The sequence below is a fragment of the Lissotriton vulgaris genome, chromosome 3_1, assembly GCF_964263255.1.
Source record: "Lissotriton vulgaris chromosome 3_1, aLisVul1.2, whole genome shotgun sequence".
Lineage (NCBI taxonomy): Eukaryota > Metazoa > Chordata > Amphibia > Caudata > Salamandridae > Lissotriton > Lissotriton vulgaris.
Genome location: NC_141689.1, coordinates 245,090,613 through 245,162,701, shown reverse-complemented (window position 1 = coordinate 245,162,701; position 72,089 = coordinate 245,090,613).

The window sequence follows — 72,089 nt, the reverse complement described above, 5'->3', positions numbered from 1 at the left end:
CATTCACCCGATTTTTTAAAAATATATAGCACTCAAACAAAGTGGGATTATAAAACTTTATTAACTTTTAAATATAACGAACGGAACAAAAACTGTAAAAACATTTAAACATTTTTCACAAAAAAAAGCAACAATGGTCAGAAGCTGTCTTTTGTGCGAATAGTCCCAAGGCAGCACAACGTGCTGAGTTCTGGACGGCACCCAGGTGATGTCATCTGGGTGCCGCACTGGTTTTTGGGATCCTACAATGCAGCAAAGAAAAACAGCGTTGGGAGTCCAGGGTGTTGCGGAGGGAGGCCTCGTCAGTAGCGGTCTGTTGTGCGAATAGTCCCAAGGCAGCAGAACGCGCTGAGATGTTGATGGCACCCAGGTGATGTCCAGTAAACTGCTGCACTGGTTTTGGTATCCTACAATGCTGCTCCGAAAATTGGCGTGGGGCGGCCCGGGGGGGGGCGTGGGGGAGGCGGCGTGAACGGGCCTCCCCAGGTGGTGGCCATCCAGCTGAGTTGCGCCCGCTCTTGCGGCTACAGCGTCTCGCTCACCATGTTGTTGAGTTGCTCCCACTCTTGCAGTGCAGCGATAGGCGGCTGCCACATGACTCTTAAAATGGCGGACGGCTCTTCGGTTTTGGGCCTGGTCCACTAAAATGGCCCTGGGACACCTTGGAACTCGGACGCTTGCCTGCTAGGGCTTGGGCTCCATTCTCGAAAAGCGTCCCCTCAGCCGTGAAGATTCTACAAAAGTCTTGGGGGCCCTCGACTCCTGCAGGCTTCCGGTGGGGAGCGGCTGCCATGATTGCTCGCGGAATGACCACGACGGAGCCACGAGATGGTGGTGCTCTCATGCTGACGCCAGCTTCAGTCTGAATCATCCAGAAACAAGGTGGGGCTTTCATCGTTTGGGAAAAAAAAATGTTCTAAACCAATGAAAAGTGTTATTTTTAGGTCACATGACCAAGCCTTCCATCATTAGGAAACCAAAAAGTAAAATGAACCAATGAAAAGTTTTATAAACAAGTCACATGACCTGTTATGCGGCATAGGGCTACAAAAAGCGTAGAAAATCCGTTGGCACGTGAGGCGGCGTCAGTAGCGGACCGATGTGCGAATAGGCCGAAGGCAGCACAACGCGCCGAGATCCGGATGGCACCGAGTTAGTGTCCAGCAAGTTGCTGCACTGGTGTGGCTATCCTACAATGCTGCGCCGAAAGTCGGCGTGGGGCGCCCCGTTGGCCTGTGAGGTCGCGTCAGTCAGTGGGGGCTGTGCGTCTCCCCCAAGATGGAGGCTCCTCGGCGGCAGTGCGGCGCCCCTTAGCGTTTCACTCGCCGTCCAACTGAGTTGCGTCCGCACTTGCGGCTACAGTAGGCCGAAGGCAGCACAACGCGCCGAGATCCGGATGGCACCGAGGTGGTGTCCAGCAAATTGCCGCACTGGTGTGGCCATCCTACAATGCTGCGCCGAAAGACGGCGTGTCCAGCTGAGTTCCGGTTACTTTTGCGGTACAGTGACTCGAACGCGCCGAGATCCGGATGGCACCGAGGTGGTGTCCAGCAAGTTGCCGCACTGGTGTGGCCATCCTACAATGCTGCGCCGAAAGTCGGCGTGGGGTGCCCCGTTGGCTTATGAGGTGATGTCAGTAGTGGACCGATGTGTGAATAGGTCGGAACCAGCACAAGGCGCCAAGATCCGAATGGCAAGTCCTGGATGTTGAGTGCCATAGTTGAGAGTTCTGAGCAGTGCTTGTAAGACTGTCTGAAGCTCCTTTGCACCTGCTGCAGCTTCACTATTGCCCTGGTGTGGCCAAAGGTCGCACATGACATAGGCGGCCGGCTCCCGAGGTCCGGCGGAACTTTTTTCCTTTTCCTTTCTGCTTCTTGTCCTACAATCTGTTTCATCTGAAGACACGACCAGGTCCCTGAATGTGTGCAGGGGGACGCTATTGATTGAATGAAAATGGCGGCTTGACACAAAGCTGACTCAAGCGTTGCTGTTGATGCTATACAGACAAAAATTGGTTTTCAGTTTGTACATTCTTCAGGATTTTTTTTTCCATCCAAGGCTGATTGAGAGTTTGTAGAAAAATGGCTTCAGATTTTCCACATACTACTCTTCAACATTCTTCCTAAATGTAACAATGTGGGACTCACTAGGAGAACGGCTGTTTATGTTTCCTTTCAAAATGCTGCCAACAATATTTTCTGAATGGAAGACACCATCTTGTAGCATACAGGGCCGAAAGGGGTTCTGGTCTGGCCGATGGTTGGTGGAGACATTTTGACTATATCTTGGACCTGCCCGGCCTCGCCCAAAATGGCGCCGGTATAAATGGGACTCGTAACTCCTTGCCCGCAAATGTATATCTAGAAAATTTTATTGTAAGTGGCCCTGTCTTATTTTAATTACAAAATGTACGTCCACCTATTCCGCAACTGTTAGACACCTTAGTTCTTCCAACCTAATGGCCCGCTCGTTACGTTCCTCTACAGTGTAAATGTCTCCTCATCATATACGATTTCAGTTTGCTCCGTGGCCGGCCCACGTGGTTATAGGCCCGTATTTGTATACTGACATTTTCACAATAAAGGTTTTTAAAACAAAACACGGTAGTAGTATTTACATTGGTAAAGTTTTTACTTTTAGTCACTGTTTTCGAATCAGTAAAAGGCAAGTGAAATAAAGCAGTCCAATTACATGACGGATAAAAGGTATAATATGTAGGAACGCAGTAAAGATAAATGGTCAAGGGCAGTTGTGTTTTCCACTCCTGCAACATAAAGTGATCGATAAGAATCTGATAATCAGGCGTATCGGCGACTAAGACAGCAGGCCGAGTCTCTTTTACTCAACGGCTCCGTCATGGAACGAAGAAACGCCCTTTTTCTCGAAAAAGGAATATATTTTACTTGCAGGACAGTTGTAAATTTTCCGGTAAAGTACATTAGCCTGGAATATTATAACATATATGTTTTAAAAAAAATAATGTTCGAAAACAATAAAAAGCGTAATTTTTAGGTCATATGACCAAGCTTTTCATCATTAAAATAACAAAAGTAAAATGAACCAATGAAAAGTTTTATTAACAAGTCACATGACCTGTTATGCTTACGTTACGCGCTGCGCGCCGCGCCCCGGATCACTTCCGGGTGCGCTAACGCGGCGTGTCATATAACGCATTACGCGACAACGTAGGTCAAGAATATAGTCAAAATGTCTCCACCAACCAGCGTTCGGAACACAACCCCTTTCAGCAGTCCAAAAAGTTCTGTTAAATGACAACAGAGGGGACAGGCAACAAGAACCATCAGTCAAAGAGGGGAGGGCAAGTTCTTCTCTTCCGGGTCATGTTGGGGCGCTACCGGAACTGATCGAATTGGTAGTCTACAGTGTTTCTGGATGTTTCAGACTAAAGCTGGTGTCAGCATGAGAGCACTACCATCTCGTAGCTCCGTCGTGGCCATTCCACGAGCAGACATGGCAGCCGCTCCCCACCAGAAGCCTGCGGGAGTCGGGGGCCCCCAAGACTTTTGTAGAATCTTCACGGCTGAGGGGACGCTTTCGAGAATGGGACCCAAGCCCTATCAGGGAAGCGTCCGAGTTCCAAGGTGTCCCAGGGCCATTTTAGTGGACCAGGCCCAAAACCGAAGAGCCGGCCGCCATTTTGAGAGTCCTGTGGCAGCCGCCTATCGCTGCACTGCAAGAGTGGGAGCAACTCAACAACATGGTGAGCGAGACGCTGTAGTCGCAAGAGCGGGCGGTAAACAGCTGAATGGCGGAAGAGGCACAGTGTAGCAAAAGCGGGCGGAATGGCAACTAAAACGGTAAAGGGGCGCCCCACTACAGCGTGTCTTCAGGTCAAACGGATTGTGGGACAAAGTCCAGAATAGAAGAGTCATCAAAAGGCAAAAAGTTCCGCCGGACCCCGGGAGCCGGCCGCCTATGTCGGGGGCGATCTCAGGCTACACCAGTGCTATAAGACTTGGGGAGGGGGTCGGAGCCAAGCGTCTTCTCCGAGTCCGTGCCATCACACCGCCCCTCGGGGGCCTCCGTCAAGCGGTTTAGGGAGGTACCATATAACATTGTTTTCAAATGCAGTCAGGTCCACAAACGACCCTCATTTACTTTGAGAATAGTGAAGCTGCAGTAGGTGGAAATAAGCTTCAGACAGTCTTACAAGCACTGCTTTTGTAAACATTTTTTGATTTTTTTGTATTTTTGCACAGTTTTATATATTTTTTTTGTTTTTGATGGAGGGGAAACAACAAAGCACAGGCATTGAAAAAGGCTCAAACTCAGAACTCTGAACTATGGCACCCAACATCCAGGACTTGCCATCCGGATCTTGGCGCCTTGTGCTGCTTCCGACCTATTCACACATCGGTCCACTACTGACATCATCTTATAAACCAACGTTATGTAAATAGTTATTTAATAAAATGTTTTACCCTGTTTCTTTGCTGGTGTGTTGTCTATATTTTTAATATTTGCATAGGGTTTGTCGTTATTTTGGGCGGGATGGGTGACGGAGCCGAGCTGTCTTGCAGCCCTCATGGTGTGGAGCTCAGTTCATCTCACTAGTTTCGTATTTCTCATGAGGGGTTGTGGTTAATGTTTCTATTTTAGCGAGGTCAAAAAGAGATCCCATTAGTGGCCTACTGATTTTGCTCGATTCCATTTGTTTTTTTAAACGATTTTTCACTATCTGCAAAGACTAAACAGAGTATTGCGACTCTGTGCTTGTTTGTAAATAGAGAATGAACCAAAGAGAACCAATTCTAAAACAGTAAATGCTTGGATAACAATCAATCAAATGGAGAGAGAAGCAGGCACGACGGATTACAACGGGGCAAAGGCCTGCGTTAACTACCCTTCACTATCTACAAAGAGAGAGTACTCCTAAGAGAAAAGAGAGGGGAAGGGGGGTGCAGCGTTCAAAGCACATCAGCGTGCATAAATACGAAAATGTTTTTATCTATCACGTACTTGACATTTTAAAGCTTTTCATATTTGCTATTAAAAAACCATTGAAATTCACTGAAAAAACCATAGGTTATAGTCGATATATAGTTAGGAATTTGCATTTACAAAACCTTGAAAATTCAATGAAAAAACCATTGGTTTTAGGCCATATATAGTTAGGGATTTGCATTTACAAAACCTTATTTTACTCGCATAAAACCATTGAAATTCCATATATAGTTAGATGCGCTAACTATATATCGCGCACCCGCAATCCACTGCTGATGATGTCACATATTACATCATTCATGACATGGTCAGTGACATCACTGATGACATCACTGATGACAACTCAAATGACATCACTGATGACATCTCAAATGACATCACTGATGACATCACTGATGACAACTCAAATGACATCACTGACAACATCACAGATGACATCATTCATGTGTTAATACGATGAACCTCTACAGACTCTGATATATCCTTAGATACACTCAGTGAAAACAGACACTCACAGATTGTCACTCATCCATGGAGTTACTCATACACCTAGACAGTCATGCAAAGAATCAAACACACCTCCAATTCCTCAACTATACAGTTATACACACCTTACTTATTGAAACATATTCTAACACATATTTACCCTCTTATATAATCCCTAATAAAAGTTCACAATGATCCATACAGCCACTCACACATTCACTGGCTCTAATGCACAGTTATTTATATATGTTAACTCTCACATGTACTGTGTTTTACATATGTACTTACTTTGACATGTAGCACTGAGATATCCATTCACTCACCAATACACTCATGCACACAGTCAACCGCCCATACAGCTGTTTCCACATGCACTTTTGAAACCATACATCTAGTGAATCAACTGCTCACACATCTATGCACAGAGTCACACACCTCCCAGCCACTCACACACATACTCAGTCTCCCATACAAATACTTGAGCAACCAATCAATAACCCATATAGTTATTCATATAGCTACTGATCAACACATGCAGCAGTTTACAGAACAACAGATATAATGATGCACAAATTAAGACAGTTTAGTCACTAACCCATGCTCTCAGTGAGACACATTTAATCACTCTCTCATACAGTCAGTCATGCACCTACTAAATCTTTCATCCAGACACTTATACATCCACTCATTCTTCAATATGTAAGACATATTTTAACTTTACAGAAACATACAGTCACTGGATGTTGTCATCAGTGATGTCATCAGTGATGTCACTGACCATGTCATGAATGATGTAATATGTGACATCATCAGCAGTGGATTGCGGGTGCGCGATATATAGTTAGCGCATCTAACTATATATGGAATTTCAATGGTTTTATGCGAGTAAAATAAGGTTTTGTAAATGCAAATCCCTAACTATATATGGCCTAAAACCAATGGTTTTTTCATTGAATTTTCAAGGTTTTGTAAATGCAAAATCCTAACTAAATATCGACTATAACCTATGGTTTTTTCAGTGAATATATATATATATATATATATATATATATATGTATATATATATATATATATATATATATATATATATATATATATATATATATTATATATATATATATATATATATATATATATATATATATATATATATTACCTACTGGCGGTCGCCAGTGGGTAGTTATAGGTAGGATTTTTTTCAATGTTAAATCTCAAAATTCTATTTGGAAGACTTTGCCGCCAGTTGACGAATCTGCCCGAAAATTTCCTCAAAATGGCCTCTTCGAGCTCCGGTCCTTCCCTGAAAGTTTGGGGGGGATTCGTCAAGCGGGGGCCGAGATAAAAGGGGGTCCCAAAACGCGTTTTCAGCATGTTAATTTCCATAGGGCGGTCAACCTCACTTTTAGCCCGAACGGCTGAATGGATTTCCACCAAACTTGGCAAAATTGTAGGGACTGGTAGCCCGATGTGCCTTTGCTATGTCTCAAGATATGTGCTCTAGTGGATTTTGAGTAATTTAGGTTAAAAAAAATATATATATCTGTTAGCGCGTCCCGGTACGCGCACCGGGGAGCGCACCGGGCACGCCACGCGACTTGCGCACGGAAAGCTGATTGGCTCTCGGGTGTCTGTAAACTTTCTAAACAGACCAATGCAGAGTCTATAATTTAATATACACCGTCTTCTTGATATCTTGCATGTTGTTACAGAAGTTATTGTGGTATATGGAATTCATAGCATAGTCTGTCAGGAAAGCAGAAACAATATGGAGGCAGGAGATGATAAAGAGATGTTAAATACACATTGGAGATAATATAGTGGGAGAAAGGAAGCAACTATGAGCAAACTTACTATGTAACACAAAAAAGTTGCACAGTATATTTTAAGTCTCACTTTATATTATATCTTTTTGGGTACTATTTCATAATTTACATATAAAAAAGAATAATGTCTCAAACAATTTTAACTTTTTAAATTTAAATTTATTGTTGTGATTTTTCAAAATCTAAAAGAATTTGCAACAGGTATGTCCTCCTTTTCATTCCATGATTCAATTTCTTCAACACATTTAATTAAGTCTTGGTCTACAGTGTCATCCAAAAAGTATATTTCTTCTTTGTCTTCCTTAGGATTGTTTTCCATATTAATTTGAAATGAAATATTATTTTCATTTTGTTGTGCTTCCATTTTCTTGCTGTAAATTGCTGTAAATTGCATAAAAAATAAATATATCAGTAGAGACAGGGCACTGTTGGGTTTAAGTTCAGACAGGTACTTGTGAGTTTTTAACAGTGAAGTTATCTTTGGGCAGTGTATGGTTTCAGGCAGGAAGTAGAACTATTAAAAAGTGCCTGTGATGAAGCCTAAGTAAATTCATAATTATACCAGAGAAGCGTAACTCAATCAATAATTTAAATAAATAAGCCTTTCTCAATGTCTAACTCTTACAGAGGGACAGTATATAACTATCTGAAAACGTTTTCCCAAATTAACTTAAAGTGCATAACATAGTTCTCTTTTCAAATTAACAACTTACCTTCTTCAAAGTAGTTGAAGTTTTCTGTGAATTTTTTTCTCCAAATGTACCTTAGGTAGTGTTAGTGAAAATGGCTGTGTTTCTCTCTCATTTTTCATATATATTCATGTACTTAACCAATCAAATGTCAGCACATAAAAGTACAAAATGTAAGTAACATTTTAATTGGTTGAAAATTCAAACAGTTTCATATGTGTTTTTGTCATGCAATTTACCTCAGGATATTTAGACAGGGCTACAGCCCAAATGGCTCAATGGAATACCACCAAATTTGGGTAAATGGCAAGGACTGCTATGTAGTAGGGCGTATTCTATATTTGGTGTAAGTGTCTCCAGTGGTTTTTCTGTAAATTACTTTCCCACCTTTTTTGAGGGAGCGCTTACCGGTGCGCGCCCCGGTACGCGCACCGGCAGCGTTACAGGAGTCCTCCATTTTAGTGTTTCGGTAGAATCGAGACACAAGATGGAGGACAAACAACGTTGGGAATGGGTAGAAGGGGGCACGGTAGACAGCCCCTGACCCCCTAGGTTTTCTGAGGGGGGCTTAGGAGGCTCATAAAGGTTCAAAAAAAATATTGAATTTTTCGCGGGGGAAGCGCCGGTACGCGCACCGGGGAGCGTACCGGAGAGCGTACTTTGGTGAAAAATAGTGAAAAAAGTTAGAAAAAGATAAACGTTTTGAATGATCAGAGGTAGGGTAGCTCTGAAAAGAGCTTTTGGGTTCTGTGGCTGATTTAGGTACCTACAAGTAGGTTCCAATGCACAGTCTTAAATTCAGGAGGAAAATTCTATTCCCCTCATCTGAGAAGTGCACACCATTTCCTCTGTAGATGTCTTGCATGTTGTAACGCAAGTTATTATTGTATATTGAACCCATTCCACAGTCTCTCATGTAAGCAGAAACAGATATATATATATATATATATATATATATATATATATATATATATATATATATATATATATATATATATATATATATATATATATATATATATATATATATATATATATATATATATATATATATTACCTACTGGCGGTCACCAGTAGGTAGTTATAGTTAGGATCTACTTTCCGTAGGCAATCCGCAACATTCTATTGGGAATAACTTTGGCGCCGGAGAACGAATCTTTGCGAATTTCTCAAACTTCGTGGCCTGCTCCGCCCCTTCCCTGAAAATGTGGGGGGGGGGGATTCGTCAAGCGGGGGCCGAGATAAAAGGGGGTCCCAAAACGTGTTTTCCCAATGTTAATTTCCATAGGGCAGTCAAACTCACTTTTAGCCCGAACGGCTGAATGGATTTCCACCAAACTTGGCAAAATTGTAGGGACTAAGAGCCCGGTGTGGCTTTGCTATGTCTCAAGATATGTGCTCCAGTGGTTTTTGAGTAATTTAGGTTAAAAAAAATATATATATCTATGGCAGCGCCCCGGTAAGCGCACCGGGGAGCGCACCGGGCGCGCCACGCGACTTGCGCACGAAAAGCTGATTGGCTCTCGGGTGTCTGTAAACATTCGAAACAGTCCGGACCGGCCGCCATCTTGTGTCTCGGTAGGATCGAGACACAAGAGGTGGCAAAAAAAAGGGGGAATTGACCATAAGGGGGCAGGGTAGACCCCCCTAACCCCCTAGGTTTGATGTGGGGGCCATAAAAGGGTCCCGCGGGGCCCCCCCCAATTTTTTTTTTTCGATTTGCGCGGGGGAGCGCCTGGTACGCGCACCGGGGAGCGCACCGGGGAGCGTACCATGAGGAAAAAAGAATGACAGTTTTTAAAAAATGAAGCCCTTTTTTTATAAATTGGAAGTAGTTCTAAAAAGAACTGTTTTTTTATTCTTTTTGTTGTTTTATATTTTTTTATTGTTTTTTTGAACATTTTTTTCTTTTTTGGCTTTTCTGTACATTTTTTGTTTTTTTTGTATTTTTTTAAGGGGAAAAACAAAAAACAGGGAATTCTAAAGGGCTCAACAGGAGCAAAAAAAAAAGCGGAACAAATTAATGTTTCCTTGGGCACTTGTGGTTATCCCAAGCATGATTAATAAGTGTGATGCATTGCTCTCCATAGCATATTGTTTGTCCACAAAAAATACAAACAATTTTAAAATTGGAAAATTTTGTTTGTATGGTGGAGCATATCTCCCTAACTTCCGGTCCTGATGGGGTGGAAACATTAGTTTCGGAGGTGCTGGCAGAAGATTGGACAGGGTTTCTGGCCAGTTCCCTGACCTCTGCCCTAGCATAGTTATTTGGATGCTTTGGAAGCATATGCCTGATCATCGTGTGGTTGCCGAAGGAGTATTTTTTGTTGGGATTCCCCCTTGACAGTTCCTGATAACAGATTAAGCAGGTTGCCTTAGGTGCATTTACTTTTTTTTGTCGTTGGGAATTGAAAAAAATTGCCAGATGATGTGCTCTTTAGGTTTGTAGGTAATATTGTCCTCTCGGACGAATCTACTCTCCTCCTCCTCCTCATCCTCCTCCTGTTCTTGATCTCCACCACTGTGAAGTTGTGGAGGTCCTTGTGGTGGTGGTGGTGGTGGTCCAGAAGATCCAGCAGCTGCAGCTAATGTAGCCATTTTCGAGTGATATAACTGCAGGTCTACCTCTCTCAAAGCACAAAGGGAGAATAAGGAAAAAAGGTGGGGGCTTTCATCATTTGGAAAAAAAAAATGTCCTGAACCAATGAAAAGTATTTTTTCAGATCACATGACCAGGGGGTTCTTCATTATGAAACCAAAACTGTTATTAACCAATGAAAAGTGTTATTTTCAGGTCACATGACCCGACGCGCTTACGCTACGCGCCCCGGGGCGCGTCGCGTAAGCGCGTCGGATGCTTCCGGGTGCGTTTACGCCGTGCGTATCACGCGGACGCGGCTACGCGATGCATCACGATCATGTTTTCGTTCGCGACATTGGCGCTAACAGGACGCTTCCTGGTTCGCGCACCGGGGCGCTTCAAAATACTACGCTTTCTGGGGCGCTCACAGGGGCGCGCACAGGGAGTGCTCCAGGGCAAAAAAAAAAAAACAATATACATTTAACATTTTTTTTAAATAGAAATATAATATAGGATTCCTTTTCAAAAATATTACATTTCATAGCTATAGACATTTGCTATTAAAAAAACCTATAAAATCACTGAAAAAACACTAGGTTTCACACCAGTTATAGTTAGGAATTAGCATTTAAAAAACCTATGAAATTCACTGAAAAAACCATAGGTTTCACACCAGTTATAGTTAGGAATTAGCATTTAAAAAACCTATTAAATTCTCTGAAAAAACCATTGGTTTCACACCAGTTATAGTTAGCTGGAAATTTTACTGACATAAAACCAATAAAATTCCACGTTATAGTTAGTTGGACTCACTATAACTTGCGCGCCTGCAATGCACTGCTGATGGGTCACCCAATTAGACACTTCCGGCGCTGTAGCAGGAGGACAAGGTAAGATGCATGAAAGTGCAGATACGCAGCGTGTTGTCTACCCCTGTCCATTCCCCCAGGCCAAACATAGTGCACATGTAGCCGTGCCTAAAGCATATACCCTCACCAGAGTGTTGCATCAACAACAATGCACTGTTTCACACACAGATGCATCACCCCTGGATTCAGATGACAGCGGACGCCTCATGATCTCTGAAACCCCAGTAGTGACCCATGCTGAGACTCCGCAGGGACCTCAACCCACGACACCACTAACACCATCACCACCACCACTATCACCACCACCGCAGACAACCCCACCACCACCACCGCGGACAACCCCACCACCACCACCACCACAGCGGACAACAACACCAAGCCGCAGGGCAAATGTCCTCTCCCTGCAGGTGATGGAGATGGAGCAGAGGCCAGCAGCCACAAATGTTCCACGGCAGTCAGTCGTCACTCCGCCAGCTCCAACACTAGCACGTGTCCGGGTCCGACAGCGGGGCAGGCCCCTGGGTAGAGCTGCAGAGAGATCTGAGGATCCAACACACGGCTACGGTGTGGTTGAGATACGGATGCTGCGGGTCCAGCACCTGCAGGGGAGACACATGGGTGCTATAAACATTAATGTATCTCAATTGGCAAACAAAATTGGCACCATGACTGACGCTGTGCGTGAGATGACCACAGCCATTGCTGAGGGTAACAGAGACATGAAACTGTGCCTGCAGGATCTCATACGTGCTGTCATAGCAGGGCAACAGAGCGAGCGCAAGAGACATCGGCAGAACATGCTCCGTTCCAATGCCTCCATAAGGGCCATCACTAAGCTGTGCAACAGCACAGTTGTACTATCACGCAGATCTGTGTCCCTGCAAGTCGACTTGGGCCATTACTGTGGAGATGTGGCAAAGTCCTTAGAAAGAGTGACCACTGCAGTGGAGCATCTGCAGTCTGGGACTTTTAGTGCCAGCAGTTTGGCAGTGGAGGAGGGAGTGAGGCTGCTTCAAGCATCAGCAGTGTCTCTGTGCCGGAGGCCAGTGAAAGGAGGCACAGTGCGCGCAGCTCCACAGCCACTGACATACATCACGGTGATGTGGAGGAGTCACGCGACAGGAGGCTGGGGGTACGTGGGAAGCGCAAATAGCCATATTCCATTGGCTCCCTGGCCATGGTGACGTAACCATGGGCCACCTATACTACCACAAGATACTCCCGTGATGACAACGGACATGTATCCCAAACTATTATTTTGAATCTGAGTCATGTTGGCGTCTCATTTATATGCACCTGACAAGTGCTCATGTGCATTAAACATTTGCAAACAAGATCATGTTGTGATGGTTCATTCATACCTGTCTCAGAAGTGATGTCGTGTGATGTATGTCTGCCTCCTTTGGCCTTCAGCTGTGTTAGGCACGTGTGCCTGTTGGTGTTGTGGGGGGGGGGTTGCTGTGCACCTAAGTCGTCCTCTCCGTCCACCTCTATTGGTATCCCCCTTCTTGTGGCAATGTTGTGCAGCATGGCACAGATCGCCATTATCAGGCAGCATGTCACTGGGTCATACTTCAGGCACCTCCTGTCTTGTGTAGTATCCTGAAGCGACTCTTGAGGATGCCAAAGGTTTGCTCTACCACATTCCTGGTGCTGATGTGTGCTGTGTTGTAACGCTGCTCCTGAGGTGTTGCTGGGTTGAGGTAGGGAGTGAGGAGATATTCCCAAAAGGCGTAGGCGCTGTCACGTGCAGGGTGGGGAGCAAAGGGTTAGCAGCATGAATACAATTACATATTTGAGGATGGAGTTAATGATGAGGCATTAGTATGTACCTAGTAAGTGTCCCTTTTCAAATTCATTGTTGATCAGACGCCTGTGGATGCCACTGTGTCCGAATATGTATGCGTCGTGTGTGCTCCCTGGAAATTGGGCTACAATGTCCGTTATGATGTGCTTGGCATTGCACACGACCTGCACGTTGATGGAATGATATGACTTCCGGTTGCGGAAGATGTATTCGTTGGCTGAGGGGGGACAGATGGGGACATGCGTGCAGTCAACGCATCCTATCACATGGGGAAATTGTGCCACCTGGTAGAACTCCTGTTTGGTGCGGTTCAACTGCTGTGGGGTTGTGGGGAAGGTGATGTGGTGATGTATCAATGTAAGTATGGCATCTAGGAATTTGTGGAAGAAGCGTGAGAGTGCGCTTTGGGACACGCCTCCGGTTTCTGCTATGACCCCCTGGAAGCTTCCAGACGCCAGCAGGTGCAGGCTGCATAGGACCTGGACATGGGCTGGGACGGCGTTGGTCCTACGGGTCTGGTGCTGCAGTAGTGGTTCCAGGTCAGCAATGAGGCGCATGATCATAACCCGGTTCAGTCTGTACTTGTTGTAGATCAGTTCCTCTGTCTGGCCCAGCAATGTGATGCGCACCTAAATACCCTGTCCTTGATCATCCTCCTGCGCTGTGCAAGAGCGTTGATTCTCCTCCTCCTAGCAAGCATGTAGAGGGGAGCCATTTTGGTACACATACAGGGTCTCCAGTGGCATATTTGAAGTGTTTCTGATTGTCTGCACCTGTCTTTTTTTTTTCTTCCTTCCAACAACTTTACCTCCAGTTTGAGATTCCCCTTATTTTGTTTATGCAAAATAGCGATTTTGGGCATTTTCGGTATTTTTGACTTTTGATGCATTACGTTGTGATTTTTTAATAGCGATTCCGTATTTCCGGGGGCTGATTTCTTTCTGGGTATTACCAATTGGCTAATTTGCGATTCAGCAATTTACCGCAGGGGTTATTTTGCGATTCTTTATTTTTTAAGGAATTGGGGTTGATGCATTGGATTTTCAGGTTTTGCATTTGGTAACGGCCTGTTTTACCGATTCGCTAATTTACCAGGAGCTATTTTGTTTGATGCATCTGCCAGTTAGAGCTTTCAATTTTGCTGATGGATGAACTGCTTAGCCTGGTGTAAATTCGTATGTAGGAAAATCTGAACCACTCCGCATGAGTTTTTATTTTAGAATGTATCTGTTCCCTTTATATAAGGTTCCCATTATTAATCAAACTGCCAATTTCTCCCCACACCTTGTTTTACCCATCTATGAATTTCTGTGGAGCTAAGGTTTCCACAGACTAATTCGAGGGGATTTTCTGTATGGAAATTAGGAATGTGCAATATTTAAGTTAATTTTATCTAATGTGTAGAAGGAGATTTGGATGTGCAGTCTCAAACCAATTTAGGGTTGTGTGGAATAAGGCAAACACGTTGACTGCATTTTCCACCTTCCATCTGAACCAAAAAATAGTTATCATAAAAACTAAAAAACAGAAGAGCTAGACCTCCCATTTCCTGAGTAAAACTTAATTTATTTATACTAATCCTCAGCTTTTTATGTCCCTTCAAAAAGAGCTAATGTATCTCTCCAATTAGTGAAAACAATTAATATAAGATACATAGTATTTCAAGTAGAAATTTTAAAAAGTGGTAATATATTAATTTTGACCAATGCTACCCTTCCAATGAATGTGACTGGAATGCCAGCTCGATCTCTCAAACAAATCTTGCACCTTTTTTAAAAGTGGAACGTAGTTCAGATTGTAGAGATCTGAATAGTTTTTTTAGATCTAATCTCTCAGGGCCCGTTTCACGGAATGAATTTAAGACTCAATCCTAAACTTACTACTATTTTGGTATTCACAGAATGTACTTACCACTTTTGGCATTCACAGAATGAACTTACTACTTTTGGTATTCACAGAAGTTAGGATTTTGTCTTAAGTTTTTCTTAAGAACAAACTTAAGACAGACTTAAGACAGACTTAAGACAGACTTGAGATAAAATCCTAACTTCTGTGAATACCAAAAGTAGTACGTTCATTCTGTGAGTGCTAAAAGTAGTACGTGCATTCTGTGAATACCAAAATAGTAGTAAGTTTAGGATTGAGTCTTAAGTTCATTCTGTGAATCGGGCCCTGAGATATTCCTCATGATTTTTAATCTATAATAAAATCATATTTCTTATTATTTCTAATATAGTTCAATTCCTGGGAGCAAGTACCATTTTATGTGCCATTTGTGTTTAAACAGTAGTACACCTATCTTAGCTGCATTTATTTTATACCCACCTAAACCTATGAAATCAGATATTTATTTATTTATTTTAAAGTTTTATAGAGCGCGAACCAGACTCATGAGGGTATTAGAGCGCTTTACAGGATTAACAGGTGGTAAGAATATTCTTAGGAAGGTGTATACAATTGGGATAGGAAACAGGTAGATGCATTATACAAGGAAAGAAATAATAGGCAGTAACATCGCTGATACATTTGGGATAAAAACAGGTAGATACATTATATGAGAGAACAGCTGTCTCAGTCTGAATATTTAACTATTGAGCCTGCGGCATTGAAAGAACATTTTCACCATTCAGTTTAAATCTTGGAACCCCTGGCAGAATAGATATTAATTTCGGACTAGCTCAAAGTGCCATTGTCTTGGCTGTATAGATAAAGTGAAAATCTAAAATGTTTCTTATCCAAGATATTCATTGCTGTTTTTACTTCATTATAAAGTATATTAAATTTTTGAATTATTTTCTTATAAACTTGATGTGATATGCTACAATTTCTGCTCTTGTAGTTGTTTTAAAAGCATCCTGTGATACTTCTGGAGAAGATGAGTAATCATTTCTAGGAAGTATAGCCCAATCCTTTTCTTTGATGTTGTATAAGAAGTAGCTTTTATCCACTGACCAGAGAAAAAACATTCGCTTCTATTACACAATCCATATTATGACTTAGGCCCCTATGATGTGAAAAACAATTTTGTATAAAACCAATGTTAGAGATTGGAGTATTAGTTGAGGGAGTGAGAATCCAAATCAAATAATTATCACAAGCCTTGTCAGGGTGAACCACTAAAGTCACTAAGGAAACCTGTGCATAACCCTTTGGTAGCTTGGCACAAAGCTGTCAGGCTTAATTTAGAGGTAATCTGGTTCTGCAGTACTCAGACAGTTAAACACAACACAAGACAAATCCCAAACCAATTTAGAAAAATAGAGAATATTTTAATAATATAAATGACACCAAAACCACAAATATCAATTAGTATAACCAGAGTCATGAATTTTCAAAGCCTTTGGCCCATTAGAATGGCGGTCAGAAAATCACCCTGACCGCCATGGAAGCAGAAAACAACCACCTGCCAGGACCGTGGAAAAACTAGCGGTCAAATTAGGAACAACCGCCCAAAAAGACCGACAGCGGTGGAAGCGGGCAAAGAAAAACTGCCCATCACGGGCGGTGATGTCTAAAATCCGACCGCGGCGGTCAGAAACGCAGCGGAGAATCTATAACCCGCCACAAGCATAGCAGAGACACCGCACGGGAAATTAAGATATCCCCGATGGTCCTGAGGTATGATCCATTGTTTCCGACTGCCGCGGTCACACACTGCAGTGAATGGGAGAGCCAGCGAAAGAGCTGCAGCACAGTCACCACAGCGGACGATCCATACAAAACATGGTGTACGATGCTAAAACCCCACTATAATGCTAAACATTGCACAAATCAAAGTAGACATGCCCCCCAAAGACATAAAAACATCCCAATGAAACAAATGGTTCTGAGAGGAGAGGCAAAAGAACACAGCACAATCAACACCACCACTACCATCACTACAACACCAGCACCAACAAGCCCCTAGCACATGACACACCTCACACACCAATATCACACCCACCACCCACACCCCTGCACCCACAAACACTTTGCACACCACACACCACACATAAAATGCCCAAATTCACAAAGAGAGAGTTGACAGTCATGGTAAATGAGATAGTCAGAGTGGAACCACAGCTGTTTGGTAGCCTGGTCCAACAGACAGCATTAGCCACAAGGACACAAATGTGGGTGAGAATAGTACAAAGGGTAAATGCAGTAGGGACCACCCCACGATCCAAGAAGGAGATCATAAAATGGTGGATGATCCAAGAAGGAGATCATGAAGTAGTAGCATGATCTGAAGAGGGTTGTCAAAGAGAGGAGGAGCAAGAACTGGGAGCTGGCTAACCGGACTGGCAGTGGCCCTCCCATCCCACCAAAAACATTCACACCATGAGAAAAGAAGATGCTTGCCATACTGCATCCAGAGAGTCTCACAGGAGTATCCGGGGGAGTGGAGTCTGGTAAGTACAAACAAATGTTAACCAATACACTGATATGTACTGATATGTACTGTCTTGGACAACCAAAAACCCATACCACCCAAGACAAATCCCATACATCTGCACCACACACCCACAAAAACCTGATCCAACAGTCACTCACTACCATTTACCCTAAAAGTAGCTACCAACATTACCATGGGAGCATGAGTAAAGGCAGCCTACACCACTACTCCCACCATGCCCCCCCTGTAACACCCCCAGCAGGATGGAGTACTCCCTCCCACCCACAAGCAGTTGGAAGCCATTGCATTGTTCAACAAACAAACTAACAGGTAGGTCTTGCCTTAGTGGGTGTTTGGGAGTGGGAGGCCTGTACCACTACTCCCACCATGCCCCCTGGCCCACACCCCAGCATGATGATGCACTCCCCCACCCAGAAGCACGTGTCAGCCATCACACTACCCTCATCAAACTCACAGGTAGGTAGCCATCTTCTCTGGGAGGGCCGTCTGAGGGTGGGAGGCCTGCACTACTACTCCTACCATGCCCCCTGGCCCACAACCCAGCAGGATGGAGCACTCCCTCCCACCACAAGCAGCTGGAAGCCATTGCAGTGTTCACATTTACCTTAACAGGTAGGTAGCCCATACATGCACCCACACATTTGTCACTAATGAAATGCTGCCATATCGCAACACCAACTCTCTCATTGCACAAAAATGCACACCTACCCCGCTTGGCACACACAGTGTGCACACTGGTAAACAAACTGAACTGTCACAGATACCAAAGAGTCACACACCAATGTACATGCACAATGAAGACTGGCACAACCATGCACAGCACACACGGTTGAGTGCATTGCCATGTGGGCCAATAAGAAAAGGACCATTTCAATATTTAGGAAGCATGTGTGGGCTCATGAATCAAAATATGTACATGACATGAAAAAGTCATGCAGTACAATACAATGCCCAGTCCATGGCCAGATGTGACATCTGCCAGGTCAGACAAAACAACAAGGAGACAACAATGACAAGATGCTGTGCTGGTCCCCACATGGCAACAGGTCCCGGTGAACAAGATTTCATTATGATTTGCATGGTATGCATTGATACCTCACAACATGTACAATTAATGTATGTACCTCTGCACCATGTTAGGAGGCAAAGTAGTGCACATAGAAAATGATGTGATGATCTGTCAATTGTGTAGAGTACAGACAGTGGATGACACACAGCTAACAGAATACCTGCAGAGTGCACAACAATGACCATTCCCCATACTATTTCACAGGTGACACCAATGAGCAGCAGAGCCAGTCTCCCCCCCCCCCCCAGGTACATGGACTCTTGGATGTAGACTCCCAGGATTTTCAGGACGATGAGCTCGAGGCCGGCCCATCTGGTCTGCCAGAGAGCAACAGGTCCCAGGACCCCATCCTCCCCACCACCATGTCTGCTGCAACACCAACTGCGCAGCAGACCCCTGTTGTTACGGCCTGTGCGTCCACCGCAACCACCACCACTACTACCACCACAAGTGCCACCTGCAACACCCTCCCTGTCCCAGGGGATGTCCACCCCACACTAACAACTGAGGATGGCGTAGGTGTGGGCGGAAAATCCGTTCCGCTCGCGGATTTTGCGGATTTTCGGGAAATCCGCAATCCGCGAGATTTGCGAATTTCCCGCAAAATCCGCAAATCCGCGAGCAGCGGATTTTGCTCGCGCTGCTCGCACTGTTAGCGTGAGTTCGCGCCCCGCGAATAAGTGCGAAATTGCAGAAATACGATCTTGGCAAAACTGAAAGTAACTACTTACCAGGTTCAAAAGTTCAGGCACATCATTAGTAGCCATTTCCTGTAGGGCTTCCTGAGGGGCCCCTCCAGAGTTCAGTTGCCAGTTGAAACTATTATGTGACCCTGCTCTGAACCTCAGAATAGTTACACATATGCCACAAAGGTCCTGAATTACAGCTAAGGGAGACAAGCAGGAGCCAGGCTGGAAGTTAAAATCCATTAATCAGCCCCTAATTCATTATTGTCAGTTGGGGCAGGGCAGGTGTTGTAACTAATTTTGCAACAATGAAAGCACTTAGCAAGTGCAAAAGATCACTAATCAGGGCGCACTAAGGAAGCAGGTGCCAGCTAAAAAAATATTCTGTGACACATTAATCAGCCCCAAATTAATTCAGGTCACTTGAGGCAGGGAAGGTGTGCTTTGCTTTGCCGAAAATAATGTACACTGGACAACCAGAGGGTGTAGTGATGAAACAGAGGGTGGCATGGGTGGGCCAGAGGGTGGCATGAGTAGTCAGAGAGTGGCAGTGGTGACAGAGAGTGGCAGTGATGAAGAAGAGTGTCCCAAACAGGCTGGACACGTAGAAACAACAAGTTCGCAAAACTTGCGACCCGACAGGTAAGTTCGCAAATTGCGAAATTGTAAAAACCCTCGCGAACTGGCAGAAACACGGGCGAACACAAAAAAAAAAAAAATCCGCAAATTCGCGGGAATTCGCGGATTTTGCGGATTGCGAATCCGCAAATCCGCAAAATTCGCGGATTGCCAATCCGCAAAATCCGCTCATGCTTAGGATGGCAGGGAGAGTGTGCATGGACCCACAGAGGCAAGGCAACAGGTCTGTGGCAGCAGGACAGGTGGGAGAGCCAGGGTCACCCTCAGACACCAGGAGGCTGGGACCCCATCCCTGGAACACATCACCAGAGTCCTTGAGGCATACGAACAGGCCCAGGGATAAACTGGCCGGTCGGACGATCTTTTACGCAAGCTCATCCTGCTGATGAGGTCCATCGACACACGCATTGGACCTCATGGGCCAGCAAGTGGTGTTGCTGAGGGACAGGCCTGCGTCCCAACCAACACCTCCACCCCCTCTGGTTTTCTGCAGATGACAGTTTACCATGCTCCCCTGCGGCCACGGAGAGGAGTGAGTCCTCAGACGCCGATGGCACCACAGCAGGGCCCACCCCAGCCAAGCGACCTAGGGGCCGTCTGAAGAAGACCCTGGGAGTCTCTGGAGGCAAAGCACCAGCAAAATGCCAGTCACGGAGCCAGCCCTGTTGGCAACAATCTTCCCCATTACATTGACTGTTTGGACTGTCCTTCCCTACAATACCTTGTGAATGGCACCTGTCTGTTGGACTGGGTCACCACATCAAAGTGGTATCTACTCTTACATCTCCTTTACCATGACTGTCAACTCACTGCCTCATTACCACCTCCATATAAATCTGCTCACCCTCTCACATGTCAACTTTGTAAATAAAATACCTTACAAACTGTTTTTGTGTCAGATTTGTCTTTAGTGCAGGATGCACAGTCTTTAAAATGTCCATAATGTATCTGAAGTTTGTACTGTATGTAGGAAAGGATAAGTCTGAGGCACCTAGGGAAACACAACAGAACAACATTTACTGGTATGAGTGTCGCAAAACAGACATTACACTACACAAACCATCTACATAAACCAACACTCAAACAACACAATGGGCAAAAAGTGTCAACATATACGTCTCGTATACGTTCACAGATGACATGTCACAGTCACATATCCACACACAGGTGACTTTACATCTGTCTGTTTTCACCATTCGCACATAGCCCTTCACGGTAACATCAATCTCACCAGACAATATATATTTTGGACTTCGTCACCCACCTTCAAGTGAAGTAGCGGGTAATGAGATGTTAATGCCTGTCACCACCTTCCTCCTCTCCACAGTCCTCATCACCAGACTCAGGTTGTTGTGCTGGCGGGGGCCTTTGGTCCTCATCATCAATAAGGAGCAGGGGAATCTGCCTGCGAATGGCCAGGTTGTGGAGCATGCTGCATGCCACTATGATCTGACACACCTTCCTGGGCGAGTATGCCAGTGCACCTACGGTTTTGTTCAGGCAGCGGAAACGTGACTTCAGCACACCATAAGTACGCTCCACCTCACGCCATGTCCTCCCATGGGGCTCATTGTCTCGGATATCAGCCGGGGTCCTGGGATTCTGCAGTGGGATCAGCAGCCATGGACGGCTGGGATATGCAGAGTCACTTAGGAATGACAAATACACATTGCAATGTTGCACAGGCAGACGGCAGCAGGTCACACACCCAGCACACTATACGACTAGGCATACTCACCCACAATCCATGCACGCTCGGGAAGCAGATTAGCCATCAGCCGGGGCACAATGCTGTTCCTCAGGATGTAGGAGTCATGGGCTGATCCGGGGAATCTGGCACACACATGCAAGATGATCATATCTGCCAGGCACACCACCTGCACATTGAGGGAGTGGTAATGTTTTTGATTACGAAAAATGTGCTCACTTGCCTGTGGTGGTACAAGACCGACATGTGTGCAATCTATGGCACTAACAACATGGGGGATGTGCCCAAGGGGATAGAAGTCTCCCTTCACAGCTGGCAATTCAGCACCCCTGGGGAAATGTATATATCTGTCCTTGTAAATCATCATGGTGGATGGAACATCACGCAGCACCATGCTGAACATCGGTTGAGACACCCCACCAGCGCTGTCCACGGTCTCCTGGAACGATCCAGTGGCAAAAAAAGGGAAGGCTGCCATCACTTTATAAGTTGGGGTGAAAGCTGTTGTATATGTTAAGCGAGGCTGCAAGTGTGGCTCCAACATATCACAAAGGGACTTCATGGTGGCTCTATCTAAAAGGAATTTGCAAATGATCGCCACATCCTCCATGTCCTCCAGCAGTGTCAAGTGACAAATCAGATATGGCCTCCTCCTAGTTAAGATAAAAGTGGACACATGCCAATGACATCCATCATGAGATGGCTACAGCATATCCCGTACAGGATGACACAGAATAGACAAAGACTGACTTGACAAATGAGTGACACACCAGGTCCCATGGGTGGACGTTTGAGCCACACAGAGGGCACACCTCTCTATTTTCAATACACAAGTGCCTCAAACAACACATAGATCAATGTGAATGCACATAGTTTCAGGGCCATATTTCACATGTGCACGCCTGGGAGTGTGGCATCCAGCCAATGTGCAACAAATCAACACCACTCTCTCATACTCATCTGCTGTTCCTGTCACACCTCAATGCATCATTCAAACTTGGCACACATCCACAACACAATGACCACAGTTGGCGGTGAACTGACAATTGCGTGTATGAGCAGACAGAAAAGCACAAGTAAGTAACTGCATCATACAGTGAGATAAGCCTTGCCGAGGTCATCACTTCCCGACAACACATTGCTATGTGTACACATTGTAGAGTCCACTACAACACTGTACTGCCTCATCAACCATCTAATGCCTTTGTGACATGTTAGGGATTACAGACCAATGTACGCCACACATACACAACCATGACACATGTAGATCCATTGGTTGTCGCAACAGGGACCACTACTGGCAAAATAGAGGGGAAGATTTAGTGAATCGGCAATGGCAGAGGAGAGGCATATAAGAAATACCAGGAGGGATCCCAAGCTACCCGAGGTGTTACTGGCATGGGGAGTGATGATGCAGGAGATAGAGGGAAAGGCCTCCCAAGTGTCTATAGACAATGCGATGGAACAGTTCTCCGGAGAGGGGAGGGCCCCAGGACAAGAGAGAGAGACGCAAGGTGAGCCTGCATGATTACTAAGTTACATGTACCATGATTTACATAGACCCAGTGGTGGGGGGTTGGGTAGGGAGGGGGGCATTTGGGAGGGATAGAGGGGTTGGGAGTTGCAGGGGTTTTCCTACAGTTGAGTAAGTTTTGGGGTGGAACATCTCATGAGACGGCTAACCGAAGATAACGTTGAGGGGGGAGGGGATGTTCAACTGTGGCGAATGTAGTCATTATCGATGATGTATATTCTTATAGTGTCGTTTTTCGCCTCGGCTAAGGTGGAAGAAATGTAACCATGTTGTTGTGAATGTGAACTGCCGATTTGGAAAAAACCCAATAAAGAAAGTTTTAAAAAAACGATGATGTGTCCTTCAACATATGGCCACTGTGCACTGTTGAAGTGTTCCCGATGGACATTGCCATTGTGTGTGCCCCAAATTGTGGTAGCTACCGCCTGGCCACAGCGGTGTCTCACTGGCACCCTACTGACACAGGTGCGGTAGTCATTGGCATGGAGACATGCCCAAATGACGCTTAGCGCCGGGATACCCCGTTGGGATAGCTGCTCGCCTTATAAAATACACAAATAAATAATAAATAATAAAATAAATAAATGCTCCGCCACCCAAATCCCGGTGCCTCATCCCATTGTATGTACCCCAAATTGCGGTAGCTACTGCCTGGCCATGGTGGTGTCTCACCGGCACTCCCCTGACACAGGTGCGGTTGTCATTGGCATGGAGACATGCCCAAATGGTGCTTGACATGCTCCGGCACCCATATCGCGGTGCCTCATGCCCTTGTATCTGTTCTAAATTGAGGTAGCTACCACCGAGCCACGGCCGTGCATCACCGCCATGGAGCATGCCCTAGAGCCAATGGGAACGATGATTGCGGTGGCATGATGCAATTTTGAAAATCGCGGTAGGCGTGCACCGCCACCCCAGAGGCGGTCATTGGATGCTTTTGAATGAGGCAGACCTGGACAACCAATTGTTGCAGCTCGGCACCTTTGAAACGACCTCAGGGGGCTATATATGAGTGAGCCTCGCATTTCCACTGCTCCCAGAGCCTGCTGCCAGAGACCCCTCATCTGCTGCTGCCTCCAGGGACTGCTGCCTGAGACCCCTCATCTGCTGCTGCCTCCAGGGACTGCTGCCTGAGACCCCTTATCTGTTGCTGCCTCCAGGGACTGCTGCCTGTGACCCCTCCTCTGCTGCTGCCTCCAGGGACTGCTGCCTGAGACCCCAATTCCACCAGAGGTGTTCCATGTCCACAGGGATGGCAAGGACAGAGAAGATCTGTGCCAGTCCATTCACAAGCGAAGAGCTGGAGGTCCTGGTGGACAAGGTGCTCGCACAGTACCCAAGGCTGTATGGTGCCCCAAATGTCATGGTAAGTAATCAGAAACTGAGATGGAGGGCAGGGGGGGCACACATGTAGTTGGACTGCTGCAGTATATGCCTAACGGTGTGGGGTTGTGTCATGCACTGACAAACAAGCTGTCTCCAGGGGGAAGGAGAGTGTGTCCCAATGTCACAGGTTTCCCTGCCTGCAGTTGTAGGTCTGAGTGAAGTGTGTTGCATTGTCAGCTTGCCAGTGACATAGTATGTTAGCCATGCAGGTGCCAGGACAGTGATTGCTTGGCTGAATGGCTATGTGTGCCCCAGTTGTAGAACTCAGTGTGAGCCCAGATGCTCTGCACAGTGCCCGCCCACCAACATGAGATCACATCACTGCTCTTACTGTGTCCTTACTCTTGTTTTTTCACAGTGAAATCCAACTATGCACCATCTCAGTCCTGTATAATTGCACACAACCACACTTGTGTAGTTCTAAATTGTGTTTGTGAGTCCATGTCCCCAATGCCACACACATGACATACTGATATATTCACAGGGCATGCACATTGAGTGCTGCACAGTCATGCACACAGTGAGTCTGCCCACAGGCACAGCTTGATATGTGATGTATGTTGTGCCCAGACATGCATAAGACTGGAGATGTGTGCTTGCCATATAGGGGGTTCAGTGCTGTCATCCTGCATGTGTTTGAGATGTGCATGGACTCTGTACACCCTCATAAATGCATGCAATTAGCCCATACAGAGTGCCCATGTGAGATGTACCCCAGGGTGGGATGGACAGAGATTAGATTTGGTAATGAGTCTGTGTCTTGCAACTGTACTGATAGATGTTGGTACATGACACTGTGTCATTGATTATTTCCCCCTCTTGTCTCCCATGCCTGCAGCTCAAGGTACACCAGCGTAAGTATGTGTGGAGGGCCATTGCAGCATAGGTGCGAGCTCTGGGGGTATCTAACCGATGGCGCACCCACTGCCACAAGAGGTGGGACGACATCAGCCGGCTGGCAAAGAACGTGGCAGAGATGACCTTGGGGCTGCTTCCTCGCATTGGGTGGTTGGCACGGCGCAGCATAACACCACTAATTGGCCGCATCCTAGCAGTGACTCATTCTGAGCTGGATGCACGTCTGAAGGAGCACCAGCAGCAAGGCAGGGGTGAGTGTTTGGGGAGGGTGATTTTGGCTGGGAGTGGATGCATGTGTACAGGGCCTGTGCCAGCGGTGGCCTATGTGTTGTTTGTGGAGTGGTGCAGTGCATTGCCATGTAAGTGGTTGCTGAGATGTGTGTCAGTGTCATGCATTTGCCCAAACTGTTCTTACAAAGGTGATCCTCCCTGCTATGCATTCCCATTGCCTTATGTGTTATGCTCTTCATGGTTATTCAGTACAAAAGGGGGTGGTAATGGACGGAGCATCTGAACCAATCAAGCACTCACACCCAGTCAAAAGATCTGGGTTTAATCCATCACCGTTCTTTAGCCCACTCTGCCACCCCAGTTCAGACATGGCTATATGCAAATCAGTCTGACCCTGTGCCTCATGGGAACAGTCCAGCCCGAACTGCCAAGCCATGCCTTTCCTGGACCGGAAACAAGCTTCCGAGGACCGGTTTCTGGCATTCCAGCCGTCTTCAGCCCGGCTTGCTTGAATCCAGTGGCAAATTGAGCAAGGGACTCACGTCTGAGCATACCCTGCCACACTTATTGCGGCCAAAAGCAGTACAAAAGGGGGTGGTAATGGACGGAGCATCTGAGCCAATCAAACACTCACACCCAGTCAAAAGATCTGGGTTTAATCCATCACCGTTCTTTAGCCCACTCTGCCACCCCAGTTCAGACATGGCTATATGCAATTCAGTCTGACCCTGTGCCTCATGGGAACAGTCCAGCCCGAACTGCCAAGCCATGCCTTTCCTGGACCGGAAACAAGCTTCCGAGGACCGGTTTCTGGCATTCCAGCTGTCTTCAGCCCAGCTTGCTTGAATCCAGTGGCAAAGTGAGCAAGCGACTCATGTCTGAGCATACCCTGCTACACTTATGGTGGCCAAAAGCAGTACAAAAGGGGGTGGTAATGGACAGAGCATCTAAACCTGGGCATTGGGGTAGTCTGGGAAATCGCTTTGGGAGAGAACAGCAGTGTTCCCAATCTGAGTGTGACTACATCTATGCGTGCATTGCATGCACCATGAATGTTGAAACCTACACATCTGACAACAATGTGCACTAGTCTTTGGGCCCCAGAGTACAACATGATGTTTGGCATGGGCTATTAGCCATTGTGAACTGTCATGTCATAAGGCGTCTGTGTTGTCTTTATGCAAAGTATACGGCTCTAACTTGGATGATCCGGGGGTGATGGATCATATAGAGAGGGAACTTAGTAACTGGCCTTCACCTATAGTAATGTGCGGAGTTCTTAATATTTCAGCAGATTTTTCAGGGGATACCCCATATAATGGTCGCAAGCCCCGAGTATTCAGGGCCGTATCTTCTATAATTAAATCTCATGGGTTGAGGGATGTGTGGGGCAGCCTAAAGAAAGACAAACCCGGGTTCACATACTTCTCACACCCATTTAACAAACACACAAAATTGGACTATTTCTTAATATCAGCAACTTGTCTTCCTAATGTAAAAATCGAAATGCTGCCTAGGCTAATATCGGATCATAACCCCCTCATTCTTACTATGACCATGAATATAAAAAGGGAGAAGATCAGACCCTGGACTTTTGACAGAAAACTTTTAGCGGATAGTAATTATTTAGCATACATCAAGAACTGGTCCCAATCTTTCTTTGATGCGAATAGATATAGTGCATCCCGGGTTATGGTCTGGGATAGTTTCAAAGCTGGCCTGAGGGGAGAGACAATCAGCTTTTCGGGTAGGAGGTAGAAAGAAGCTAAGGAAGACAGAGAACGTCTTTTGGTCAAACTGGCGGAGGCAGAGGAACAACACTGGAGAGATGTCTGCCAGGGGACTCAGGGTAATCAGAGCCTAGAAAAGCTGAATCGCATAAAGGCAGATATCCAACGGCAATTGGCAAAAAAAGCCGCAGCAGAATATCAGACCCGCAGAGCCAGTATGTATGAAACAGGGGAGAATGCAGGCAGGGCTTTAGCATTAAGGATAAGACAAGCTACATCAAAAAACACTATTACCGAAATTAAAGAAGGTGATCAGATCTATAATAAACCAACTGAAATTCTCGAAGTCTTTAGGAGGTTTTATCAGGATCTCTACAAGGAAGAAACGGATATAGATGATTCGAGTATAAACTGGCCGGATACAGGCACTAAATTAACGTCTAGCGAGATAGAAACTTTGGAGCAGAATATCACTATGGATGAGCTCTCCCAGGCATTAAAAGATCTATCAGCAGGCAAGGCAGCAGGGCCTGATGCCATACCCTTGGAGGTCTATAAACACTTGAAGGAAGAAACGGCACCTCCTCTGTTAGATCTATTCAATGGGGTTATAAATACTGGAGTTATACCAGAATCCTGGACCAAAACCAATATAGTGGTATTCCACAAGAAAGGTAAACCCAAGGAAAGCCCGGGTTCTTATAGACCCATATCATTAATAAATAGTGATAACAAACTATATGCAAAGATAATGGCTACACGCCTGGGGAGGATTATCGCGACTCTCGTCTCGCCTTGGCAGCATGATTTCGTCCCTGGAAGGGGAACTACTGACCATATTAGAAGGGCCATAACCCTGTTCGATATCCATGCGGCTGGCGGAGGGGGGGTCGCGATGATCCTCCTCGATGCAGAAAAAGCGTTCGACCGCGTCATATGGAGCTTTCTGTGGAAAGTGATGGCTGATAGAGGTTTTGGTCCTAGATTCTTGCAGGCAATTAAAGCTATGTACTTTAATCCAACAGCCAGTATCCAGCTTATGGGTGAAAGCTCTAGGCAGATCCATATAATGAGAGGCACGAGACAAGGGTGTCCGTGCTCACCCATCCTCTTCGCTTTATACATAGACCCCCTAATTACACTTATAAAGAATAACATCAATATAAAGACGGTTGTCACTAATGGATTTCACACCAAAATCCTCGCATATGCGGATGATTTAGCCATAACTGCCACTGATCCAGACAGTGCAATGAGCGCAATAATTAGTATTACTTCTGACTTTGGGAGGCTATCTGGGTATCGACTAAATGTGGCAAAAACACAGGTACTATGTTCAAGAAACATAGTCAAACTAGACGACAGATATGTAGACTCAGTAGTGTACCTTGGAATAACAATTAATGCTCAGCCAAGGGAAATCATCAAAGACAATTTTTTGCCCCTACTTGAAAAGATGAAACAGGATCTCAAAAGAATTGATACCCTTCATTTGTCAATTATAGGCAGGGTCAATGTCATTAAAATGACAATGTTCCCAAAGATCCTATATAAATTTAGGTCTATCCCCTTTAAAGTAGACGACATATTGATCAAGGAAATGGAGGCAGTCTTCATGAAATTTGTTTGGCAATATGGCAAGGTGAGGAGATCAATTAAATACATGTCTCTCCCCCAAGAAAAGGGTGGGTTAGGAATTCCTAATCTTAAGCTCTACAACTGGTCTTGTCTTCTGACAGAAATGGCTATACTCTTTTTTCCTGGTAATACGCCACATAGCCAGGGAGATATCCCATCTATCTATCAGCTGGCTCTAGGGAGTGAAGCACATGGGGTATTGTTAAGGAAATACAATAAACGTTTTTATAAGGCAACAGGCTATAAAATTTTGGAAGACATCTGGGGGTTATGGTCCTCTGTACAGAAAAACCAAAGCATTCCAAAGTATAATAAACACACTATACTCTGGAATTCAGGACTATTTCCTCATCTAAGCAGAGATGGCCCATGGAGACACTGGGAAAGACAGGGAATTACTACATTAGGTCAAGTGATGACAAAGGATGTTTTGAGGCCCCTTGAACTTCTGAAGTCACGATATTTACTCCAAGGATCCCAAGAGTTCAAATATATACAGCTAGCCAACACAATTAAATCAAAAAGACCGAGTATAGACATATCAAAAGATTGTACAATACTAGACTATATGAAGGGAGGTGGCTGCAGAATCAGATCAATTTACGGGTTATTCTTGGAAACGCTGCCCGATGATATTCTTAAGACAGAGGCTGCCTGGGCTGTAAAACTGAGAGATCCTGACATTGATCTGGATAAAGCTATCCTAATGGATAAGAGGTTCCTACGCTCCTCAAACTTAAGAGCACAGCACTTTAAGACTCTCTTCAACTTATACTACACTCCGGCTAAACTGTATGAATGGGGAAAGAGGGAGGATAGTAACTGCCCTAGATGTGGGAATGGGCCTGCCGACGTTCTACGTATGTTTTGTAGCTGTGGGAAATTAGGGACAATCAAAAATGAAATCGAAAAGTTCCTAGAGGGGCTGCTAGCTTTCAAAATAGACCTATCCCCTACACTTTTAATAATGGGATGTGACGCTAAACTGGGCCTAAGTACAGAATCCGAGGCACTTGTTTTTATATCAACAGCTGTTCTTAGAATCTTAATCGCTGCTGCATGGAAGGATGTTGAGGCCCCAACCTTCCAAATGTGGATGTGCAGGATGCTCGGGATTCATAACATCGAGTCCGAGCTATACGCTCTAAAGGGTGCGAAATCCAGGGAAATGGGATTAAGGATATGGGCGCCAGTGGCATCATGGAGGCAGTTAAAAAGCGGGGGCTCATAGCATTTAAAACATTTAATGTAGCCATTACTAGTGTATTTATTGTATTTTTTACCCCATGTTATGTCAGCTGAGCTTTTTACTCTCATTATGTGTATTTATCTTCATGTATTTATCTTCCTGTGCGTATATTTATAATCCTGTATTAATACTTACTGCTTTGTATATGAGTACATTATATTGTCATGAACTTTCAATAAAAAAAAAAAAAAAAAGGTGTCTGTGTTGTCCCCTCCTGTTCCCTCAAGATTTATCAGTGGCAACAAGTGGTGTGCCCACATAATGTCCATAGGTGTGAGCATAGCAAGTTGTGTGTCTCGTAGACTTCAGCCATGGGCAGGGTGTCGTGCTGTGTGGCCTTAACATGGCGCAGTCATGACAGATGATCAGGGTTACATGCACTGTTGTGGTCTATGTAGTGAGTTGCTGCAATGTGATTGCAGAGTGTGGTGTGCAACAGGTAGATTTGAGCATGTTTTGTACTGCATTGATTGCATTGCTTTGTCCTGTGGATGCCACTAACCTGACCCTGCATCTCTCTCATGCAGATTCACCAGTGGTCATGGAGGGACAGGAGCCGGACACCAGTGGGGGTGAGACTAGCACTGCAGCTGCACAGGAGCCCAGTGACACAGAGGTCACCAGCGCCACAGAGGAGGACCGGAGTATGCAGGAGGAATCCCTGCCTGAGACACAAAGTACCACATTATCTGATGCCAGCGGGATGCATCCATTTTGGCGGACACAGGGAATGGAGAATCTGCATCATCTTCTGCCACACAGCGGCCAGTGCACACCCTCCATTCCACTTCCTCTGGTGCTGCCCATGTCCGTGTCAGTAAGAGGGGACGAGTTACATTCTCACCTGGCACCGCTGCCCCTGCACCTGTCCCCCCTGTTGCCCTCAGTGCTGAGTCTGTTGAGCTTCTGCGCCAGCTTTGTGTGGGCCAGACAGCCCTCCTCAATGCCTTCAGTGACCATGATAAAAAAATTGCCCAGGTGGTTGCCTACATGGAAGGCATACACTCCGACATGGGTGGGCTGCACCGTTCTGTCCAGGCTTTGTCGTCCACAGTGGCGTCTGCCCTTCAACAGGCACATACTCAATCAATCAATCAATCAATGATAACTTTATTTCGGTCAAAGACCATAAAAGTGCAGATAAAATACATACAGAGCAAAGTTGGTAAAAGCAATAAATAGTAAACAAATAATGTTGATCATAAAAATTAATTAAACTGAGAGGTTATCATGAACCAAATAGCATGAGGTTTAGAAAAAAAAAGATCAGAGATATTAACATTGGTATCAGACAAAGCCTTTCCTTCTGCGCCACATACCAAGTAAAAAACAGGATACAGCATGGGGGGCGAGGTATCATACATTAAAACTCCACACGCCTGCATGCAGTGTCTGAAGCCCAAGTTCCTACATAATGAGATCAACCAGCATTTTCTTATTGCTGCATGCGCTGGGCAGAAGAACATAACATGGGGAACATCTTCTCGGTGTAATTAAATGCCGGGAAGGTTCCATTTTCTGTTTTGTCCCATTTCGTGGTAAATGCCCTGATAGACAGGCAGCCATGCCTCAGTTGGGTATATAGCTTCCTCGCAAGAGGGGGTTGGATTACGTCTAAAGATTCCTCTAGTCGTGAGTCTGATTTTACTAAGAGAAACTCAGCAGTCAGCCTGCCCTAGGTGATTAATTGTTGTCGGGCAAGTAATTTTTGTCGCTTTAAGAAGGTTAGCAGCTCCAGCCTGGTCATCCTCGGGTAGCTCAACTCTGGGGTCTCCCAGAGCTGGGGCAAGCCTACCTGAGTGGTAAGGACCTTGATGTGGAGTAGCCAAGGGATATTTTTATTTTTTATTTGTCCCCAAACCTCCGAGAATTCTTCTTTATAGGGGGGCAGTTCCGGTACTGACCAGAACCTCTTCCAGTAGAGTAAAGGCCGAACAGTTGCCAGTTCTTCTATGGACTCCAACCCCAGATCCAGTCGCATGGGGGTAAGTGATGTGCTCTGTGGTAAGCCCACCAAATTCCTCATAAAGGACTGTTCGACCCTCAAGAGGCTGGATGTCCCTAGAGTTCGGCACTATACATTGCGGCTGTTGTGGCCTGAAGTCCATAGATTTCAAGAACCGGGGCAACCGGTTTAAAATCTGATGTTCTATGAAGCTTACTAATGTCCCCTACTATTTGTGATAGTCTATTTAGTGATTTGGTGGCCCCAGTCAAAATCTTCCGTCAAGGTGATACCTAGGTCGACGAACGTTTTGACCCGTTCCAGAGGAATTCTGCTCAGGACGGGATTTGGGCGGGTCTGCCTCAGGGGATTGAATATCATATACTTGGTTTTATCCAAGTTGACCTCCAGTCCATGTGAGGCACAGAATGTTGCGAACCTGTCCAAAGTGCGCTGGATGCCGGATGATGTTTTGGATAACAGCAAAGTGTCATCCGCAAACATCAGAGCGGGGACCCGCCCAGTAGCTAACCAAGGAGCATCGTTGTCCTTTACAGCATTTAGGACGTCTATGAGGCCATTGATGCAGACGCAGAATAACGTGGAAGCCAGGACGCACCCCTGTCACACACCCTTGGAGACAGGGAATCAGGCTGAGAGATCACCATGTCTCCCACACCTAACTCGGGCATAATTGCCAACGTGCAGTCTAATCAAGATGTTCAATAGATATGGCGGGAGGCCCAGATCTGCCAACACTTTCCACAGTTTTTCCCTGGGAACAAGATCAAAAGCGGCCTGCAGGTCCACAAAAACAAGGTAGAGGCTGCCACCCTCCACTCTTGCAGTTTTCCAGAATAGGACCTGTAGCCAAAATATTTGATCCAAGGTTGAAATGCCTGATCTAAACCCGGCCTGAAGTGTAGTCAATATTTCATTTGCCTCTATCCACCCTAGGATCCGGTCCAGTATGATCCTACCCATTAGTTTTTGTGTTGTATCTATAAGGCTAATGGGCCTATAATTTAAAAGGGGTTAACGGACAGCCTTTCTTGTAAATGGGGACGATCTCAGCTCCCAGCCAGGTGTCTGGTGCATCAAACCCCATGAGGACTGCATTAAACAAGATAACCAGGTATGGTGCCCATATTTTAGGTTGGGAAAGAAATAGGTCCACAGGCAATTTATCAAGGCCCGGGGCTTTATTGGGGAGGAGCCTTGCTATTGCAGACTCCACCTCCTTCAGGGTGATGGTCTCTGACATTAAAGGGTGATACAGGTCCTGGAGGTCCTGGTGACCCGACCGCCACCCCACGCCAGAGGGCACCACCAGTCGATACTCATGGCGGGGTCTGGGGCGGTGGGCGGAGGAGGCACCATTGCTACCCTGAGGGACAAATCCAGCACCCCTGCTGTGGCAGACTCTACCTCCCTCATGGCCATGGTCTCTGAGACTATGGAGTGACACTCGTCCAGAACCCCCTGGTGATCCAACCACCGTCCCACGCCTGAGGCCCCCACCAGTCGATACTCATGGAGGGGGTCTGGGGCGGCGGACAGGGGAGGCACTCTTGCTTCCCCCAGGGACAAATCCATCACCCTGCTATAGCAGACTCCATCTCCCCCAGGGCATTGGTCTCCGGTGTTAGGGGGTTGCCCTTGTGCGGAACATCCAGGTGGTCAAGCCATCGGCCCTCGGCCGAGGTCCCCACCAATCGGTACTCATGGAGGGGGTCTGGGTCGGTGGGAAAAGGGGGCACCGCAGCTCCGTCCAGGGACAAGTCTATCATCCCTGGCGCACTATACTCTTGGGAGGATTTAAAACCTAGGCGAGGTACCTCGCTATGCTCCAAGTTTACATATAGCGCTTCAAAGTGTGTCTCCCACACTGAAGGCGCGATATTCGGGGAAACATCCTCACCTCCCCCATTTACACCAGAGGCAACAATGGCCCCAAATGACTTAGCATCCTTGCAAAGGAGCGCAAATCTCAGCTCCTCCCACCTCGTTTCCTCCCAGTCCCTCTTTCCCCTGACAATTGCCTTTTTATAGATCAGTCGTGATAACCTAATTCCTACACTGTCTTTGGATTTAATTGCCAAAAGGAGATCTTTTTTTGCTTTCCTGCAGGTGGCATCATACCAGAGGTGTGTCCTAGCCCGATGTAGTTTGTTCCTTCCTTCCGGACAAAACACATCCCCCAGTGCGAGAGCCAACTGCTTGTGGATTTCCACAGGTTGACCATGGGGGCACAAATCTCCCATCTCAGTAATCAGAGGTACAGCAATCTGGTAGATTTCAGCGAGCCTACTGGGAGAGTCCTGGAAATGGGGCCATTTAACCCTGCGCCTATTATTGGCTACCATAAGGGGCAAGATATCTGTGTTAGGTTCAGCATCAAGGTTTGTTAACCCAAAGCTCCCTGGCTTAAGTGTTAAGACAAGGGCATTATGATCGCTATCTTGCCTCATTGAGAGCCTGAATTCCAACAATCTATCCCAGTATTTTACCTCCATCTTTATATAATCAATGATGGAGGTATGCTCTACCCTATTAAACGTAGCTGACCCCGGTCGGTCAGGATCCAGCCTCCCACTGCACGCCCTCAAAGACGTTGCAAGGGAGAATGATTTTATTTGCAACACCAACGGGGTCCATGCCCTGACAGGAGGGATTTGAAGGTCAAAGATATGCCAGAACAGGTCCTCATCATCCTGTTCGCCCAACTCTGGGCTGACAAGAGGCTCGAACTGACAGTTAAAATCACCACCAAGGACTATGACGATCGAAGGGTCAAGTGCCTGGGTGAAGTGTTTTAACACATTAATTGTGTCCGATTCCTGCCCATTTCTAACTGGCCTAGAATAGATATTTATTATGGCTACTTGGGGCATACTTTGAGGGGGCAATAGCACGCAATGGACATCTTGGGAACCAGTTGTTATTTGGGCTGCCTGAACGTCCAGGTGCGCACCCACCCAGATTGATAGGCCACCCGATGGTCTTCCTCTACCCTTAGTTGTTGCCAAGATGTCAAAGGTTGCGTAACCTGGACTTACACTCTCCTCCAGTGCCCAAGTTTCCTGCATCTAGCAGATGTTATGTAATGCCATAAAAGAGCCCCACTCAGGCATAAGCAATTTATAATTTAGCCCGGCTATGTTCCAAGAGAGGATTTTTATACTTCCATCGGCTGCCCCAGCTTTAACTGGTGATTTCCCTTTTCCTATGTCAGGGCCGCTATCACTATTGGTATTCCCTGACTGAATTTTTCCTTCCATTTTCTCCAAGCTAGATATGGCCTCTGTAGGGGTACGAGTTCCTAACTGATGCACCATTTCCCCCTTTTCTCTCCTACCCTCCCCAGTCAAAAGTTGGGGTACTATTGCATTTCCGGGGGTGGTAATTATATCATTTTCCTCCAATGCTATTTCAAATGTGGCTGATCTACTGGTAGTATTTGTTGAGGAGCTCTCATTCTCAGGGCATCAATCCACCTTTTCTAACACACTGAACCTGTTTCTTTGAGGAAACAATGAGAGTGGAGGAATATATGAAAGTGAATCCTCCCAGGTTGATATCCCCTGCTGCATTCTACATGGATGGCTGCTTTGGCCCTCACCGTAATGGACGCTTTTACTTAGGCCAGTTCTCAACCTAGGAGTAGGATAGAAATATGACAAAAGGAGGGGAAGGATTTGGATATTGGAGCAAATGGAGGATATACTGCAGATATGTTCTACGGCGCTAGTATGCCTAAAATTTATTACTGCACAATTTCCTGCAATACATTTGGGTCCACTCCCAATCCATTCTATTCTTCTAACAGAAAGTATTTCACCTGAAGCATTAGGGGGTGAAGGCCTGTTGGCATTAAGGCAATGTATGCATTTATTTTTTAAGTCTGTGTAATCTTCGCTTTTTCCCTGAGTTAGGGGAGGAACCCCCGCTAACACTACAACATAAGGTAGAGATTCTGGGGGGAGATCAATGGTCGTCAACTCCAATGAGGAATCTCTAAGTAGTGCATTTCCACTAGTTGAATTTGGTTGATCAGAGTGGCTTCTCACCGAATCAGGGGCCCCCCTTCGTCATTCTATTGTTTTCAGTTCCCATTTTTCCATCCCTAGACGTAAGCTGTGTTTTTACCAGGCATAGGGGTAGGATTTCTAATAGCCTGAGAAATTTCAGCAGGAATAGTGTTGCTGGCTGGAAGGCTAGCAGGGTCAGGGATGGATTCTGTAGTACTCAAAACTAGTCGTGTGCCCAAATTCCCAGTAACACTATTATTGGGCAGAGTGGTCCTACCATGGGGATTGGGCTTTAGAATGGCACCAACCTCTCTGGAAGCATGCTTCCTCAATGGGCTGATAGACTGTATTTTCCCTAATACCATATTATTAAGGGCGGAAACTAATCTATCAAGCCTGGATACCAAAGGTTTAATATGTGTGCCAATAATCTGCTCAATCTGAGCCTGGAAATCGGCAACAAGGTGGGTAACCCAGACCGGTGCACCCACAGAAGACAAGGGAGGGCTAGCAGTGACTAGTAGAGAATCATGTTTGGACGTGGTCCTTTTAAATATGTTTTTTTTTGGGAAACTTAGTTTTCTTGGTTCTAGGACATGGTTTGGTGGCTACATTAGTTACAGGACGAGGGGGGGATCTGGGAGCATGAAAGCTGACATTTACATCTATAGGAGCCTGGGCACAAGGCAACTCAGCAAAGGATGATGTGAGAAAGGAACTAGAGTCAGGGGGGTTAATTGTAACTGCTGAGTAGTCCCCCACTTGCTGTAGCGGAGGGACAGCAGGAGTAATTGATAATCTCCTCTCTGTGTTTTCAATTGCAGTTGCCACTACCCCAATGGTTTTCTGGAGCATCTTATCAATAGCTGTTAGGGTGGGAAGAGGTTGTGTTGTCACAGCCTGGTGGCTGGTCATGGGGCGAGAGGTTGCCGGCTTTTGTTTTTTGCCCGTATGACTCATTTTTTTCACAATGGCAGGGCGGGCTAATCCTTGTATACCCAATACTCCCTCCCAATGCTAGAAAAGGGAATTAGATACAGGATTGTCCATTAAAAGATAGTTCCAGATAACAGTACCTTTATGTAATTGTTTGCTCTTCGCAATTGTCCTTGCAAGTGTTAGGGGGGTGGCCCGTCCAATCCTCTGACTGCCTCTGATGGCCACAGACGGCCCGCCCTTTGCCCGGGCTTAGCCGCGCGCGACCTCACGGGGCGAGGGACCAGGCGGGGCTTTATGCGCCTCCTGGCGCGTGTTGCAGTTGCGTCCTTGCCCCAAGGGATCCTGGGTCTTGTAGTCACCAACGGGACCGGCAGAGCCAAGCCTGGCCGGTCGATGTACAGGAGCGGTGAAGCAGGGGGCGGAGCCAAGCCCGGCCACAGGAAGAAAGTGGGAGAAACAGAAGTATCTGCACAGCCCCACACAGCATAACTTTACCAACGGGGGACTCTTCCCCAGGCGGGGCTTTATGCGCCTCCTGGCGGGTGTTGAAGTTGCGTCCTTGCCCCAAGGGATCCTGGGTATTGTAGTCACCAACGGGACCGGCAGAGCCAAGCCCGGCCGGTCGATGTACAGGAGCGGTGAAGCAGGGGGCGGAGCCAAGCCCGGCCACAGGAAGAAAGTGGGAGAACTAGAAGTCTCTGCACAGCCCCACACAGCGTAACTTTACCAACTCTAATGAAGAATGCTGCCCATCCCAAAGAAGCTCTCTGAGAAAAGAAAAAGAAAAATGCCTCAGGAGTTATGGCCACCTCGCCGGCTGCCTGGAGCACATAAACAGTCTATAGTCTATAGTCCCAGAAGCACCAAGCTGTAAAAAGGTTTTTTTTCCCCGTCTTTGCTCCGTTTTGAAAGATCACAACATTTTCTTTAGAGCAGCGTTTATGCGCCACAATCCTTTAATTCTTTAATCCCTTGGCTCATTGCTACACTGGCTCCTTTATTCCTTTGTCCCGACAGCTCTTTGGTTCATGGCTACACAGGAGACCAGCCACCACCACCGCGGCAGCCTCTCTCTCCGTTCTTTTCCCCTCTCACCTGCCGCGGGCTACTATCCCGCCAGGAAAGCTCGGGTGGGTACAAGCACCGCAGTGGGGGATATTCCCGCACCTGGAGCGGAAACAAATGGCATCGGCGTATGAGCGGGAGCAGGAGCAAGAGCCCCTCAAAGACTTCTGGATCACTTTCAGCGCCGAACCGCCAAGGAAAACCACAGAGTCTTAGGGTAGGAGCGTATAGCGTTAGCAGACACGCCGGCTGAAATGTGTTTTCCAGGATCATCTGATGCCAGCGGCATGCATCCATGTTGGCGGACACAGCAAATGGAGAATCTGCATCATCTTCTGCCACACAGCGGCCAGGGCCCACCCTCCCATCCACTTCCTCTGGTGCTGCCCATGTCCGTGTCAGTAAGAGGGGACGAGTTACATTCACACCTGGCACCGCTGCCCCTGCACCTGTCCCCCCTGCTGCCCTCAGTGCTGAGTCTGTTGAGCTTCTGCGCCAGCTTTATGTGGGCCAGACAGCCCTCCTCAATGCCTTCAGTGACCATGACAAAAAATTTGCCCAGGTGGTTGCCTACATGGAAGTCATACACTCCGACGTGGGTGGGCTGCACCGTTCTGTCCAGGCTTTGTCGTCCACAGTTGCGTCTGCCCTTCAACAGGCACATACTCCCATTCCTGCTCCAGGGCCTTTGTCCACCCCCCAGTTAGTGGCCACATCTGATGATAGTGACCACGGTTCCCATGCATCACAGTCACGATACAGAACAAGAAGCACCCAGCAGAAACAACCCAAGCGGGCCCACCCGCAGACACCATCCCCACCGAAGAGCAAAGCCACCCCAGAATGCAAAGACAAGAGCCCATCAGGGAAAAGCAAGTCCCAAAAAGCAAAGAAGCAGACATCAGGTTCACATGCCTTAGAGGCACCCCCAGCTAAGGACTCACCTGTCCCTAAAACTTCACGCAAAGCAAGGCATGCGTTACTGTGGCCACTGAGGAGGTGTTGTATGGCAAGGGTACACCTAGGAAGGGCTCAGAGCCACATTCTCCCACCACATCGACTCCCATTCCAAGGCCAGTGAAGCAGGTGAAGGAGGGCACTGTAGGGGGTACCCCTGGCAACCAGGGGAAGGAGGGCTAGAGGCAGAACCAGACGAAGCATTCCGCAGGATACAGCACATCACCAGAGGGAGTGCTAGTGTCTGCACCTGATGCAGCTCTGTTTGTGTGTGTGCCTGTTATGTCAATACTAGTTCCCATTAACCCCAGTACAGAAAAGCCATTCCGAATTCCCAAGAAGTGGAAAGGCACCCCTCAAACCTCTCCCACCCACACAGTTTCTCAGATCTGCATGACTCTACCTCCACGTGCCACTACAGCAGCTGGTCCAAGCAGCCCTCCGGCTTGCCAAGCCACTGATTGCCCTATCTCACCTGGGCTGCTCTCTCCCCAAGCAGGTGCTCCTGATGTCCCTGACACACAGCCAGCTTCCTGTCCTCCTGACAGCCAAGTGTGAGTGGAAGTCCCCCTCACACACCTGTCTCCCACACAGGTGGGCCTGTTCTGCCCATTGTTACCCCCCTGACTGTGTTGCTGCCCATGGAAGCGTACAGTCGGACACACTCCCTGTGCAGATTCTCATGTACTCGCTCTGCACTTAGCCATGCCCACTGGCCTTCCTGTCCTGCCCTCGCCTGTGCAGATTCTCATGTACTTACTCTGCACTTTACCATGCCCGCGGGCCCTGTTGCTCTGCTGAGTTGGACTATTCCCTGTGCAGCCTCTGATGTACTTGTTGTCGACCCTGCACTGGCCACTGGCCCTGTTGCGCTGCTCTGTTGGATTATTCCCTGTGCAGCCTCTCATGTACTTGCTGTGTACCATGAACTGGGCTCTGGCCCTGTTGCTCTGCTGTGTTGGACTATTCCCTGTGCAGCCTCTCATGTACTTGTTGTGAATTTCGCCCTGGACGCTGGCCCTGTTGCTCTGCTGTGTTGGACTATTCCATGTGCAGCCTCTCATATACTCACTCTGCCCTTTGCCATGTTCACCGGCCCTGTTGCTCTGCTGTGTTGGACTATTCCCTGTGCAGCCTCTCATGTATTTGCTGTGCACCCTGAACTGGACACTGGCCCTGTTGCTCTGATGTGTTGGACTATTCCCTCTGCAGCCTCTCATGTACTCACTATGCACTTTGCCATGCCCACTGGCCATGTTGCTCTGCTGTGTTGGACTATTCCCTGTGCAGCCTCTCATGTACTTGCTGTGAATTTTGCCTTGGACACTGGCACTGTTGCCTTGCTGTGTTGGACTATTCCCAGTGCAGCCTCTCATGTACTCATTCTGCACTTTGCCATGCCCGCTGGCCATGTTGCTCTGCTGTGTTGGACTATTCCCTGTGCAGCTTCTCAGGGGCGGCTCTAGGCTCATGGCGGCACTGGCCAAGGAGCGTAGGTAGGGGGCCCTGGAAGAGAGGGGGTCCGGGCAGGGCGGAGTCCCCCGGAGCTCAGGAAGGTGTTTTAATAAAACGTCCAGAAAAGGCATTAGATGACCAGTACACGTGGCTGCTCCTACCCTTCAGAATTAGTCTCAGAAGTTATACGCTTGTACCAGTGGGCCAGCAGTGGGTAGGGAAAAAAAGAAGCCAATCAGGAACCAGGAGGAACGCAGGAGTGGAGGCCAGTGAAGAGGGGGGGTTCAGGGTGTTTGGAAGTGGAACAGAGAAGGAGGTCGCCAAATCCCTGCCAGGGGCCGCCACGCAAATATGTATCCATCCTCAGAGGATTATTATATTAAGGATATATATTGGCGTGGCGGCCCCTGGCGTTTGGCGGCCCTGTGCAGTTGCATAGCTTGCACATGCCTAAGGCTGCCCCTGAGCCCCTCATGTACTTGCTGTGAATTTTGCTCTGGACACTGGCCCTGTTGCTCTGATGTGTTGGACTATTACCTGTGAAGCCTCTCATGTACTCACTCTGCACTTTGCTATGCCCACTGGGCTTCCTGCCTGCCCTTGCCTGTGCAGCATGGATATGCTGTGCATTTTGTGCCTTGCTCTTCTCCACTGTTGGTGCCTATCTTTGCAACATGTGAACAAAGACAGTTACTCCTGTTGTCTGTTTTGTCAGTGTCCTTACTGAATAAAGTTATTTTGGTGTGTGCATATGTTTGGCTGTGCCCCATGCTCTATGTGGCATTTCAACATTGCCAAGGTCTTTGCTCGCCTACTCTTTTTTCACAGGGGTAACAGGGACTTCAGTTCTTTCTGACACTGATACTTGTGGCATCTGTGGTGTCAATTTAACCTGTGTTGCAGTTCTCATTTTCCAGGTTTTCAATTGTTGGCTACATTGTTCACATGTCAGTTTGGGGGACACTGCCAGCACAGAGTGTGACTCTGTGCACAGATTTGCATGCAGGCTGGGCAATGTCATCATGTATGTGGCTTATTCCTTTATGTGTGCCCAGCTGTGCATGTCAATGGTCATCTTGTGATGGCCCGTCATCCTGGTCCCATGACCTACGTGAGATGTGTGCTCTTGGGTTGTCATGAGGTGTGCAGTGTGTTGGTATGTCCATGCAGTTCTGTCTGACTCCTACTTGTTGTTTTAGTCACATGTGAGTGAGCAGAGTGTGTGACTGGCACATCAGTGTCATGTTTGTTTGAGCATCCATGTGTCTTGATTCTGTTTGTGTAGACTGTGCAGACCTGCTGCTACACACTGCCATTGTGGTTGTGTTTCCCAGGCATTGCAGGCACATGGCGCGTTTTATCCTCCTGTATGGTATGGTGTGTGTGGTGTTATACTATCCCCTATGTGTGCTTCTTGTATGTACTCCCTCTGATTGTTTTTTGTGCATCATTCCTGCCATGTCCACTGATGATATGCAGTACACTTTACTTGGATGTCAGCTGTCCCCTTGCTTTGTGTGTGTGTATGTGCCTCCTCATCACTTCCTTTGCAACATTGTGCTGTGTGGTGTATTTGTTTGGCCTGGGGATATGTACCACTCAGGTTCTTTCCCTGATTGTTCCTTTGTGGTATTCTTGTGCTGTTTGGCACTCATGGTTGTTGATCTGCTGTTCAGCTGTGTGTGCTGGCCAGTGCTAAGTTCAATTTGATTCTACCATTGTATCCCACATTGTGTCCCACCATCTGTTGTGGTTGTGTTGGATGTATGTGTGTTGCCTGTGTTGTTGCTTCACTTCTTGGGTGTGCTGTTGTGCTTGTGCTGTGCTGATTTGTGTTGTATGGGTTGGTGTTGTGTCACTCATGTCTGTGTGTGACTGATATGCTTGCTGTGCACACACTGCTTATTGTGCGTATAGTGCTGTGTGTATGTGACCTTGACATTGCCTGATGTGCATCCCCTGATGTCCTGCAGTGTTTGTTCAGTTTGTTTGGCCTGTACATCTGTAGTTGGTTTGATGTGGCTGTGTTGTTCTGTGATGGTGCACTTCTTGTGTGATTTGTGGTATGTTGTGTGTGCTTTGTTACTGAGTGATGAGGTTGTGCACTCCTGTTGTGTCTGTGCTCTCATTTCCTTGTCACAGTTTGGCTGAGAGGGTATGTCTGTTTTTGTTGTGGTTCTGTGTGTGTTTCATTTGGGTTGTGTGTTTGTGTGATATTTTTGTGCAGATGTTTGTGGCTACACCCAGGGTGTGTGTTTGTTTGTGTGTGTATGGACTGGCAAGTATTGGCAGCCTTCAGTGTGTGTGGCACTGGTGTTGTGTGCTGCTGTTGTGAGGGGGATATTGTCAGTAATGGAGTATGTATATGGGCCCTGTGTGTTGTGCTGCTGGTGTAGGTGGTTGTATGCACGTGTGGCTGTTCCCAGTTTGACTTCCAGGCCTTCCTTTGTTCCTTATGCCTTTATCTGGTATGCCTTGCCTTCTCCCTGTGTTGTTGCACTGTGGCGCCTGTGGCTTGACTTCACTGACTGTATCAGCCATGTGTGGTTTGATGGTCTGAGGGGGTGTTCTGTGTTCCTTGTCTTGCATGTGATGGGCACATGCGTGCTGTGTGTCTCCACGGCCTTCCATTTGTGTACATCCCACTTTGGCTTTCCTATTTGTTGGACTCCATTGCTGTTGGCATTTGGTGTATGTGTGTGTGTGTGTCAGTGTGTGGTATATATGTGTGACTGTGCAGGCTGTGTGTCCATTTGTTCCTTGTATGTATTAATTTAGTGCTTGTACTCATGTTTGTTTACATGTGTGTGGTGGTGTTGTGGTGTGTGTGTTTCCCTGGCCCTGTGCTACTGTGCTCTGTGTTGCATGTTCCTGTGCAGCCACTCCTGCTGTGGCTGTACCCTGGTTGTTTTTTGTGTGGTGCAGAGTGTGGTTTGACCAGGATTGTTATTGTGCATGGGTGTGCGCAGGATGGGCACATGGCATGTTCCTACATGGGGTGTGCTCATGTGTGGTGGGGGAGGTGTGGCCCTGGGGTCTTTGTGCCCTGCCCATGAGTTAGACTAGCCCTGCCTCCTTTCTTGTGCACATGTATTCCCTTGTGTTCTCTGCTGCGGTGACGTGACCGGGACATTGCTGCATGATCCCGGAAGATGTGTGTACAGAATGCAGAGGGGTGACTTAGTGGCGGGTCCCGTGCTCACTAAGCCACTGGAGTCAAGCTATCCTGGCTGATGAAGGCTGATAGCCAGAAACTGGTCCTAGGATGCTTAATTCTGGTCCAGGGAAGACATGTCTTGGCAGTTCGGTCTGGACTTTTTCCATGAGGCACAGGGTCAAGATTGATTCACATATGGCCACGTCTGAACTGGGGTGGCTTGTTGAGCAAAATAACGATGGATAAAACCCAGATCTGTGACTGGGGGTGAATGTTTTTCCATTGTGCAACATTCCGTTCATCATCTTGTGTGTTTTGCTGTTCACCATATGTGGGAAGGGTATGCCCAGACATGGGTCCGGTGCTCACTAAGCTACTGGAGTCAAGCTATTCTGGCTGATGAAGGCTGATAGCCAGAAACTGGTCCTATGATGCTTGATTCCGGTCCAGGGAAGACATGGTTTGGCAGTTCGGACTGGACGGTTCCCATGAGGCACAGGGTCAAGACTGATTTGCATATGGCCATGTCTGAACTGGGGTGGCTTGGTGAGCAAAATAACTATGGATCAAACCCAGATCTGTGACTGGGGGTGAATGTTTTGCCATTGTGCAACATTCTGTCCATCATCTTGTTTGTTTTGCTTTTCACCCTATGTGGGAAGGGTGTGCCCAGACGTGGGTCCCGTGGTCACTAAGCCACCAGAGTCAAGCTATCCTGGCTGATGAAGGCTGATAGCCAGAAACCGGTCCTAGGATGCTTGATTCCGGTCCAGGAAAGACATGGCTTGGCAGTTCGGTCTGGCTGTTCCCATGAGGCAGAGGGTCAAAACTGATTTGCATATGGCCATGTCTGAACTAGGGTGGCTTGGTGAGCAAAATAACGATGGATTAAACCCAGATCTGTGACTGGGGGTGAATGTTTTGACATTGTGCAACATTCCGTCCATCATCTTGTGTGTTTTGCTGTTCACCCTATGTGGGAAGGATATGCCCAGACTTGGGTCTCGTGCTCACTAAGCCTCTGGAGTCAAGCTATCCTGGCTGATGAAGGCTGATAGACAGAAACCGTTCCTAGGATGCTTGATTCTGGTCCAGGTAAGACATGGTTTGGCAGTTTGGTCTGGACTGTTCCCATGAAGCACAGGGTCAAGACTGATTTGCATATGGTCATGTCTGAACTGGGATGGCTTGGTGAGCAAAATAATGATGGATTAAACCCAGATCTGTGTTCGGGGGTTAATGTTTTGCCATTGTGCAACATTACGTCCATCATCTTGTGTGTTTTGCTGTTCAACCTATGTGGGAAGGGTATGCCCCGACGTGGGCCCCATGCTCACTAAGCCACTGGAGTCAACCTATCCTGGCTGATGAAGACTGATAGCCAGAAACGGTCCTAGGATGCTTGATTCTGGTCCAGGGAAGACATGGCTTGGCAGTTCGGTCTGGACAGTTCCCATGAGGCACAGGGTCAAAACTGATTTGCATATGGCCATGTCTGAACTAGGGTGGCTTGGTGAGCAAAATAACGATGGATTAAACCCAGATCTGTGTTCGGGGGTTAATGTTTTGCCATTGTGCAACATTCCGTCCATCATCTTGTGTGTTTTGCTGTTCACCCTATGTGGAAAGGGTATGTCCAGATGTGGGTCCCATGCTCACTAAGCCACTGGAGTCAGCTATCCTGGCTGATGAAGGCTGATAGCCAGAAACTGGTCCTAGGATGCTTGATTCCGGTCCAGGGAAGACATGGCTTGGCAGTTTGGTCTGGACTGTTCCCATGAGGCACAGGGTCAAGACTTATTTGCATATGGCCATGTCTGAACTGGGGTGGCTTGGTGAGCAAAATAACGATGGATTAAACCCAGATCTGTGACTGGGGATGAATGTTTTGCCATTGTGCAACATTCCGTCCATCATCTTGTGTGTTTTGCTGTTCATAGTGATGTAGCAAGTGCAGCACCGGGAACACGTGTAGAGCGGGGTCCATGGCAGTCGTGACAAGGTGGAGGGGACCGGGACTCTGATTTCGCGCTCCGCTGTCATGCTTCCGCTGTCTCTGATTGTGCGGCATCTCCGCTGCGGTGCCTCTGCTTGTTTGGGGCTTCCTAATTTGTGGAGCAGGGCGGACGTTCATCCGCACGGCAATGAGTCTCCATTGGCTCACTCCGCCGCGGTGGCGGGCGCACTTTGATGGCGGTGTGCGTCACGGCGGATGGGAGTTGACCTATGTTTAGCAATTCTAATATGGCGGACGTGTCTACCACTGCTTGCTGGAGGAAAAATGTGTTTTCCCGCCCCGCCAGCACCGCGGTGGTGCCATCGCCCGACACCTTAATGGACCCCTATATCTTCAGACGCAGACTCTGGAATGGAAGTCACAAAGCCACAGTACATCAATGTACCAGGCTGAGGACAAAGATAGCTGCTGGATAAAGGTCTTGGTGAAGTCATTGACTTGTGGGGGGAAAGCTCTGAGTGGGGGAAATTAGAATTTTGCTCCCAGAGAATGTCCCTCGCCTTCCAGATACTTTTTCGCCTTTGCTTGGTGAAGATTTATACCTTTGTACTTAGTCACTTTTTTGGAGCTTGGATTCTTCCAGCAGGGCACGAGTGCAGGCTGTAGCCTATGAGGGTTCCATGAGCCCGGACATCTTCTCTGCAAGGTCCAGTTGATAGATATTTGCTGCTGAAGAGAAGAAAGTAACTGGAGTGGCCTGAAACTTTGGCCCGGTGGTGGTGCACATTTGTAAGATCAGCTTGGCATGATGGTTCCGGTCCCCAGTCTGTTCTCAGAGCAAAAGTTAGCAAACAATTACCCAGATTTCATGAAACTTCAGGAGGAGTACACATTGACATCAGATCAGGACCTTGGGGACAGCACTTGAGGGGTCAAGACTCACTTCAGCAGAGGCCAGCCGCAGTGCCTGGGCAGGTCTAGTTGGAACTGGTCAACTGGGAATGCTGCCTTGTTGTGTCCCTGTAGCCCAAAGAGGAGGTCAGACTTATGGCCCTTGGTGTGCACTTGTTTGTCGTGAGCGCAAAGAGAGCAGGTCCAATCTTCGAGACTCTTCTCCGGCCACAAACAGAAGGTCCAGTTCTCTTCCATTCTTCCACAGGTCCAGAAGTGATCTGTGGACGGTCCGAGGGGGTGCCACATTTATCCTTGCCCTATATATTGATTGTCTAATCCTGTGTGTAATCCTGAATAGTTCTTTTAACTTATTCAATTACTATTTCCAAGACCACTTTCCACCCTTACATGAAACAGTACTGTCCTTCTCCCTTCCCATCCTCACCTCCACCCCTCACCCAGAAACATTCCCTTGCTTTGTCTGCTCCCTATTCACTTCCCATCGTCCACCTCTCACATCCTCCTGGGGATATGTGGCTTTGCCAATGGAGAAACCACCCTCTTGATACAGATGCCTTTGCTTGCCCCAACCTGTATTCTCACTGGGCCTCCCTCACAGGGACCTTACTCATTGCGGCCAACATTATTATTCTATCTCATGTTATCAGGAAGTATCTTTTCTTTTTTCTTTTTTTTTTCTCTTCTATTTAGGCACATTGGAAAGGTATTGTGCAGTGTGTATATCATTAAAATCTGATATGTGTCTAGTGCCACCACATGGGACCAGTTCACCACACAAGACACACTGCCATCATACACTCTGTCTACTTAGGAGCGCGCACAGATCCCTGCCCCACCACATCTTCAATCTTGGGAGCAAGACGATCAGCAAAGAGCTAGCGGTCATTTTCAACACATCCATCTTCCCTGCCACCTTCCCCAAAGAAAGGGAACACGCAGAAGTCAAATCCCTACGCAAGCAACCATCCTCTGACTCGAACAAACTCAAGAACTATTGCCCCAACTCTCTCCCCACCAAAGTCCTGGAGAAGGCCATCAACCATTATCTCACAGAACACCTGGAGACCAACAGTACTCTGGACACCTCTAAATCTGAATTCCACACCAACCGCAGCACCAAAACCACCCTGATTACAGCCACAGAAGACATCAAATCCCTCCTTGACCAGAGATAATAGGCGGCTCTGATCCTCCTCATCTTCTCCGCAGCGTTCGACACAGTATCTCACCAAACCCTCATCAAAAGGCTTCACCACATTGACATGCAAGGAAATGCCCTCAAATGGAAGAACCCAGAGAATCCGTCTACCTCCCTTCACCTTGAAACTGAAGAACAGCATCTGCGGCATCCCTCATGGTCCATCCCTCAGCCCTACTCTGTTCATAACCTACATGACCCCCTTGGCCAATGTCATGAGAACACACAGGCTAAGCTTCATATCCTACGCCAACAACACCCAACTCGCTATCAGAAGCCCCCTCCACCATGCTGACCAACTTCTGCAAGTGCATGACGGGCAACGCCAACTGGATGAAAGACAACTGCCTTAAACTGAACACAGACAAGACAGAAGTACTGACCTTCGGGAACAACACATCCCCATGGAGCGACACCTGGTGGCCTACTGAACTAGGACCCTCACCACTTTCCTGTCCAAGATGATGCCAAGGTTGCGGGCGTGGTCCTTGCCCGCAACCTTGGCATCATCTTGGATAGGAAGCGCACCATGAAAAGACAGATCAACGCAGACTCTTCCGCCTGCTTCATCACCCTCCGCATGCTTCATAGGATCCTAGAATGGCTCCCCATCGGCACCAGCCGTACCGTCACCCAAGCCCTTGTGACCAGCTGATTGAACTACAGAAATGCACTCTATGAAGGAGTCAGCTCGCACCAACTCAAAAGACTGCAGACCATACATAATTCAGCAGCCAGACTCATCCTAGACCTCCCCTAGGAGGCCCACATCACCCTCCAACCCAAGAAGCTCCACTGGCTCTCCATTTAGAAGAGATGCCTAGTCAAGATGCTGATCCACACCTACAAAGGCCTACACAACACGGACCAGCATACATCTACCACCGCCTGAACATCCACAACCCTCCAAACACCTGCCCTCCGCCTCCCTCTTCCTTGCTCAATCCTCCCTCCCCACATCCGCTGCAGTAAGAGTGGAGGACACCCCTCATATCTCACATTGAAGTCCTGGAACGAGCTCCCCCTTCACCTCCAGACCTCTTCCTCTCTGCAGGATTTCAAGAAAGGACTTAAGACCTGGCTTTTCAACTGAATCCTCCCCTGCAGCAGTGTTCTCAGAGCCTGGGTACCCTCACGGGTCATTAGCCGCGCTTTACAAATGCGGATTGATAAAAAATTACGTCCCAATTATTATAACTTGTTCTCTTCTCACTTTTACTTTAAATACCAGTATTTACTTCCATTTCAGCTGAAATATTTAGACATATTTTGAAACCATAGAAAGCAACCCCAAAAATATTTTTATGTCTGCTGTTGACATGGCATCCCCCTTTCACCCTCTGCCTGACCGACAAGATTGCCATTTATTTCAAAGTTACACAAGGCCATCTGTTTGCAGACAAAGGTAAAGAATATTCTGTGAATGAATGAATACGCAGTAGTTTGTTGGATGAAATTGTTCCTTAAACTCTACTTACTTATGATAGTAAACAATCCAAAAGGTCATGGTATTTCCCTGTGTCCTGCTGAACTCCTTCCTGGCCTGCCCCACTGTGTGTAGACCTAAGGCCATATTATCAAGCAAGGGCGATACATTATCGCCGCTTTTATCGTCAGGAAACTGCCGCTAAAGCGGCGATAATGGGCTTGATAATATGCCCTTGTGAATTCCCATAGAAGCCCAGGTTAACCCCATAACATGGGCTTCTATGGGAATTCACAAGGGCATATTATCAAGCCCAATATAGCCGCTTTAGCGGCAGTTTCCTGTCGATAAAAGCGGCGACAATGTATCACCCTTGCTTGATAATATGGCCCCTATTTCCATGGAAAACATTCGAAGACGTATTCTTCATTTTTCATTGTTTCTCCTCTTCTCTGCTGTGTGCTGTAGTGTTGTCCGACCGAATAATAATTTCAGAGGTTTGAATGTTTTAGACAAGTTTATTTACCTTGGACATGATTGCCTCCTTTCGCTTCCATCGAGTAATATATTCTGTTTAAGAATGCTACTATGACAGGCGAAATTAATACAAGTAAATATATTAAAATGGGTACAAATGCCTTTTCACTATGTCACGGTGGATGCAGTGTTAACAAACCATGACAATAACAAAGCATGTTCTTACGAGGGTGTGCTACGGCAAATGATCTTATATTTGTCCAGTAGGTGGCAGTATGTGCTCTCGTATAAAGATGAATCCTTCGAAACAATGTTCTACTTAGATCTTTGTACTATGATAAGTGCCTTCTTATGGATTTTTGGTGCTCCGCTAATAAAGTTTTGGGGGTCCCCTGTATGGATCAGCTTTGAATTTATTTCTGGATTTCATCTAATGCAAGCCCGAGTGATGCCAAACTATATTGAATCATAAGTTAAAATTTCAAAATTGGACCTAGAAAAACAGCCGAAAAAAACACTTCGGAGTCATAAAGCAAAACAAGAAAGGTGAGCGAGTCACAGAATCGTAGAAATAAATAGAGGTTGGCAGAGAAAGAGAGATGGGTATATAGGTAAGGTTTTAGAGTAAGGTAGAAAGAGCTTGAGATAGGGAGAATACAATGTATAGAGAGAGCGAGAGAGGTAGAGAAGTGAGGTAGTAAGAGAAGAACAGAACGATGCAAGGTAGAGCTAGGAGATATAGAAAAACGGGCCAAAATTATAAGAGGTATATAAATCAGGACCGGGGAAAAGAAAATGCGGTAGAGAAAGAGAAATGATGAGGGATTTTCAAAGGTAGGAAGAGAGGGGACGTGTGGAGAGAAATTAATAAGGGAGAGAGGCAGAGGTGCAGAGTTTGTTGTGAGATTGATACAGAGAGGGTGACTTAGAGTTGTGATGTCGCAAGAGAGAGAGAGAGAGAGAGAGAGCAAGGAAGATGAGGCATATAGATGTATAACAAAGATGGAAAGAGAGATGAGATGGAAGGGGTTAGTTGAGGGAGAGTTAACGTAAAGAGAAGGGTTAGAGAGGCAATAGTGGATGCTGAGAGTGGTACACAGAGGTGAGGGGATGGGTAGATACTGAGGGTGGTACAGAGATGTGAGATGACGGGTAGATCCTGAGACTGGTACAGAGAGGTGAGGAGATGGGTAGATTCTGAGAGAGGTCCAGAGAGGTGAGTAGATGGGTTGATTCTGAGAGAAGTACAGAGAGGTGAGGTGATGGGTAGATTCTGAGAGAGGTCCACAGAGGTGAGGTGATGGGTAGATTCTCAGAGTGGTCCAGAGAGGGGAGGTGATGGGTAGATTCTGAGAGTAGTACAGAGAGGTGAGGAGATGGGTAGATTCTGAGAGTGGTACAGAGAAGTGAGGTGATGGATAGATTCTGAGAGTGGTACAGAGAGGCGATGTGTTGGGCAGATCCTCAGAGTGCTACAGAGAGGTGAGGTGATGGATAGATTCTGAAAGCAGTCCAGAGAAGTGAGGTGATGGATAGATTCTGAGAGAGGTCCAGAGAAGTGAGGTGATGGATAGATTCTGAGAGAGGTCCAGAGAGGTGAGGTGATGGGTAGATTCTGAGTGTGGTACAGAGAGGCGAGGTGATGGGTAGATCCTGAGAATGGTAAGAGAGGTGAGGTGATGGGTAGATTCTGATAGTGGTCCAGAGAAGTGAGGTGATGGATAGGTTCTGAGTGTGGTACAGAGAGGCGAGGTGATGGGTAGATCCTGAGAGTGGTCCAGAGAGGTGAGGTGATGGGTAGATTCTGAGTGTGGTACAGAGAGGCGAGGTGATGGGTAGATCCTGAGAATGGTAGGAGAGGTGAGGTGATGGGTAGATTCTGATAGTGGTACAGAGAAGTGAGGTGATGGATAGGTTCTGAGTGTGGTACAGAGAGGCGAGGTGATGGGTAGATTCTGAAAGTGCTACAGAGAAGTGAGGTGATGGATAGATTCTGAGAGTGGTACAGAGAGGCGAGGTGATGGGTAGATCCTGAGAGTGGTACAGAGAGGTGAGGTGATGGGTAGATTCTGAAAGTGCTACAGAGAAGTGAGGTGATGGATAGATTCTGAGAGTGGTACAGAGAGGCGAGGTGATGGGTAGATCCTGAGAGTGGTACAGAGAGGCGAGGTGATGGGTAGATCCTGAGAGTGGTACAGAGAGGTGAGGTGATGGGTAGATTCTGAAAGTGCTACAGAGAAGTGAGGTGATGGATAGATTCTGAGAGTGGTACAGAGAGGCGAGGTGATGGATAGATTCTGAGAGTGGTACAGAGAGGCGAGGTGATGGGTAGATCCTGAGAATGGTCCAGAGGGTTGAGGTGATGAATATATTCTGGGAGAGGTCCAGTGAGGTGAGGTAATAAGTAGATTGTGAGAGTGGTACAGAGAGGAGAGGTGATGAGAAAGAGTGAGAGAGCATTGGGTGGAAAGAGGTTTATTGAGGCAGCACTTAGAGACACCCCGCTGCTGAGGTACAAGAAGAGTTGAGATAGAGAAGGGCAGTTCAAGTGGAGATAGGGGGAGGTGAATTCATTACAAAGGTGAGTTGCAAAAAGTATGGATTATTTCTAAATATATTTTCAACCAAATCCCTTAGAGGTCACAGGCTTTGGTGGAGCAGGCCTGAGTTGTCCAATTAAACAAGCATTGGCAATGCCATTCGGTCTCGCCATATTGGAGAGTTTAGTGTTGTAGTTTTTAAGAAAGAGCATTATTATAATGCTAATCTATCCTCACATGCCTATTTGGTCACATTAGACTTACTCCAGCTCTTTCTGCCTAGCTGCTCCCCAAAAAGCATGCAACCTTTGATACAAACACAATACGTATATATGCAGATTAAGAGATAAGCACCAAACCGAACTTGTCTATTAAAGAACAAACAAGAAGCAAGTTCCAAGCTCTAGTACTTTGTAGCCACATAAGTCCTAAATAAAGCCTACACCCACTGCTTAATTTATAAAACAAAGCGCTGGGGCTAAAAGCAAAACTTTAAAAATGACCAAAAACACGTAAAAACGTGATGACATAGTACACTCTAACACTTATTCCTTTGAATGAATTGTCTTCAAACTATTTGTAATTAAATAACCAGACTTGCATATTAAAAATCAAACAAACAGCAGATGCCACGATTTACTCTCCAGCACTCTGCAGCCACATAAGTCTCAAATAAAGGCCTACATCCATTGCTTTATTTGTAAAACATGAAGTGCTGGGGCTAAAAGCAAAACTTTAAATATGGCCAAAAGCACATCAAAGACGCGATGAGAAACTACACTCTAAATACTCCTTCCATTAAATAAATTGTCTCAACCCAGAGCCGAATCAGAGATTTCACAAAGGGTTCTGCGATCAATTAGCCACTTTTTTCATACTAAAATCATGGATACCTACGCAAGCTTTTATCCTAACTCCAGGCCGTCCAAACATCGATATCTAGCAGGCTTACCTATGGGGTACCAACTGGTCCCAGTATGGAGAACAGAAGTCTCTCAAAATTCTCTGATCTTTCGCCCCTACTGGTTGTACAATATCTCTTGAGAACTCATGCAGGATCTCCTATGGATGCTTGTCCACCGGCAGTTCTACATATGGCAGCGGACATTATAGCAGGGCCCCTTTGGAAGCAAGCCTAAATTAGGCCTCTCCTAAAAAAAACGAATTTAGATCCAGGAGACTGTAGGAGTTATTGTCCCACATCCTTGCTTCCAGTGTCTGCAAAGATCCTGGAGCTGCATATCAACAACCAGCTGATGGAAACTGCAGAGCCGCAATTATGGCTTAATGATTCTCAGTTCGGATTCAGGAAACACCATGGGACAGAAACAGCTCTAATATCTGCCACTGATTGCATCAGGCACACTGTGGATGAAGGACAGGCGGTGGTGCTGATTCTCCTGGATCTGTCAGCAGCATTAGATACCATCTCATCTACAGTGCTGCAGGACAGACTCCAGAGTCTTGGTGTTTCTCATCAAGCCTGTCCTCATTCTTGACAAGAAGATCTCAAAGGGTGAATTTTCAGTATTTTTATTCGGATTCCTTTGTTCTACCCTGTGGTCATCTCTGAGCCCCACACTTTTCAATCTTTATGTGGCACCTCTATCAACCGTGATTCACTCCTGTGGATTGGAGGTAGTCTTATACGCAGATGATAAGCAGATCACGGTTACAATCCCCAAAGGCTCGTGTTCAATGTCAGAAAACATTCTCGGGCGCATGACTAAAGTGGCAGAGTGGATGTCTGGTAACTTTTTGTAGCTTAATGGGGATAAGACAGAAGTGATGATATTCGGATCAGGGACATCAAAGTGGAACAGCAAGTGTTGGCCCCAGTCCTTAGGATACTGCCCAGTCCCGACTAAGCAGGCTAATAACCTTGGATTTCTGATGGACATTGAACTTGATTTAATGTTCAAATGAACCGTACCGTCTCTACATGTACCTGGATCATAAGGATGCTCAAAAAAATCTTCCCTCCCATTCAACGGCCAGCACGAATACAGGTAGCACTGGCCTTGGTAATGTCCAGACTCGATAACTGTAACTCACAATACCGGGACGCCAATAAGAACACGCAGTACAAACTTCAAGTGCTGCAGAATGCACTGGCGAGACTTGTTCTGGACATTCCCAGAAAACAATCAGCCCGGAAGGGACTAGAATCCCTGCAGTGGCTCCCTATCAATAAACCTATTAGCTTTAAGTCACTCTGCATGGTACACAGGTCACTCTATCTTCCTTACCCATCTAGATTAAAACCATTGTTCAGCTGGCACTCCCCCAGCAGACCTCTTTGATCTTCGCTTCAAATGCGACTGGTGGTACCAAGAACCAAAAAGAGGAAATGGGGGAACAGAGCATTCTCGGTGGCAGCAAGCAAACTCTGGAACTCCCTTCCTCTCGCCATAAGGGCCACCCCCCTTCTGTTACCATTTAAAAAAGGCTCTTAAAACATGGCTTTTCTCGTTCTAGCTTCTATCTGGGCTAGTTTCTCTTTCAATTCCCTTCTGGAAGGCTGGTCTTCGGCACCTTGATGCCTTAGGCTAATTGTTGCGCTTTACAAATTGCAAATCAAATTAAATCAAATCAAACCAAACTATTTTCTATTAAATAGACAAACTTGCCTATCAAAAATCAAATAAGCAGCAGCTACCAGGTTTAACTTTCCAGCACTCTGCAGCCATATAAGCCCCAAATAAAGGCCTACACGACAGTGCCTAATTTGTAAAACATAATTTGCCTGGGCTAAAAGCAAAACTTAAAAAATGCACAAAAACAAATAAAAACGCCATAACACTTCTGTAGCGACACAAACACAATACATGTAAATTCAGCTGAAAATAAACCCCTTAAACCAGACCTGACAATCCAAAATCAAACAAGCACCAAGTCCCACGCTGCAGTACTCGCAGCAACTGCCACGTTCTACCAGTGGCGACTCACACAGGTAACGCTGTGGGGTAGTGGGGCGAAAGCGAGGCTGGGTGGGGGGTAGTAAAGTGTGACATACAACGGAAAGTGGAGAGTAAAGAAAGAAATACATTTAATAAAGCACTTAGTTTGCGCTAACCAATGCTTAATTTGTAATACCTGAAGTGCCGGGTCTAAAATAAAAACTCTAAAAGTGCCCAAAATCACTAAAAAAACGCGATACGAAACTACACTCTAAATACTTCTTCCTTTAAATAAATTGTCTTCAAACTATTTGCAATTAAATAAGCAGACTTACTTATGAAAATCAAACAAACAGCAACTGCCACATTTTACTCTTCAGCACTCTGCAGTCACATACATATAGATTCATCATCGGCAGGTTTTGCGAGTACAGACTCGCAAAACGGGATTCATGTAGGAATCGCAATAAATATTGCGATTCCTACAGCTTCCTTATTTGCGATTAGCTAATTGCTAATCGCAAATAAGGAATAACTCCCCATTCATTCCTATGGGCCTAAAGGCCTAAAGGCCCATAGGAATGAATGGGAAGACATATCAATGTGCGAATCACCATTAGCGATTCGCATGTTGATTTTGCGATTTCAAGGGTGCAGGGGTGTCCAAAGGACACCCTGTTGCACTCCTGAAATTATATTGGATGCTGGTGGTACGCACACACATGTCCCAAGGACATGTTTGTGTGTAACATACAACTTAGAAAACTTACAACTTAGAAAAATGCACCTAAGTGCATTTTTCCAAGTTTCCGCTATTTACCACGAGGTTTGACTTCGCAGTAAATAGCGGCCCAAAATTGCGAAATCGCAATTTTTTAATGTTTCATGAATTGCATTTAAGGAATCTCAAATAAAGATTCCTTAAATGCAATTCCTCGCAAATTTGTGAATTCTATAATTGCGATTTTTGCATTTGGGATGATGGATCCCAAATGCAAAAATTGCGCTCGCAAAGGGCCAGATTCTCAGAATCTGGCCCTTTCGAGCCGATTTCACTTTGATAAATCTAGCTGATAGTTCCCAAATAAATGCCTACACAGCCAGTGCTTGATTTGCAAAACATGACGTGCCGGGGCTAAATGCAAACAAAATGTAAATGCCCAAATGCACGTCAACGCGATGTCAAAGTACAGTCTAAATACTCATTCTTTTGAATGAATTGTCTTCAAACTATTTGCAATTCAATAACAAATTACTCCCTTCTATAACAACAACCACACAACCTGCCTATTTTGTCCCAATAGACTTTCTCCAGCTCGATCTGTCTAGATGCTTCCCGAAACGTATGCCACCTTTGACACAAACACAATAAGTGTAAATGCAGATTAAGAGAAAAGCACAAAACCGGACTTGACTATTAAAGAACAAACAAGCAGCAAGTTCCAAGCTCTAGCACTCTGCTGCCACATAAGTACTAAATAAAAGCCCACACCTACTGTTTAATTTGTAAAACATAAAGTGCCGGGGCTAAAAGCAAAACTTTGAAAATGACCAAAAACCTGTTAAAAAAGTGATGAGGGTTTGACCTTCGATTCTTAGGTTAGCCGCACTGTTAGCACCTGCTTCTATATTTTGAAAACCCTCAGAAAGGTGCTCCCATATATTCCAGCTGAACTGCACTGGCCCACCATTGTTGCACTAGTCACCCCCCGGTTTGACTACTGCAATGCCTTGCACCTCAACATCAGCATGGGCACCCTGAACAGGCTTCAGGTCGTCCAGAATGCGGCAGCCACATAAGTCCCAAATAAAAGTCTACACAGGTTACAGTGCTTAATTTGTAAAACATGAAGTACCGGGGCTAAAAGCAAACTTTAGAAAATGCTCCAAAATACGTCAAAAATGTGATAAAAAAACGACTCTCTAAATACTTCTTCTCTTGAATGAATTATCTCCAAACTATTTGTAATTCAATAAATAATTACTCACCTTTATAGCGACACAAACACGATAAGTGTAAATTCAGTTGAAGAGAAAACCCCCAAACCAGACCAGCTTATGGAAAATCAAACAAGCTGCAAGTTCCACGCTTTAATACTCTGAAGCTATATAAGTCCCAAATAAAAGCCTACAATGCTTAATTTGCATAATATAAAGTGCCAGGGCTGAAAGCAAAATACAGGTCTGAGACATATATTACTTCGGTTCTACCTAAACTTAATAAGATACTAGGTCCAGCAATTCTCAAGTATCTTGCCAAGCTACACCTCGAGTAATTCATAAAAAAATGTGTACGACTTTTGACACAAAGACCTACCACCCCTACATCTTAAAAAATACCCTGAACTTAAGCAGATTTTATATTTTTTTGAAATAGTAGTAATATAAAAGATATACAGTGTTAATATCACAAACTAAACTACGTCATCTGTACCACAAAAAGCTACATTTATTTCAAATGCACGAAGGAGGTTGACTTAATTATACAGACATGGCTGTAAAATAAACCAGGTATGGGAACACATGGAGAGAAATATTGCCTTTCAGCGGAAAATGGTATAGTCTAATGCTCTGTTTTTAATATAAAATCAGGGACTTTATCACCGAAAATACAAGATTTGAAAAAAATATTATTGTCTACGGGTGCTCGGGGAAGACAATTTCTATGGACTGGAGTCTATGGAATGCTTAAGTGATTCTGATATTTTACTGACCTCTGCTGGTCGTTTTCTATCTAGAAAGTTAAGTAGAGGCAGTTGCCTAGAAATTTTTTAAAAAGAATGTCCCTTAGCAGAAAGCAATTCTGGTATTTTACTAACATCTGCTGGTTGTTTTCTATCAAGACAGTTAAATAGAGTCAGTTGAACAAGCAGAAAGTAATTCTGGTATTTTACTGACCTCTACTGATCGTTTTCTATCAAGACAGTTAAATAGAGGCAGTTGAACAGAAAAAAGTCCCTAAGCGGAGGCAGACAAGTCCTAGGGCTGATCTACAGAGCACTCAAAGTACATACACATATAAGTATACTAAAGTATATACAAGAGGTCTCGAAAGCTCAGCTCGTCTTGAGGCGCAGTGGAGCTGCACTCATGACGAGCTGATCTTGTCATGGCACATCCGTTATGGAACGTTCAGGGCAGCGGGAAAATTATCCCCGCGTGCGAACGTTCCAACGGCTGTGACGAGCTCAGCTCGTCATGAGAACAGCTCAACCGTGCCTCATGACGAGCTGAGCTCGTCAATAGCATGCAATGGGTTAAATATAGTTGATTTATTTGGGTCTGGCCACCAGGGTGGCCTCGTTGTACTGCTGGGTGAGGTTCCAGTGCGGGCAATCCTAAATCCAGACCTCACAACAATGGTACGTGGACGGTAAAACCCAGGATGGAAAATCAAAGAAAAGGAGCGAGTGAGGCGCTGGTCTGGATTTAGGTGTCAAACAATTTTTTATTAAACTAACACATAATTGGATTGAAGATTTTGCATCATATTATATATGTAATATGAACCGCCTGTTAACAGGGCCCATTAATCCAGAAGTAATGATTCATGTTGTGCCAATATACCTGAAAAACAAAACTCAATAAAGTTCGTGTTAAAGAAACACATAATTGAATTTCAAACTAAATGGAAATGGATAGAGTAAATGTAAGGGGTATGTACAGTAAGGGTACTAGCGCTAAATGTCACACACACAAAGTGTATTATTATCAGATCTGCCTTTCACGTAGCATCAGCCCGTCCTTTCTTTTGAGTTATTGTCCATGACATCAGAGAATGTACTGACTGGCCAAGAATACATGAGGTTATGGAGCCTCACACTAGGGTAAGGAGTCTTCCAGCCAGGGCCGGACTGGGAACGAAAACCGGCCCTGGCAAAGTGCTCGTCCGCCCCCCCCCTGGGGGCGAGGGGCCTGTTGGGGGTGCTGCCGAGCTATTTGCCGCAGCCGGTTTACGGCCGATTTTGTTACAGGGCCGATTTTGCAGCTATGCTGCAAAAACGGCCGGCAGGGGCCCAAAACCGGCCCCCAGGGGCCCAAAACTGGCCCCCACCCTTGCAGCGCACCGGGGGATTGCCCCGTGCCCGCAACGGCCAGTCCGGGCCTGCTTCCAGCAAGTAACACCTTTTCCCCCACTAAATGACGAGAACTGTAATGTTCAGTATGTCAATGTATAAAGTCTTTTCACGCTTTAATAAAGCCGTTTTCACAAAACGTTGTATTAAAAATGATTTGGTTTGGGCATGATGGGAGTAGTATTTTGGACCGAGAACCCTGGACTGGGAGGTAAGCAATAGTTGTTTTCTCCACAACTGCCCTCTTCTTCTCCCAGGCTCAGGTTGGCTGCCTGAACTGCATGCTGAGATGCCCTGTGAGGTGCCGGGAGATCTCTATGCTCACTACCTTCTTGTTTCCCCTTTCGACTTTTATACATTTTAAGTATGTCTAGTCTTCTCGAGCCTTAGCTCTCATTCTGAGTCTGTCAAGTGACTTTCCTTAAAAAATGAGGGGGGCATAATTACAATAACTGGTACATCCCTGCATATCAGCAGGGATGCGCCAGTTATTGTGCGCCACAGCTCCGCCATCATGGATGCGCCGCATTTACAATGCGGCGCACCATGGGGCAAAAACGGCACAGATGCGTGACGCATTTGTGCCGTAAAAGTAGCGCATTGCTGGAGTTGCGTCGCAAGCACGACGCAGCTCCAGCAATGCTCTGGGGACCCTATCTAGTTAATGCTGTGTCAATCCCTACGCCTGCTTCAGACAGGCGCAGGGTTTTGACGCAGCATGGGCCTAAAAGTGAAATTTTCTAGATTTCTCTCAGCCACTTTTAGGAGGCGTTCCTGCCCCAGAACGCCCCCCCACCTCCTCCCCCCCCCTGCACAGGAACGTCTACTTGTGGCGCAGGGCTTTACAATGTGGCGCATCTCCCAGATGCGTCACGTTGTAAGTACCCCACACCATGGCGCAGGATTTGCGCTGCCGCTGCGTCACAAAAGTGACTCAACGGCTGCGTAAATGAGGCGCTAGGGGCTTGTAAATCTGCCCCGAGATGTTTCTGGACACCTCTGTTCTCCATCCCTCACAGCAGTGACCAGGATACCTTTTACTGGTCTGCCATTTTGGTTTGGCCAGCGACTTCTTCTTTTACTTCCTCCTTGCCATGATCTGTCTTGGAGCAGGTGGCTTTAAAAGGCGGTCTTGGAGCAGGTGGCTTTAAAAGGCGCAGTTGAACTGGGCACTACTCGCCGAATGCACTTTAATACACGGTACACTTTTGCCAACTTCAGGAGAATGCGTTAATTCTATGACCCACTGGGGTTTGATGCAATTAGGCCGCACTTTCATGTTTGCAGATTATTCGGGGAAAAATTGATTGAGCTCATAAGGCTGCAGTCGGGGTCCCTTGATATTATTCATTACATTCCGTTTATAGACATGGCTATGGAACTTTCCATAATATACATTTTTTTGCAATGTGATAAGCTGATAAACTGCTTTGGGTAGTATTGCTTTATATCACAGTCCATATGCTGCACAGATTTCTTAGGAGCAATATTTTTTATCTGCTTTGCTGGTTTGGGTATGGGGTCTCAACTGTGCATGGTACACGTTTGTGGCCTTACCCAGGTATTATAGACCGTTTGCACTCGTCACCCCACAAAGGGGATTATTGCAATTTGCCCATTTTGCACATGTTCAATTTGCACTGTTGCTCAATTTGCACGATTGCTAATTTTGCACCGTTGTTTAGACTCAATAACATGCCACTCTTGAATTACCAGCAACAGTTTATCACTATGCATTTTACGCTCCAATGTAATAGCGTAATGTTTTCCAGGTCCAATGGCCCAACTATGGGGATCATTGCAATTTGCCGATTTTGCACATGCTTAATTTGCACCATTGCGTGTTTTGCACAGTTGTCTTCACTCTAGGACATGCCAGTCTCCAATTAAGATCATAGAAGACTACTAGTAATTTACGCTTCAATTTAATGTCGAATGTCCTCTATGTCTATTGGCCCGATGGTCATGTGATGTTAACACTTGCACTTTAAATGTGATGACTTCTGCTGCCAGCGTCATGTGATTAAGGCCTTTCTGGGTCCGAAACGCATCACGGCGGTGCGTGGTGCATCAATGGATTAAATAAACACCTTGCACTCAGAAGATTGGGTAAGTTTTCATCTTTCCAGCATTTGGAGATTTGGAGGTTTGCGACGAAGTTCTTTGTATATATATATATATATATATATATATATATATATATATATATATATATATATATATATATATATATATATATATATATATATATATATATATATATATATATATATATATATATATAAAACGCTCAGAACCTCGAGACAATCTTCGAAGGGACGACACAACGTGGTGGAAAAACCTTTCTTTATTTTCTAGTCGCTATCGACGCTTTTCGCCTGACCCAGCAGGCTTGGTCATATATATATATATAAACAAACGCGACCCCTCGAAGTAGAAAGAGGTCAGAGGACACCATGGGGCTTCAGAAGATTCTTTAATGTAGATTTTGCTGGGCATAATGCATTTCAGCGTAGTGTGCCTTCGTCAGACGCCCTTCACAAAATGAGGAATACACCACATCTCCCTCGAAGTGTTCCGGTCCTCCCCTAAATGGGAAGTCAGCTGACTCAATCAAATTCAGCGCAGCTGTAGTTGGGCAATGGAAACTACAGCTACCATGATGCAGTGTTCGGTAAGTACCTTTGTTTGATGAGCGCTGTAATACCAAGTTCAAAGGGATCCTTGATGCAGCCTGAAGTATAGCTAAGAGTCTTCCTCGGGTCCCCACACGTTCTCCCTCGATCAGCAGGATGAGAGCGTACCATGCAGCAGCATTACAATGAAGCTGCTGCCGAGTGAAGTCACAAGTCGCTGCTAGCGATGGCCGTGTGCTCGCCCTGGTTGATGAGGCGGGACTGCGACATTCCGATACCTCGGAGAAAGAAACACAGTGTTGCCACTGGATCCGGCAAGTACACAGTCCTCTTGTAGAGCGGGTCCTCTGAACGCGGCTTGCCAGCTGCCGCGGGGATAAGTAAACAAACGCGACCCCTCGAAGTAGAAAGAGGTCAGAGGACACCATGGGGCTTCAGAAGATTCTTTAATGTAGATTTTGCTGGGCATAATGCATTTCGGCCTAGTGTGCCTTCGTCAGACGCCCTTCACAAAATGAGGAATACACCACATCTCCCTCGAAGTGTTCTGGTCCTCCCCTAAATGGGAAGTCAGCTGACTCAATAAAATTCAGCGCAGCTGTAGTTGGGCAATGGAAACTACAGCTACCATGATGCAGTGTTCGGTAAGTACCTTTGTTTGATGAGCGCTGTAATACCAAGTTCAAAGGGATCCTTGATGCAGCCTGAAGTATAGCTAAGAGTCTTCCTCGGGTCCCCACACGTTCTCCCTCGATCAGCAGGATGAGAGCGTACCATGCAGCAGCATTACAATGAAGCTGCTGCCGAGTGAAGTCACAAGTCGCTGCTAGCGATGGCCGTGTGCTCACCCTGGTTGATGAGGCGGGACTGCGACATTCCGATACCTCGGAGAAAGAAACACAGTGTTGCCACTGGATCCGGCAAGTACACAGTCCTCTTGTAGAGCGGGTCCTCTGAACGCGGCTTGCCAGCTGCCGCGGAGATAAGTAAACAAACGCGACCCCTCGAAGTAGAAAGAGGTCAGGGGACACCATGGGGCTTCAGAAGATTCTTTAATGTAGATTTTGCTGGGCATACTGCATTTCGGCCTAGTGTGCCTTCGTCAGACGCCCTTCACAAAATGAGGAATACACCACATCTCCCTCGAAGTGTTCCGGTCCTCCCCTAAATGGGAAGTCAGCTGACTCAATCAAATTCAGCGCAGCTGTAGTTGGGCAATGGAAACTACAGCTACCATGATGCAGTGTTCGGTAAGTACCTTTGTTTGATGAGCGCTGTAATACCAAGTTCAAAGGGATCCTTGATGCAGCCTGAAGTATAGCTAAGAGTCTTCCTCGGGTCCCCACACGTTCTCCGTCGATCAGCAGGATGAGAGCGTACCATGCAGCAGCATTACAAAGAAGCTATATATATATATATTGAAAGAAAAGGAGGATCCCAACAGTTGGGATGCACTCGCAGGAGGTAAAATAAAGATCTGGGAAAGTCCTTGATATGAGCACACCTCAACTTCTCCAGATGCGTTTCGTGCTGGCGCACTTTCTCAAAGCCAGTCTGCTTGTAAGTAACAACAAACGCAACCTTCCAGGCCACTCCCATTTATTTGGAATATAGTTCTCAGGTGGGTATGTTGCTGAGCATTCTGGGACTGGAATTCTGGGACTTGGTGAGTACAGCTACATGAGTGTCTATATGGGTTATTGATTGGTTGTCAGAGTATCTGTATGGGTTCCTGAGTGTCTGTGTAGGTGGGTGGTGTGTGACTCTGTGCACAGATGTGTGAGTGGGTGATTTACTGGGTGTTTTGGTTCAGGAGTATATCTTGGAAGGGCTGTATGGGTGGGTGAGTGTGTGTTTGGGTTTGTTGGTGAGAGAATGGATATCTCAATGGTAGACATGTGTGAGTAACTATGTGAAAGGCAGTATATGTGAGTGTTGGAGTATATAAATGACTATAAGTGAGAATGAGTGATTGTGAGAGTGGCTGTATGGATGAGTGTGTGCTTGTATCAGTGATTGTATAAGAGAGTAAGGATGTATTAGTATCTGTATGAATAAGCGAGGTGGTTTGTGGTGTATAACTGTATAGGTGAGTTAATGGGAGTAAAATTGATTCTGTGCATGATTGACTAGGTGTGTGAGTAACTCTATGGATGAGTGACGTGTGCGAGTATCTGTATGTGTGCAAATGATACTGCTGTATTGGTCAATGACTGGATGTATGAGTGACTGTATGTGTGAATGAGTAGATGAGTGGATGTTTTTGTAGACCCAGGAATAAGTGAGTGTGTATGTAGTAACTGCTAATGATGAATCATGTCATCCATCTTTTTCTGGATGTACCCATCCGCAACCTAGGGTTAGACTCTCACCCTTGAGAATTTCTTTAAGTCCTTCTGCAGTTTGTCTATCTTAGATCTTAGAAGGCAGTCCTTATGTTCCGCAATTTCATTATTCATTTCCTCCAATTTCATTTTGAAGGTGGTTGACAAAATGTTAGTCCTGATCCCCTGCTCATTAGCCTGGATTTTTATATAGAGGGCATCGGCTGTCCTTTTTGCTGTATTGATAATTAGATATAGAAACAGGCAAGAAAGGTACAGAAAGAGGGAAGACGAGTGCAGAAAGAGACAACAGGGTTGCAGAAAGAAGCAAGACATATGCAGAAAGAAAGCATACAAAGTGCAGAATGAAGCAAAAGGGGTGCATAAATAGGCAGGAAAAGTGCAGAAAGAAGCAACAGAGGTGCGGAAAGAGGCAAGAGAACTGCAGAAAAAGGCAAGAAAAGTTCAGAAAGAGGCACATAAAGGTACATAAAGAGACAACAGGGGTGCAGAATGAAGCAAGACAGGTGCAGAAAGAAGCATGGAAAGTGCAGAATAAAGCAATAGGGCTGCATAAAGAGACAAGGGGAGTGTAGAAAGAAGCAAGTGAGGTGCAGAAAAATCCAAGAGAGGTGCAAAAACAGGCAAGAGAAGCTCAGAAAGAGGCAAGAGAATTGCTGAAAGAGCAACAGAGGTGTAGAAAGCAGCAAGAAAAGTGCAGAAAGAGTGAGATGTAGAAACAGACAAGAAAGGTACATAAAGAGAGAAGACAAGTGCAGAAAGAGACAACAGGGGTGCAGAAAGAAGCAAGACAGGTGCAGAAAAAGTGCAGAATGAAGCAACAGGGGTGTAGAAAGAGGCTATAGAAGTGCAGAAAGAAGCAACAGAGGTACAGAAGGAGGCAAAAGAACTGCAGAAAGAGGCAAGAGAGTTGTAGAAACAGGCAAGAGAGGTACAGAAAGAGAGAACGGATGAGTAGACTGAGGCACGAGAGGTGTAGAAAGAGGTAAATGGGGGACAGAAAGAGGCAAGAGGGGTACAGAAATTTGGAACAGAGGTGCAGGAAGAAGCCAGAGCAGTTCAGAAAGAACCAACAGAGGTGTAGAAAGAGGCAAGAGGGGTACAGAAAGAGGCAAGTGAAGTCCAGAAGGAAGCAAAACAGGTGCAGAAAGAACCAACAGAGGTGGGAAAAGAGGCAAGAGGGGTGAAGGAAGGGGTAGGAGAGGTGCATAAAGAGGTAAGAGGGATACAGAAACCGGCAGGAGGGGTACACAAAGAGGAAGCGGACAGCAGAAAGAAGCAACAGAGGTGCTGAAAGAGGCACAAAGGGTGCCAAAAGAGACAAGAACAGAGGTACAGAAAGAGGCAAAAGTGGTGCAGAAAGAGGGAAGAGAAGTGTAGAAAGAGGCAAGAGAGTTGCATTAAGAGGCACGAGGGGTGCAGAAACAGGCAAAAGGGGTGCACAAAGAAGCAAGTGAGGTGTAGAAAGAGTCAAGAGAGGTGCACAACGAGGCTAGAGAGTTACAGAAAGAGTCACGTTAAACGACAGAAGGAGGCAAGAGAACTGCAGAAAGAGGCAATAAAGGTGCAGAAAGAAGTAAGTGAGGTGCAGAAAGAACCAAGATAAGTGCAGAAAGAAGCATCAGAGGTGCAGAAAGAGGAAAGAGGGGTGGAGAGAGAGGTAAGGTGGGTGTAGAAAGAAGCTAGACAGGTTCAGAAAGAAACAAAAGAAGTGCAGAAAGAAGAAAAATAGGTGCAGAAAGAGGCAAAAGGGGTGCAGAAAGACGTAAGAGGGGTACAGAAAGAAGCAAATGGGGTGCAGAAAAAGGCAACAGACGTGCAGAAAGAGGGAAGAGAGGTGCAGAAAGTACAAGAGATTTGCAGAAAGAGGCAAGAGAAGTACAGAGAAAGAAAAAAACGTGCAGAAAGAAGCAAAAGAAATTCAGAAAAAGGGTAGAGAGGCGTAGAGGGAAGCAAGAGTGGCTTGCACACCATTAGTTTATGTGTATTCAACAAGGACCCCCTGAGTAAATGAATTAAAAAATTCCTAGGTCAGGGAAATAGTACAATTGAAAAATAACAACCTAGGCAATTTTAAATGTGAGAAACCCTAATGGTAGGCATTAATGAAGGTATGACTACAGCTGGCTAAAAAAACACATGATTTTATTTATCAATTGTCACAGTAAAAAGGAAATTCATTCAAATAACATACAATTTGAGTAAAAAATTCCACAGAAAACAATTACATAAACATCAATGCACAAGAGTAAAACACAAAGAGAGAGGGTAAGTGGCATTAAAATAGGGTCTCTACGCGCGTTTCGGCGGCCAGCGCCTTCTTCCTGGAGTTGCCACGTAATATCTATAAAGTAAAAGATGCATTTAGGGTATAAAATTATATCGTTTCACAATTGCATTAATAAAAAACAATTTTAACAATAGAAGTAGAGATCTAAAAAAAATTTTTAGCAGCTGTAGTACAACAAAAACAATTGTATTTTCTTTTATTTGCTTTTTGTCACTTCCTTGTAGTATTCTGTCCAAAGAGTAGAAGGTTATTAAATGATGAAGAGAGGGCGGGAGGGGAGGTTATTCGCAATGGGGGCGAAATGCCATAAATGGGCATGTATTCGAAATTCTCAAAGGCAAAATATTTATGAGAAAAGGTTCTTTTGGCTTCCAGTTGTTTGTACAGGGGACGCTCTATTCTATTTTATTATATAAATAGGCGTCTAGTAGCTATATGGCTGATAAACAATCATCGTGATTCATATAATCTTTTGCTGTAGATAATACAGAATATGTCTAGCAAGTGGGTAGAGAATGCCATGGAAAGGCATATATGCCAGGGTCTTTTGTGGCTAGATATATTTTAGCAACGCTCTGTTCATTTCAGGATAACTATATGAGGGTGATGGCCTCTTCTAAGGTTCAGGGATCTGCGTAAATGATGCGTTAACAATAGCAATTAATCAAAATAATCTGTTTGTGATTAATACATTATCTGCCTGAATAATTGCAGGAAGTTTTCCCTTAGTCTTATTTTGTGAGGTCTGTTTCCAGGTATTTCTAGAGATAGTATAATATCACTTATCAGACTTTCTTTTCAGCGTTGGATACTTACTAAGAAGATTATTTTCCTAAGAAGCAGTACACAGTAGATTTTCAGTTTCTTACTGCTATTCTTTTAGTATTCAGTATGGATAGAACTTGGGAAAGAGAAAATAAATAATGACAGACTGTTAATTAATGGGGGAGGTCAGGTTCGCATCATTTATAGAGGTCTAGCATGTTACATTATTTTTACCTGGTTAATCTGGTACTTAAGTTGTTATTGCCCGCCAGCCGGAACCCTTTATTTGAGTAAGTATTGGGTGATTTTCATAACGATTTTCCAGGGATATTTTCAGTTTCTAATATCATGGAATATAGGAAAAACAAAACTCGGTATTTACTACTTTGATGTAAAAGTCAAGTAACTATGAAAAATATCTGTAGTTAGCTATTCTCTTACCTCGGGGGATCTCAATCTTTTTTTCTCACCCCACAGAGATCTGGGAATGCTGCTTGTATTCTATAGTTTTTGTTCTAGGATATGTTGGTCTGATGAAGTACTGGTCTCAATAGCAATTTAGTTACCTAAATAAAAGTTTTAACATAAATATAAGTGAGTGGTATATTATTTAGCTCTTGATTTTTGGTACAGTTAGCTAATCTTGCAGTATATCTTATTTAATTGACTAATCTTACCCAAGCGATTCGGTCTTCGTATTTTCTAAGTCCCAAGAGAAAATCCTGGGTTTGAAATTAAAAGTTCTCCCTGCCTGTAAAAATGAATGAGGATGTCAAAATAGATAGATGTTCTCATTGTCTTATCTTAGACATTCTAATTGTATTGGCTCTAGTGTGGGCTCTTACCCGAAGATAGACGGCAGGGCTCCCAATGTCCGGTGGCGGGTCGGTACGTCTCACGGCGTCAGCAAGCGCTGGAAACTGATGGCTAATTGTGTTCTCGCTGAGTTTGTATTTATATCTAAGTTAATTGGTGTAAAGCATTCACACCTGTTCGTTCGTCGCGTATTATGTGTGTGTTTTCGTGGCTCCTGCGGAATTCGAACGGGTGATAAATGATTCGTCCGATGTTTTTTAGCGGGCTTCATTGATTGGCTGTTAGTTTGTGTGGAGTTTTATGAAGGTTTCGATGATTGGTGCGTTGTCGAGTAGTTTCTAGCAGCCATAGGGTTAGCGTCCTTAGCAACTAACAACGCGCTATAGCGAAAGCAATTTAAAAATCGTAAAGTTAAACGTAGCTCATATAGTTTATGTGTTAGAAGCGGTTCTGGTCGAAAAAAGGGTTTTTTTTTTATATAGCGTCCGTGTCAATTACAGCGGCCTCAAAATCACCGAGTATATTGAGGTGATCACGAAAAACGCAGGTTTTAACATAGCTTTATGGCTTATGTACTTGTATTCTACTGGGTTATGTTTTAATGGTAAAGGAAAAGGCATTTCGTTTATATCGGCATTATTCCAGGAATAGGAGAGCAATTATTGGACGTATGTAAGAAATGATAATAATAGATGATTACACTACAGGGGAAAGACTTCTCTAAAGAATAGGAGAAGGAGATATACATAGGTTTATATTGCCAAAACAACAAAGCTATCAGGTGTTGATGTTTGTTGATATTTGTTATATCAAGAGGAAATTGGGGAAGAATTTTACTTTTCATTTATCCCTTAGTTCAGATTTACAATTATTTAGATTCTGGCAAGAGAGTTTCTAGACATCAGATACTTTCTAGAGGACTTTAAACAAGGCTGAATACAACAAAAACTAAGGGGTTTGACTATGTTCTATTTCAAGAAGATTTTAATATCTTTAGCAGATTGCATGTTCCCACGGAATTTCACTGTTTAGGCCTTGACGGAAGGTATTAAAAACAAAAATCCAAAAGACTTCTCTCTTTTTCCGAATGGCCATTCCCCCTTTGCAATCAGGAACATGGATTTTTTCTAAAATTCTCCATTTAAAGTCGTCAGAACCATGTCCTTTGTCTAAAAAATGTTTGACCATAGGGCATGCAGTCTTTTTGGTTTTTATGGCTGAGCGATGTTCACTTAATCGTGTTTGTACCATTCTTGAGGTTTCCCCTACGTAGCCTTGAAGGCAAGGGCATTGTATGAAATAGATTACATTGGTTGATTTGCAGTTCCACATTTCCCTAGCTTTAGTTTTGTGACCATTATGTTCAAATTCATCGCCTGATAGAATGTTCACACAGGACTTACATGATGAACAGGGAAAGGTACCTTTTAGTGGGTTATTAGTTACAATTGATCGCTGACTTAGGGTATCGTTGTTGCTGTTTTTCTTGAAGCGAGAGTGAACAATAAATTCTTTTATGTTTTTATTTCTTTTATGTGCAAAAAGTGGCTTCATTAGTTTCTGGTGGTTATTGCAGTTGCTATTTAATATGTGCCAGTTTGAATTAATGACATGTTTTACTTTTTCATTTATAGTTGAGTGCCTTGTTATACAAACTATTTGATCTTTGGACTCTTGTGTTTTTGTTTTTAGAAGGCAATCTCGGTCATAATATCGGGCACGTTTGTAAGAATCTCTTACTAAACGGTGGGGGTAGCCCCTATCTATGAACTTAGTTCTCATTATTGCTGCTTGCTTGTCGAAGTCACTGAGGTTTGTACAATTACGTCTGACACGTAGAAATTGTGAAAAAGGAAGTAGTAGTGTATTCCTAGCAGTAGGTTTAATGTGAAGATCTACTTTTAAATTTCCTGCATTGTTTATAATCTCGATATCTAGAAATTCTACTTTCTCATTGCTTATATGAGAAGTAAAGTGTAAGTTGGAATTTGCTCCATTTATCCATTGAAGGAATTCATTGAGAGTTTCTCTCCCATCGGTCCAGACAAAAAAGATGTCATCAATGTATCTGGACCAATGGGAGATCGACTCGTAAAAAGGGGCTACTTCGTTGTGGATAAATTCCCTCTCAAATGCTGCCATGAAGATGTTAGCTATGGACGGGGCTACTGAGGCTCCCATACTAACACCTTTGATTTGGCGAAATAAATTGGCGCCAAATTCGAACACGTTATCAGTCAAGACAATTTCTAGACAAGCCAATAAAAATTCTTTAGGGCAGAGAATCTGGTGTAGATCTATGAACCAGCTAGTGGTTCGCATTGCGTCGGTCAGAGGAATATTGCTGTATAAAGACTCGACGTCCATTGTCACAAGTAGTTCATTCTGGGGATTAAATGGTTGTCCTTCAATCTTCCGTTTCATGTGGCCTGTGTCGAGTATATAAGATTCTATTTTGGGAATAAAAGGACGCAGATAATTATCTACGTATTTCGAAAGTGGCTCAGTTGCTGTCCCTATTGTAGAGACAATTGGTCTATAGGGGGGATTTCTAGTATCTTTATGAATCTTGGGTAGACCATAAATGCATGCAATTTTTCCTTGATGATGGTTTAAAAAGTCAAATTCTTTAGCATTAATTAAGCCATCATCTAGGGCAGATTTGGTTAGAGACATGATTTTTTTGGATAATTTGTTTGTAGAGTGGGATCTTACAGGGACATAAAAAGTCGGGTCATTTAACATCGTGAGCATATTGATCTCATATTCTGATGTATCAACGATCACTATCCCCCCTCCCTTGTCACATCCTTTGAAGGTGAGATCTTTATTTCTAGAGAGTGATATTAAGGCCTGATGTTCTTCCTTTTCTAGATTATAAACAGGTTTAGGGATGTATCTTAGAGCCTGGTCTAGTTTTTTAAGGACTACTAGCTCGAATGTTGCTACTTCGGGTCCTAGCTGTTCGAGACCCGGACAAAAGGTTGATGGGAGACAAAGGGGTTTTATGGTGGGGGTATCTTCCTCTATAGCGGGGTTTGGGTTGAAAAACTTTTTTAAGCGGATTTTGCGAAAAAATGAGATAATATCGCAATATAGCTCAAATAGGTTGACATTGGAGTGTGGGACATATGATAATCCTTTCGATAGCAGATTGGTACTATATTTGTCTAGCTCTAGTTTAGTAATTATATGCCCTGTTTCCAATACTGTCTGTTTCTGGTTTTGCGCACAAATTGTGGGTCTTCCTGTTGGTGATGATGTTGTGGTTGGTAGTTCCCTCGCGGTTGGCCCTGGAAGTGAACTCCGGGGCGACCCCGTCCCCCTCCGCGATTCCCTAAAAAAGGCTGTCTGCGGTTTCCCCTATTGGGTTCAGGGTTATAGATTAAGTCAGAATCATAATAACCTTCATTGATTTCATTGTCGGAATCGGAGGTTTCTGAAAAAGTATTGACACGTTGTTTTTGTTGTTGTTGTTCCCTAGTTTCAGTCGTATAATGGTTCTGTTGGTAGAAATCTGGTCTTAATTAAGGGTAGGTGTTTTCAATGGTGGCGAATCTTTTATCTTTCAATAATTTGTCATTTTTTTCTTTTTTCTAAATAGCTGGTAAATGATTCAAGCTCTTTATTACATTCCTCAATTTTCTTTAGAGACTCTTCTATGTTACCCATTTTTTTAATCTTACTTTCTAGTTCTTCCACCTCCGATCTAACTTCTGCAGCTAATTCTTTAGCGGTCTCGACAATGAGCATCATGAGGTCCCTTGAACACCTACTAGCAATTCTGCTCCATTTGTCCAGAAAGGCTTTGTAGTGAACAAAGAGCCCGGGGATGTTTCTCACTCGAAGACC